At 36.5% G+C, this 63,750-nt stretch overlaps 4 protein-coding genes across 5 annotated transcripts; 2 read left to right on the top strand and 2 right to left on the bottom strand.

Moving 5' to 3' along the window:
* Positions 1-3,118: 3,118 nt before the first annotated feature.
* Positions 3,119-7,310, top strand: LOC105389462 (TM2 domain-containing protein CG10795). The gene is made up of 4 exons (XM_011560574.3): positions 3,119-3,541; positions 3,625-3,706; positions 6,488-6,653; positions 6,863-7,310. Exons 1-4 carry the CDS (start codon positions 3,301-3,303, stop codon positions 6,983-6,985), a joined length of 612 nt encoding a protein of 203 aa, XP_011558876.3. The 5' UTR covers positions 3,119-3,300; the 3' UTR covers positions 6,986-7,310.
* A 56-nt stretch (positions 7,311-7,366) lies between these two features.
* On the bottom strand, positions 7,367-9,448 carry LOC105389463 (evolutionarily conserved signaling intermediate in Toll pathway, mitochondrial). Its single transcript, XM_011560575.3, has 5 exons — positions 8,901-9,448; positions 8,491-8,717; positions 8,183-8,390; positions 7,897-8,019; positions 7,367-7,668 (listed from the first exon to the last, which is right to left on the bottom strand). Exons 1-5 carry the CDS (start codon positions 9,283-9,285, stop codon positions 7,481-7,483), a joined length of 1,131 nt encoding a protein of 376 aa, XP_011558877.3. The 5' UTR covers positions 9,286-9,448; the 3' UTR covers positions 7,367-7,480.
* Positions 9,449-9,790: 342 nt separating this feature from the next.
* On the top strand, positions 9,791-48,666 carry LOC105389464. The gene is made up of 6 exons (XM_048626691.1): positions 9,791-10,115; positions 31,770-31,896; positions 37,285-37,498; positions 38,298-38,398; positions 42,641-42,755; positions 46,546-48,666. Exons 1-6 carry the CDS (start codon positions 10,058-10,060, stop codon positions 46,687-46,689), a joined length of 759 nt encoding a protein of 252 aa, XP_048482648.1. The 5' UTR covers positions 9,791-10,057; the 3' UTR covers positions 46,690-48,666.
* LOC125488553 lies at positions 15,426-25,473 on the bottom strand. Of its 2 annotated transcripts, none has more exons than XM_048626689.1 (3): positions 25,075-25,473; positions 24,194-24,702; positions 15,426-15,638 (listed from the first exon to the last, which is right to left on the bottom strand). In XM_048626689.1, exons 1-3 carry the CDS (start codon positions 25,235-25,237, stop codon positions 15,624-15,626), a joined length of 687 nt encoding a protein of 228 aa, XP_048482646.1. In that variant the 5' UTR covers positions 25,238-25,473; the 3' UTR covers positions 15,426-15,623. The 2 variants fall into 2 exon arrangements, with proteins under 2 accessions (XP_048482646.1, XP_048482645.1); XM_048626688.1 differs by lacking the exon at positions 15,426-15,638 and adding an exon at positions 15,884-16,929 and having other exon boundaries at positions 23,652-24,702.
* Positions 48,667-63,750: the final 15,084 nt, after the last annotated feature.

The raw sequence follows: 63,750 nt of genomic DNA, 5'->3' as shown, positions 1-63,750 counted from the left end.
CACTGTAGGTACATTTGAATTTTAAAAAAAAAGGATTCATTCGTTTAAAAATCTGTAAAAAATATAGGTACCTACTTGGTTCAAATAAACTCTCCTATGTTGAGTTCTTCAATCATACAAGTTATACCTACTTAATTATAGGTAAGGACTTGGTTAAAGTAAATTCTCCTATGTTGAGTTATTGAATCATACAAGTTATACCTACTTAAATATAATTATGCTTCCTTGAAAAGTAGTTAAAATTAAAAAGCAATGGAACCAAAACAAACTACGTTAGTACGGGGCTGATTTCCGATCAATGAAGTGGCGCAGAGATGCCAGCGTGCCGGCCTGCACCTCCAACTTCGTTCGTTAGCCGTCCGTCCTACAACGGATACGTACTAAGAAATCCACTGGTTTGTTACCGACTTATCTGAATGTATAATGAGTTCAGACCCGTCCAAGAAAGTTCTCGGAAAGTTTCACGCCATCTTTCTTAATGAGCGAAAGATGAATTTGTTGAAAAACTGCTTGAATTCTTTACGGCGGATAATTAAAAATGATATTCAGAGAGGTTTCCCGGTTGCGGGTGAATTGGTTTTTTGGTTCTACCTTTTTTGGCTTAAGATTTATTTGCCTAATCTCATATTGCATAGTAACGTTTGGTCAAAGTCTCGTTTCGCCGAAAATCGTATGGCATAAATCTCTTTTAGTAAAAAGTTATTTCGCATAATCTTGTTTAGCCTAATAATGGTATGGCCAAATCTTGAATAGACTAATAATGCTATGGCATAGGTAATACAAAGTAATACATAATATTAGTTTGGCTTTAACTATGATGGAGCGTCTCCCTACATAGTGCAAACTGGTGCCTTGTATTGTGGCCGCTATGTGGGAAACGCTCCGCTCCGCTTTGCTTTTGACGATAATGTGCACCTAACACGCTCCTCCTCGCTTTGCTCGTCGTCGCACCTATCTTTAGGTTTCGATCCCATGGGGTTTAATGGCGTTTGTAAACATTATAATGGTCATTCACTTTCGATATTTTGATATTCAATATCGTGATTTTCGGGATGTAGGAGAAAAATACCTCAATTTGTACATTTACAACATACTCAATATAGTATTTATTACGATAATATTAGGAGAAACACAGTACGAAAAATTTGAGCAAACGAGACTTAGGCGTTTCAAGTTTGTGCCAAAAGAGTTTTAGACGAAACGAGTTTTATGCCACATAAGTCTTGGGGAAGTGATGATTCTACCAAAAAAGTTTAGACCTTACGAGTTATGCGAAACGAGTTTAGAGCAATAAATATTAGGCGAGATGAGGGGAACCCTGGTTTTTTACTTAAGTAGGTACAGTCAGCTGCATAAGTAGGTGTACACTTTTGTACGTTGTCAAACTTACAAACTGCCTATCATTGACGGTTTGTTATGTAGTCAGTTTGACAAGGTGCAAAAGTGTACAGCTACTTATGCAGCTGACTGTACATAGTGTAGGGGTGAAAATTGTGGTTTGTGTTTAAAGTAGCTACTACCTAGGGCGTCGTGCAAAGAATCTTACGACCGGATATGACGGAAGTATCTCATATCCGGCATTGAAGGAGACGGAAGCGCTTCTTAATCTTAAGTACCCAAGTGTACCTGAGGGACCATTCCAATACTTTACAGACTTTAAAATAATAATAAATACTGACGCGCTTACATATTACCACTAATAACATCTGGCTATGTGTACTGAGCAACCTGTACACTGTACAGTGTAAGTACAGTCGTTGCTCTCAGGTGACCTTAGCCAGGTCAAATCGGTTTTTGCAATCCAGCATGAAAAGCGGGAGCTTTCTAGCAAAAAGTTAACTAAGTACCTCAGAGGATACAAATCTCGCGTTGTTATTACAATGGCCGCCATTACTCTTGGACGCAATTAGAGGTGGGCCCATTTACCTCAACACTACGGTGCTATCTCTTGTGGTCTTAATTGGGTAATTTTTAGACCTACTACCTTTATTCTTTCAGAAAATGTATAATGTAGGTACCTACCTACCTACCTATAAAGAGAAAAGGAAGGAAACTTCTTGTTTGTCTCGGAAATTGGCTAAGTAGGTAAGTACCTAATGTAGGTACTTTTAATTGATTGATATTGAACTCAGATATTGAAGGCCCTCTGACAGGTAAACTAAACTAAGCAAAGTGGTACCTACGGTGGTATGGTTAACGTAAATACTGAATTTTAGCAATCAGTAGAAAGGAGGGCAAGTCGATGTACTTACGAACCCGCTATTCTAATGGAGGTGTAGGTATATATTTAGGTAACGTAGCGTTTTTATTTTACATAGGAAAAGCTAAATTAAGTTCCTATCGAAACAAGTCAGTCAGTAAAGAAAGATGTAGGTAAGTATCCCCATGAGCGGGTGTAGGCGACATGAACGTATCGGTGATAAGTGGGTACTTACTTACCTAGATTTGTGTAGTTAATTTCCTTGTATTTTGTATTTGTTTGTTCTTGGTAGTAGTTGATGATCATTTTTTAGTTGTTCAGAATAACTCCCAGATTGAACTATTCGGCTTTCGTACTTAAGTTAAACTTATTAAGTACTTATATAAGTACCAAGCCGAAAGCCGAATAATATAATATATATAAAAAAAAACACGCACTCACGCCTTGTACTAATGTACTCCCTTGCGGGGTAGGCAGAGGTGCATTGCTGCACCCACTTTTCGCCAGAGTGTTATGTTAGTCCCAATGTAATAGGGGGCGGGTCTATTGCCATTTAACGGGCACATCCAAGACCCGAGAACAAATATCTGTGTTTAAACAAATATCTGCCCCAGCCGGGAATCGAATATAATATATACTTAATATATTTACCACTTCTGCAACTCCCTGCCTGTAGTTAAGTACCTATAAGTATTACTATCGTTTCTTTATCCGTAGGCGTTGCAGCTACCCTAGAAATAATAGATCTGTTAAACACTTGTACCTACCTTGCCTAGGTAACTCAAAAGCAGCTAATGTTCGGTCGTCAGCAAGAGGCCGTTATTATTCTGAGGGACAGATAGTCGATGTTCACTCTGTGAATATTACCTAATGACAGATGACATGCCAAGTTGTCATCATTGTCAAATTTGGTAAATTTGGTTTGTGTTTGTTTGTACTTTTATTCATTCATTCTTTGTGAATGAGAAGAAATACCAACATTTGCCAACATTATTCGCCAGTTAAGACTACGAATAAATACGTAATAAGCAGTGTGCAGTTTGTTTAACTTAAACTTTACCTTAAAATGTAAAAATCCATTGGAAGTGCCAGTTCTTCCCATGCCCAGCATCATGTTCTACCAAGTTATTTGCGTACAAATATGTTTAATGAGCTTTGCAGCAGCAGTATGGGGGTCGGATGATGCTAAAGTAGAGAAGGTTATGCCAGTGGACTGCAGTACACTGAGGTTAGGGCAGTTTATTTGTCCGGATCCTAGCATCAATCAGATTGACCCTGATACTCAGCAGTTTAGAGGATGCATGAAAGGAAAAGATGTCCCTTCTGAAGGAGAGGCTGAAGGTAATATATCATTGTACAGAAATTGAAATAATACTGTGTAATTTATGAAGTAAACATAACAGTTATAATGTTAATTGTTTCAGTTCAATGCATTGCGGCTGATGGCATTATTTGTACTGAATCTAACAGTTCTACATTCAAAAGAAAGATGCCTTGTAAATGGACGTAAGTAACATTTCTAACAATACATGTACTGACCTAAATCATCCACCCAGTAATCTATTATGGTCTTCCTACCAAAAATAGTTAAGTACAGTATGTAAAACATAATCTGGGCTGTCAAATACCTTACGAATCTGCCTAATACCCTGGCACAGTGTTTTATGAACCCTATTTTTGTGTCATCTCGGTTTTTTTGCAAAATCTTATAGTTTTAGTCATTTTAAACACTTTAGTAAAACTCCGAAGTTTCTATCACTTCTAGTTTATTTTTAAAAAAATCCTAAAGTTTCACTTTATCCGGGTTCCGAAAATCACAAAAAATATTATTAAAATATAACTATGCGATACAATTAAATTTCAATAGCATGCATGGAATACGCATATTAAGACATACATTATAGCAAAATTTCATACATCAAATCTAAATAGTTACTGAAATATTAGTATTATTCTCTCTTTTCATTTTTATGTTTTAAAACCCGAATAACCGCGTATTAGATAGAGATTTTCAGTACATAGGTAGTCCCGGTATGCCTCTATCATCATTATTAATACCAGCATCTAATACCGCGTTATTCAGAAGTTATCGTTAAACTAAGTTTTAACCGGATTTTTCGGATGTAGGGTTGCCACTCCTCATAAACTAATATTTTACACCCGGTTTTTATTTTTTCTGACAGAGATAAGAAATCTGTTATTTAGAAATTTAGCTTTACTATTTTATCGATTAAATTTAATGTCGTTTGCCTTTTCCTTTTTTAAATAGATTACAAGTCACTATAATTATAATATAAAGAAAACTATTGATAAAATTACTAAATGTTGGTTTATAACTACAAAATAATTTGAATAGGCCTTGGCTTCTATGGGACTCATAACTTTTTACTATGGAAAGACTGAATCGAGAGACTGCAGAATGCATCCGGCAATGCCATCTAGTTTCAGGTTTATTAAGTAATAAATTATTATAAATTATGAAGTGTATTAGGTAATTTGTATTAATTATGGCCTATGTTCCCCATAGGCCCCATGACCTATGGGGCTGAAACGTGGACACTTACAGCGGGACTGGTTCACAAACTGAAGGTCACTCAGCGAGCTATGGAAAGAGCTATGCTTGTAGTCTCTCTGAAAGATCGCATCCGGAACGAAGTAATCCGACAGAGAACTAAAGTCACCGACATAGCTCACCGAGTTAGTAAGCTTAAGTGGCAGTGGGCTGGTCACATCTGTCGAAGAACCGATGACCGATGGGGTAAACGTGTTCTGGAGTGGAGGCCGCGACTAGGCAAACGTAGTGTGGGACGCCCTCCGGCTAGATGGGGTGACGACTTGCAAAAGGTGGCGGTTATGATTGGATGCGGAAAGCTAAAGATCGCATCCAGTGGCGTGCTTTGGGAGAGGCCTACGTCCCGCAGTGGACTGCTATAGGCTGATGATGATGGCCTATGTTGGCTGATGGTGATGATGATGATGATGATGATGATGATAATATATGTATTACATGTATTATACTATTATATTCTATTCTTATGTATTCATCCAATTGAATACTTAAACAACGAACAAAGTTAACAATGCAGTCAAAATCCATACACAATCTTCTTGCCAAACCGCAAATATAAAATTGTTTTCTATGGTGCAAAATTTTAAGTTTCTAAGTCTACTAGAAGTACCTTAAACTTTTTAATGATCTGTCAGTTAGTCAGTGAGTCAGTGAGTGACAAAATGGTCTAACTTTGATCTACCGTAACTCCTAAACTATTAATTCAGTTGGCATGTAATTTCGAAATTAAGCTTTTTATAATGCCTACTATTATTCACCGAAAACTTAAACTCCTAGCTTTGTCCACATCGAAGATATAGGATATAGGGGGTGCGAAACTGCCGCGAATCGCTTCGAGAAAAGATGGTACGGCCGTGCCCGTTTTTCTCGAGACTTGACTACCCCAGACTAGTTTTACCCGACTGCATGGAAGGTTATGTTTTTCAAACATATGTATACAGGGTCATTGGTAAGTAGAGCTGATCCTTTTACGAGGTTATAGAGAAAATAATTTTCATACAATTAAACCCTATAACGTATGATCCAAAACTTAACAATTTCTGAGATTTTAAAGATTTAAAAAACTAGCCAAATAACTTTTTTAGTTGTTTTGCATTAAATATGACCTTTACAATTCAATTATAATCATTTACAAGTACGCATATTATTTACCGCATATTTTTTATACCCGGATAACTCTTTGTCTTTATCCGGTTTGTGAGTGACAACCCTAAAAAAAATAAACAAATAATAATAACTTCTGAATAACGCGGTATTAAATGCTGGTATTAATAATGATGATAGAGGCATACCTGGACTACCTATGTACTGAAAATCTCGATCTAATACGCGGTTATTCGGGTTTTAAAACACAAAAATGAAAAGAGAGAATAATACGAATATTTCAGTAACTATTTAGATTTGATGTATGAAATTTTGCTATAATGTATGTCTTAATATGCGTATTCCATGCATGCTATTGAAATTTAATTGTATCGCATAGTTATATTTTAATAATATTTTTTGTGATTTTCGGAACCCGGATAAAGTGAAACTTTAGGATTTTTTTAAAAATAAACTAGAAGTGATAGAAACTTCGGAGTTTTACTAAAGTGTTTAAAATGACGAAAACTATAAGATTTTGCAAAAAAACCGAGATGACACAAAAATAGGGTTCATAAAACACTGTGCCTGGTTTAAACACATTTATGGTAATATGGTTAATGTTTCTTCAACAGAAATGGTTACTCTTTGGAAATAGCCCTTCTTCTGTCAGTGTTCCTGGGAATGTTTGGGCTGGACCGCTTCTACCTCGGCTACCCGGGTATCGGCTTGGCCAAGCTCTGCACCCTCGGCTTCATGTTCATTGGCCAACTCTTGGATATCATCCTTATTGCTGCTCAGGTGAGCAATGGAAATTAACTTGTTACATGGGTTTTCTCAGTTTGATGGCTTTGGCCACCTGTCTAACTAATCTAAGTTGACTTTATAACTGTGTATCAATGTGTGAGTGAGTGAAGTTTTAATTGTAAGGTTATCTTTTCCCCTTCGTGGACAAGCACCACTTTCATAATATTCTCAGTATTCAACACTAATAATTGTACTACTTGCAGGTTGTGGGCCCATCAGATGGATCAGCATTTGTTATTCCGTACTACGGAGCAGGAGTAACTGTCATACGGAGTGACAATGAGACCTACCTGCTCCCCCAGCCGGACTGGCACAACATCACGTGACAGTGGGGAACCATCTCCTTTGAAGTGGATGAAGACTATGAGTGGACTTAAAAGTTTATGATATAAATATTATGGTCAAGGACCTGGCAAGTGCTGGCTTCTGTGCAAGTGTTGGTTTGTGTTTGTAAAGATGTTATGTAATTCTGTTTTGGGTACTCAATTTGAATTCTGACTGGTCCAGTCAGTTTTCAGGATGCCCTATTCCTGTTTGTAAAGTAAATGTAAGCATAAAGTGTAGATATATTATATTTCTCCACTTCTGTTTCTATTTATCTATGATATGATGTACATAGTTAAGGTTTGTGTGAATAAATATGAAAATATAGTATGAATTATGCTTAAAACCCCAAACCCAGTCAACAATAAAAACAGCTAGGTAGATAATTTCAATAAAATCTATTTACATTTTTTTCTAACAATCAACAACATTATTCTTATAAACAAAATATAAATAATCAGTAACTGGTAATTATAGTACAACCAATTCTACTAGGATTAGGTGGTATTAGCTTGCATATTTTCTTCCTTTCCTTTTTCATTATCAGTAGGCAGAGTTTCATGTATTGCAATTTCATTTGGTGGAGCTATCAGTGTAAATATTACTGGGATTTTTTCCAATACAGCATTACCATTTCTTTCTAGTAACCTGATCCAGGATAGTAGGGAATCCCTAGATGATGTTCCTGAAAGAAGAAAATGATGATCATAAATTAATATAAAAATATATATTGGCATTAAGGTAGTAAGAGAGAGTAATATAAGAATCAGTAAATATGACATGTATTGGTTTGCTTGTTAGGATAAGCTCATAAAACCAACCAACCACATTATTTAATCAAACCATTTCCACCCACCACCATTTCCTATAGGAGTCATGGTAACATTTGATAATAGAATCATTAAAACATTACCAGTAGCGCAAACAGACAATATGGTGCCATCATCTTGCTCATGAGTTGTACACTGAACTGCTGGGAGTTTGGTTGTGCCAAATACACCAGGAATGCCCACTGGTTTAGCCAGATTCGAAACATCTGAAACAATGTCAAGAAATGTAACTCAAGTAAAAGTACCTAACTATCCTTTACCTTGAAGAGAAGAATGTGCTGGAAGGAGTCATGGAGATGGTTTCTATTAAAGCACTAGTTCAATCAGGCATTATTTCCTTTTGAATATCAGTCAGTAAAAATAACTCACCATCAGGATCTGACTCATCTTTTGGCGGAGTCCTAATTTTGCCCAGCAGAAGAAAGTAGGTAACCACTTGGTCTTTCAAATACACATTGTAAGGGCCTTTCACGACTAATGGTTCGTCGGGGGGCTGGCCAGCAAGCAGTGTCCTCTGCGAAGGGCTTTGGGCACTCACCACCCATGTTTTGTCCAATGATTCTTCTATTTCTTCAGTCTAAAAGTTAATTAATGTATTATTTTATTGAGGAATGGTAAAACTTGGAAAGGTACACAAGCAATATGCTGAGGAAAAGCAAAATAAAAATTTACTCTACCTGCCAAACCCTGACTTCCATATCTGCATCTACTGATGTTATCCTTTGTATAGCTAAAATTGCTAATTCTAATGTATCTTTAGGCAATTCAGTTGGCAAATGCCAAGGGCTTAGATTTTTGAATTTGGGCATCCAATATAACATACGCCAGCATTTTCGTAGAGGAATCCCTCTTCGTCCAAACACATTAAGAAGCATTTGCTCCATTTCTGAGTCTGGTATCACACCTGTAATAGTATTTATTGTAATAAGTACTCTATCTGGTATGCCTCTTTAGAACTGTACTTAACAGATGTGTTGTTAACTATAGTATTAGCCAAGATTTTAGAACTAAACTTGAGTTAACATGTGTTATAAATAAAACTGATTCTTTACATTTGAACTAAAATGATTAATCCTATACCACTTACCATTATCTTCCATTTGTTCCAGTAAATCCACTGCACACTGTTGCTGTTTAGGATAATGCAGAAATTCTGCTTGAAATATGTTGGAAGGAATAAATTTCCCTTTCGGAAACACATCAACCAATGCCTTGTAAACTTCTAGGTCTTTCTGTACTTCGAACTCTTTCATTCTGGCTAGAGCCGCGTAAATAAACTCTACATGACCTCTTCTCCTTGTATCTCTGCCCTCAAACATCTTCACCACTTCTGTAAATGTCTTCTTGTCTTTCTTTGGAACTGTTACAAAAGGGTCGTAGGTCACCACGCGCTTTTCCGAGCTTTCCCATCTCTTGAACAATAAATTCGATGGTCTTGTCCGTAAGATACTATTCAGTAATTTTGTTGCCATTCTAGGTTATGTTTTTAGCTTTGAACTTTATGTTTTTTCCTTGTTTGCTATTATGTTCCTGTTTATTTTGTTTACACATGGACCGAAAGTAAGTTTTTATTAATAATTATCTTATTTAAGAAATTATAAGCTTTTCATTTTAACCTATAATATTTTTTTCACTTGAGTTTGACACCTTTTTTGATTAAAAAAAAAAACTGACTGTCAATGTCATTATGTCAGATTCTATCTAGTCTGTGTTACATTGGGATTGTTTCTCAGACCACAAGCAAAGAAGTAGGACCAGCCCGAAAAAGCCCCTTAACTGCCTCTAACCAAGGTAAGGTGATAACTTATGTAATGATGAATTCAATAAAATTCTTAAATTTTATAAATTTTACATTCTATTGTTATAACGAAATAAATGCGAGAAACGAAACGTAATCAGTATATTCTGATGATGGCGGCAAAATACCCGACGTTTGACGATGGTCGCCGAAACGAAACGAAGCGAAGTAAGTTTTTGTTTTTAAAACAGTTGCATTTTAGCTGTCGAGAGAGGAGGTCGCGCAAATTTACGAAAAACTTCACGTCGTGTTCAAGCACGACAAAGTGTGTACTTAACAGATACGTGTGGAACAATCATTTGCGTTAATAAAATACTATTTATTTGGTGAAGGTTAATTTGAAAATGATAATATAGTGGTAATATTTTGGTTTTGATAACTGGAACTTATTTTCATAATAATTTAAAGTTTCTTGAACGATTCAAGGTGTTGTGTTTTGCTACAAAATGTCTAAAGAAACAGTGGTTCGAGGTTTTATTATTTTCTTTTTGCTAAGTTTAACTGGTAAGTCCTTTATTTTATACTTAAGTACTTTATTTTATGTATAAATTAAATAAAATGTCTCCCAAAGTGAATTTCACTTCTACATAAGTAATGTTATACAACTTATACATAAGTTTACCTATAGTTAGTACATTCTCGCACTCCGTGTCCTATTATTGTTTACATTTTTACTATATTAGTTACTGTAGGTATACCTACTACCTACCCTACGTACAGTACCTACGGCGCCGGCGGCACGGCCCCACAAAAATAGGCAGGGACGTCCTACCTGATATTCATCATTCATAGTTAGGTATTTATTAACGTACCGTTAGTATTAGGTACTTATACGATTGCTGAATCTATTATTTAGAGTGCCTGTGAGAAAAATTGATAAGCAGATCCTAAGATAGGATATCTACTTTTTAACTTATACCTAATCTAATCGTTTACTCATATCGTACTTACAGACCAGGGTAATTGATATCTACCTTCCTAATTACATTACTACGCATATATCGCAGCTAGCTACCTATACTAGGAACGGATATTTTGCATAAAATTATTATGATAGGTAGGTATTATCAGAAGTATTGGATATTCCCAGCGCAACCTATCAAACAATGGAAGCTTTCAGCATTATATTTATTTTACAATAAAGTTTTCTATTTTACTTCGCTAACATAACGAACGGAGAGAGCGGGCATGAAAACGGATAACAATCTAGGTTTAAACAATCAATTATTCGCATCGCCCAGCGCCCGCGGCAAATCAGAAACAGTTTCTGAACTGAAAAAATTGCATAGCTATTTTTTTTCCTCTGATTTTATTTTGTCAGCGTTGTTTGTAGAAGCGACGGTGAGGCGTGGTGGCTCTCTGGGCACGGCTCCAATACGCCCACGAATTCATGCCCAATGCTGTTCCCATTCATAAATAGTATTACTAGATTAAATTGAACACTTACGAAAGCGTAGTTTTATAGTAGGTACATTAGGTAACATATAATGTTTATATGTTAACGTACCCGTAACTACTAGGTGTTTGTTGAATTGCGAAACTTCATTAACCCAGAAATCTGCCGAATTAATTATAATTAAACACTATTTCTGGAGGAAATAGGATCTGCCTGGCACACGCGTATGTATAGTAATTGGAATATACCGTATAATATACCTGCTTACATAGGTACCGGCACTTTGAATACTTCTATGTATATTTAACCTGAAACTCCCCATGGCAATCTTCTTAAGTACCGGCCTACCACAAAAGTTTGTACATACTTTAATCATACGCGTAGAATAAAGTGCGTTTTTTCCTCTTCAGCAGAATTCTAAGTGCTTAAAAGCACCTATAAAAATGGGCAGCACGACGAATAAAATGGGTTACTAAATATTTTACAGGATGACAAAAAAAAACAAAAATTTATGCAGCTACATCTATAATCCATTTGTCCTTACTTGGCACAAAAGGTAAACAATCTTTGTGTGTATGTTTTAATCAAAATATTAGTAAACAAGTAAACTGCAGCTAAAAATAAATGGTTAATCGAAATTAATATTTTTTTTGTAAAGTATTTCATTTTTGTTATGTTTTATTTTAAAACCTAGTTTCTAAATAAGTTCTAATAATAAATCACACAAAGATTTTTTAACTTTTGTGCCAAGTAAGAATGAATGCAGTATAACTACATCGGAAGAAATGTAAGCAAGTGATGAAGAGAAGCGGGACCTCTCCCGTGAGGGTACTTGCGATCGTCGTCACTGCAATTACGTCTGATTGAGTCAATAGCTCCCTGATGAATATTAATGATGGCCCATTTATTTATTTATTTATTTATTTATTATGGTTCACCAACATTTGTTACATCAAAACTATTACAATTCTATAACTAAATACAAACTAGATGCACAAACAATTATAGGTAAACACTGCATGCACAAAATTAAAAAAAATATCGTCAATTTAGTGGCTACTTAAAATAAATTTAACTACTTATACTAATTATAAAAATAAAATTATAATTGATTAAATTGAATTAAATTGAATTGAATTAAAATTGAATTAAAAATTTAGATTAATATATTAATTGATTGAGAAATTAATTGTATTTTTAAATTTAAACAAAGAGTCAGCATGAATATCAATTGATCCAGAACATTTATTTAATAATCTGCTTAACCTAGGAATGGCAGAGTTAAAACCGAGAACTGTATTACGGTGAGGCGGACACAAAGGCTTTATTGGTTGTCTGGGAAGTCTTCGAGGCACCAAAAAATTCAACTTGGACAAAATTTGTGGACAATCAATTCTATTTCTAATTATTTTAAACAGAAAACTTAGGTCTAGTAGATCTCTTCGTTTTTCTAAGGAAGTAATTTTCAAAAAATCTAATCGATCAACGTATTGTTTTTTTTTATTTAAAATTCCTGCAAAATATGATAAGTGTCCCACGAAACGCTTTTGGATACGCTCAATTCTGGCAATATGGGTTGAGTAGTGGGGACGCCATACTACACTACAATACTCTAACACACTCCGAACAAATGCATTATAGAGTAAGATTTTTGTGTTCGGGTTCCGGAAGGCTTTGCTATTTCGAAGGACAAAACCAAGAGCTTTATTTGATTTTTTTACAATGTGGTCAATATGCGGCACAAAAGTTAATTTTTTATCCAGTATAACGCCAAGATCTCTTACTGTTGTGTACATTTAAAACTCGATAGGTGTACGCCCGGACTAAAGATTTGTGAATATTGCAAATCACTACGAAATATGCATTAGGTTTATACAATATAATTTATTTTTACATTTTTATTGAATACTTATGTGTATAATCACTAGGCCCTAACTAATAGTAATTAGCATTTAATAAAACTGTAGCGCTGTAAGATTATCTAGTATAAGTACTTATATCTTTTTCCGATTAATTGCAGCTGTAATATTGCGTAGAAACTCTCCAGAGAGCAATACTATAGCAATAGTACCTATATCTACAGAGTAATACGATCAAAATGAGACCACTCCTGCGAAAAAATGCAATATTTTCCCACTTTTGTTATAGATGAGAGAATGTTATTGCTATACATTGAAGATTTCCCTACTGGTTCACACTGTGTCTGAAATAACTCAACTCGTATTGATACGCCATTGTTGCAACTGTTGTAACAATAGACATGCATATTGATAAATTTTTCGTTCATATCCATCACAGCAAATAAATTCGCGGAATCGCTTTTTTAGGCAAAAGGCATAACGGAATTTATGGGGTAAACCGTAAACCGCGTACCTAGTTGCGATTCCTATCAGATGAAATTGTTTTAGCGAAATTTATGACTTCCCTAGCCGGGATCAGCTACAGTTTTGTTTAAAGGCTATCAGGATCAACATCGCGTCATAAATAATAAAAGAATGTGAGCCTTGGGCATTGCAATAACACGTTTTCAACATTTGGGACTTACTGAAAACGTGTTCATCTGTTAGTTCAGAATCTACCTAAATTGATATTCATTTTTGGGTAAGCTCCGGGCATGTAAAACTAACACAATTAATCGACTTCACAAATGTATTATTCTTTGATTCTTTGATCGTCTTTTTAACCGACTTCAAAAAAAGGAGGAGGTTCTCAATTCGTCGGGATATTATTTTTTTTTTTATATTTTTTTTTATGTATGTTCACCGATAACTCCGCCGTTTATGAACCGATTTTGAAAATTCTTTTTTTGTTGTATTGGGTTGAGCTTCCAGGTGGTCCCATTTTTTTTTCAGAATTTTATCTCACCCCTTAGGGTGGGTAAAGGGGTAAAACAGGGTATGAATTTCCATTTTGGACACATATTAACCGATTCTAATGAAATTAAGAACGTAAATATAGTTCTTATAACAATAAAATATGATGGTGACCTTGAGCTGATCTGATGATGGAAACGGAAGGCAGTCAAGGGAACTCCTCAACGGTATATAGCAACTACCTCGTGTTTAGGCTTGAATGATTCGTATTGATTAGTAAGACTTTTTGGTATCATTTGCATCTTACTTTTGATTAAAAATTATTGCAAATAAACTAAAAACTATAAAATAAAATAATAATTTAAAAAAATAAAAAACCGACTTCAAAAAACCACTAAAATTATTACTTACATTTTAGTGGTTTTTTGAAGTCGGTTTTTTATTTTTTTATTGTATTATGGTCTCAATAAAATAAATGTAATTTAAATATTATTTAATGTAGCATTATAGGTATATGTAAGTCCATGTTAAGTACATTGTAATTTTTATCACCTGCATATTAATTATTAAGACTCTTACTCTCCTAATCATGCCAATCAACTTTTACTACCGTTATAAATATGTATAGTATAGGTATAAGATATAACCGTTAATCTGTCCGAAGGACGCGAAGGGATAAATCGAAGGTCGCCCCTGAAAAAGTCAATTAAATCACAATCAATTAACGGCTTTATCGCCAGTCGACAGGAAACAGATAATAACTATCATCTGAAACATTAGGCGGGCGATAATAAGGCTGGTGTTCCCTTAAATTTGGGATGGAGTCAGCGGGTTGAACAAAAAGTTATCCCATCTTAGACCATGACAAATGAGCCGCAGAGTTCCCGAAGACACGACAGAATGGCCGATTTGCTGTGCGGTTTTCAGCCATTTTATATAATATCCTGTAGCTGCCAACCCCCGGGAATCAGTTTTATTTACGCCATTTTTTGTTATGCTACTTTCGATTTGCGGCTGGTATTAGGTTATCAATCTTTCTGGAGGTTTCCTACTTTTGAATTTTCTGATAAGTGTAGTCATTTTGTAAACAGAGTATTGCAGAGCTCCGTATAAGTCGCTGGAAACTCTCAAGGATAACTAGGTCGGCATAGGTATACTTGGGTTTTAATTATGTTAAGTCTCATATTAGGTATGTATAAATGCTTCGTATGTAAAGTTACCTTAAATATATAAGGTGCTATCTGTTTCTGATTTCTATGTTCCTATATATATATATATATATATATATATATATATATATATATATACCTAACTAGGTATATGTTCCATGGAAAACTATCGTATGAGTTTGAGGGCAGAGAGGTTGAATGGTGACGTCAAACGCTATAACACATAGCTAAGGATATCAGCCATCAATTAGTTTGTTGACTTCCCACTCGTAAATAATAGAAACTGACGTTCACAAGTACCTACTTTCTTACATAAATAAATAATAGAGGAACATTGTATCATACGACGGATCTATGTTGAATTAAATAAGTAGGTACCTACCTTTTATAATATTTTTGAATGATCAAACGAACTTACCTAAGTGAAGTTCGATCTTAATTATCCTGTCTTCGTCGGAGAGATTTAATTCTTCACTATGTAGTAGCCCTGCTACGCGCTAAGCCTATCGCACAAGTTTAAGAGGTAGAAAGAAAAAATAAAACTAGGTACTTTTTCGATTAGTTAGTCTGGCCACACTAACAACAGTCTACCTGCCAAACCGCCACCCGTTTAAATTCATTATTTCAGAGTAAGCTAAGTAGGCGGAGTATCATATAACAACATTGATTATATAAGGGAATAAAAGTGGGTTATCACTGAACCTTGGGTTAGGGTGGGACTTTAAATCTCTCCGACGAAGACAGGATAATTAAGATCGAACTTCACTTAGGTAAGTTCGTTTGATCATTCAATTATCCTGTCTTCGTCCTTCGAGATTTAATTCTTCACTATGTAGATGTTCAGAGAAGTCATAATCAATGTTGCAAAAAAGATAAAGAAAAAAAACCAAAAGGTTAATCTTAATCTAGATTTATTTACAAAATCATCACATATTATCATTAATGGTACAACAATCAAGTATACTGGTATTTGAATCAATAATCGGTCTATTATAAAAATTAGCAAAGACAGCTGACTGCGCAGACCAACCAGCTGTCTTTCTAATCACGTCAATACTTAAGCCAGCTCTAGAAGCAGCAGATGTTGATGCGTGCCTTGTGCTATGAGCTTTAAAAATTGAGGTATCTATACCACTATCGCTTAAGGTCTGCTTTATCCAGCGCCCCATGCTTTGCGAAGTAGCTGGTCTGTAAGGTTTCTTATATGTTAGGATTAGGTGATCCTCAGAGCTTGAGCGTATGGAGGCAGTAACCGAGCAATACTTCTGCAGCATAGAGGCTGGACAAATACCCGGGCGAGGATGGAAGAAAGGCAAATTCAAAACTGGTTGAGCTTTCCCAACTCTGGAAGTCTTAATCATGTCTTTAATCGTAATGATAATGCGATCTTCAAAAGTTTTCATATTCGATATTTTTATATAAGATAAAGTTTGCATCCTCTGTCCTGTTGACAATGCTAATAACATAACTAGTTTTCTTGTTAACTTTTCTAAACTGATTGAATCATTATTCAAAGTATCCAAATAATCTAAGACAATGCTAGGGTTCCATGTGTAATCATAACGTGGAAATATCGGTTTTCGCCTAAATATTCCCTTAAAGAATCGCTTTAGTCTCGGTTCATCACTTATACTAGTAGTCGATATTAAAGATATCGCAGAGCGATGGTTATTTAAAGTTCCATATGATGAACCGTTTTCAAAACAATCCGAAAGAAATTTCAATAAAAATGATAAATCAAAATTAAAAAAATCTACATTATTTTTATGACAATATATCCACCATAATTTAAGACTTGTAGTATATTGAGATCGAGTATTATCCGATATCGAAGAAAGCATTATTTCTAAAGCTTCTTCTGGAACGTTTTGTTTACGGAACCCTTCCCGGATAACACACACGCTACCAGGGAAAGGTGGCGTGATAGCGGGTGTGTTGACCTGAAAGGAGATGATAACAGATTCTTACTAGGAGAAAATACCTCAATCGTTTTGATGCACAAAGACATGTAAAACGGATACCATGGCTGAGATGGCCATAGAGGGACAACTACAATCCCTGTTGCTTTATCAGAAACAATTTTATTTAACGTCTTTAAAATCAAAGCAAAAGGTGGAAAAGCATAGAAGTAATATTGCGACCAATCGACCGTAAAGGCGTCAATATTATATGCAAACGGGTCTTTTTTCCAAGATACATATAAGGGACATTTTGTATTTATTCGTGAAGCAAATAAATCAATACATGGTTCCCCGAATAGTAGAACAATTTTTGCAAATGCCTGAGAACTTAACTCCCACTCTGTGTCAACATTAATTTTTCTAGATTCGCCATCGGCCTCGGTATTTAACGAAGAAGGAATATATGATGCAAATACAAAAATTCTGCGTTCTTCGCACCAATCCCAAATTTTTCTTGATATTTGATTTAAGTGAGGATATTGCACACCACCCATTCGGTTTATATACGAAATAGCCGTCGTATTATCCACTCGTAAAAGAATATTACAATTTCGGTACTGACCCGCAAAAGATTTAAGCCCAAAATAAGCTGCAAGCAGTTCCAGATAATTTATGTGATTGGTGCTTTCAGTGGTCGTCCAGAGGCCACCCGTTTTCTCTTTATCACAGGCTGCTCCCCAACCAGTTGTGGAGGCGTCTGTATAATTTCAATGTCATAATTTTGATTTCTTATCGAATTGACAGCAATTAAAATATTGTTTTTCCACCAATGGAGGTCATCACGTAAATTATCTGTAACTGTCATAAAAGCGTCATAATTATCATGATTCTTCAGCAAAGCTATATATTTGGCTCTTTCTAAAGACTTTGTATGAGCCCAACCATAAACTATCGCGGGGCATGCTGCGGTAAGAGAACCTAGGATACGAGCAAAATCACGAATTCGAATTCTGGTTGACTCGGTCAATGTAATAATTAGTTGCAAGATTTTTTGTCTTTTTGACGCTGGTAATTCTATTATCATTTTGTTAGAATTTAACAAAAAACCAAGAAATTTACAGGTAGTTTGAGGAGTTAAATTACTTTTCTCAAAGTTTATGACAAAACCTAAGCTAGTCAAAAGCTGTATAGTAATATTAGCATTTTTAAGACAATCTTCAGCAGTCTTTCCTAACCACAAAAAATCATCTAAGAAACGAACGGATAAAAGACCGTTAGATCGTAGGTGGGCAAAGACCGGTTGTAAAATTTTCGTGAAAATATATGGTGCAGAACATAAACCAAATGGTAGTGCAAGAAACTCATAATTATAGATTCCCTTCAAAATAAAACCGTAAAATTTTTGTATGAGACTTATGTATAGGCAATAAAAAATATGCCTCTTTAATAGACGCATTTTTCCTGAAATAAAAATGACATATTATGTATCTAGCCTATCTGAAACCTAGTTAAACATTGTGAGATATGGCGTTTCGACTTTCTCCGTGTTCGGCATCATAAGGGTCACAGTGACAGTCCATTTTTCTCTCCACCTTTAATTTGCAAGGTGCGGGTGCCTATATAAATAGAGTGAGTCGCCCGCGCGCCTCAGTTGTAATATCACCATGCAGAAATGACTAGGTTTCAGATAGGCTAGATACATAATATGTCATTTTTATTTCAGGAAAAATGCGTCTATTATGTAGTCTGAGCCTATCTGAAACCTAGTTAAACATTGTGAGATGTGTTTATTATCGCATGGTGGAGAGAAAACCAACTGTGACCCATAAGCTACTGATGAGTATATCAGTAGATAAATATTTGAATCTATAAATTTATAATGCATAGATTTCTAAGTAATAGATATACTAAAAAGAAAGGTATAAGTCTACATAAGACTTAAGTACTTCCTTATTATTCCTGACTTGTCAGAAAGTTATGGAAGGTATGTACCTAAACATATAGGTAGGTATTTATACATATGGATACACACAGTGCCTCTTCGAAAGCAATACTTATAAGTAATTATTGATCAAAATCTTGTTATTGTCAAGGCAATATTTTTAACATACACTAGCCGAATGGATGGAACCAGTGAAATACTTTGCAACAATATTTAAAAGCTGTAAAATGTAGAATATCGATCCAGGCCGCTGGGGCTCAGGTCAGCACATGCTGACTAGGGTATGTAATTCTGGACTGACCTCAGAAATGCAGCAGCCGACCCTGGAGCCTCGAGGACCTGCTCAGTCAGCCCTGTACGACGACACGGCCTGCAACACCTGGCGCGGCATCTAGTCCTTGGAACGAGGAGTGGTGCTTGAAGGGAAGATAATTTTACTAAATATCTCAGCCTCATCAGCTACTGGAAAAGATTAGATAAAGGCTGTGACACTGGCGGATAACTAAGTATTCAGTTTTTCAAAACATGATGCAGGTCACTATATTCATATTCTAGATTGACAAGTAACACACAGTCTAATTTTGTATTCTAACTAACTCGGCGGTTAACGAGTTCCTGTGCAGTCCTACTAGGAAGGAAAGATATTTTATAAGCCTTTGCACCGATTTTGTGGGCTACTATCATTCTGTATCATCATGTGTGAATATTATGAGCTCTGGCAGCATTCCTTGGTAGATGACATCAATTAATAAAGATTGATTAACACAACAATAACAATTGTAATAGTTGACAAATGAAACCCGGCTAACATGTCTTAGCTGGGTAAGTAAATGATCAGTCATGCCACCAGGATAAGTAAAATTTTCAGTACTTCATATGAAAAACATTAACAAGGTCACCTTTAGGTATGTTCGTCAACACTAAGGGCAGGTCTCGGCCAAAACCTTAAGGCTTCGCCTTGTTGCAACTTCAAAGGTACGTAGGTAGGTACCTACTTACATTGTTGTAGGTTCGATTTTGAAAACCATTAAGTCAACCTAGATAAAACAAAATAAAATAGCTCGATTAAATAAAGATGGTACGTAAAGATGTTAGTTGTACCTGATCAGACCTGACGCAACGACAGCCAACATAGACTCTCTAATCTGTGGAAGCAACAATCATGGTGGCGGGGACGAGCCACCTCGAGCCTGACTTATCAATCAGAACTGACAGTTCGCCAACAGCAGATAGCTTGCGGCTATCTATAGGTAAACTTAGGTAGTTAGCTATACCCAAGAAAAAGTCCTTGGACATCGATATGACAGTGGAACGGCGAATAACTGTGGCACTCTTTAAAACAAAAAGGCTTGTTGTTGTCCAGCTAAGGAAAGTTACCTACTTCAGCGACCTGGTATTGCATTCTGAAAGAACTGCGAAGAGTTTATTATGACTAATAATTATTACTTATTTAGAAAGTTTTCAGCAAACTAATAAATCAAGCAGCTACCATGTCACCGCTGCCCGGTTATAACTCTGTACTAGCTTAGTAGATATATATACCAGTTTTAGCCTTCAGCTAGAGGCCAGAGAGCTCCTAAATGAGATGCGAGTACGAGCATGACACAAGTAATTTTTTTTTTTACTTGGTAACTAGTTACGTAACTAACTGAAAGATCCATAAAACAGTTGAGGATTACTCAAAATGGAATTGTGAAAACGGCACGTCTGCATCTTAACCAGTCAGTCTAAGTAGTTTCAGCAGATACAGTGTTGAAAAATAGTTATGAAACGTTTGCGCCAGAATCGAATTAAAAATACATTTTCATTAGAGAAGCCGTTTAGGCATGAATAGGTACTTTCACCCTTTGGATTGTGCTCCAAATGATGACCTTCGAAATTCATAGAAATTTAATGACGACTGCCATTGTTTATTATCTAGCCCCGTACATTGAGTAGGGCTGCGGCTACACGTGATGTGATACACAGTACACAGTAGGTATATGCATGTTCCCAGAATAGTGGAAGTTATAATTTTACCAAAAGGTAGTCGTCTCGTGCAGGAGCACCGTTACTCGATTTATTAGATACACAACTAGTAGACAGCTGCTGCGTAGGAGGTTCACGCATTTTTCAACAATGAGCTCGGATACACACTCACAATCCACTGGGACATAAAGAAGACAGCTAATATGGTGCCACTCAGAAACCGCGATGACACTCCGATCATGATCACCCGACAGTAGGATCATAATAAATTCGGTAACTTGTGAAGCGGTATGGTATAGCAACAGCGACTTTCACGAAATCAGGAATTAGCTCAGTGCTTTTAGGTTGAACACTCGCCGGTGGGATTCACTTTGCTCACAGCCGAGAAAAGAAAAGACTCAAAGCTGGAATCTGCCGATGTGTCATGACACTTAAGATAGTGTCTGGGGGGTCACTTTATATGACGAAAAACGAACTTTCAGTGCACTGCGGCGCGAGCCGCTCTATCTGTTTGTATGTATTAAACGTGCCGATTGCACGACAGCTCTCGTTCGTTCGTTTCTCATCAGTATAGAGTAACGCTCCTACTTACCGTGCGTCACCATTCCCATGAGCAGTCCAATGATCTTAAGGCAGTTTAGAACAAAAGCTGCATTAGACAGTTTCTTCAGCAGAGACATTGAAATAAAAAAAATATTGCACAACTATCCCCAGGAGCAGTCTACAGGTCACTTTGGGCAGTTCAGAAGAAAGCTGCTTTAATAGAATACCCTACCTCAGCGGAGGCATCAAATTGAAGTGCTATAACACTTTTAGAAGCGGTGCACGTTACCCGATTTGTCGGCAGCCATGCCGATGCGGCTACGGCGACTGCAGGTGGTTACTCAGGCTTCGTTGGTGTGCCCTTGTATGGCTAACATGACCAACCTTGGCAGTAAACGTTCGTCTGCATATGCCAAAATCACTGATGAATAGCGCACGTTACTCGATACCTTCTAAATAAGTCACTCATAATGATGGCTGATGATGATGATGACCGTGCTAGCAATAGTGCAGGCGGTTCCGCTGAGCATAAAATCTCTTCCCAGACAGGGGGCGTTTGGATCTGGCAACCAGAACAGGAGTGCCAGGTGTGCGCAGCGATGCAGGTGGGACAACACAGCCGCCAGGGCAGGAGTGCATGGCTGGGTCTATGCAGCGATGCAGGTAGCACAAACCGGTGGCCAGGGCCAGGACCGGGTGTACGCTGCGATGCCGGTGGCACAAAACGGTGGCCAGGGCCAGGACCGGGTGTATAGCCGCCAGGGCAGGAGTGCATGGCTGGGTCTATGCAGCGATGCAGGTACCACAAACCGGTGGCCAGGGCCAGGACCGGGTGTACGCTGCGATGCAGGTGGCACGAGACGGCGGCCAGCGCAGGAGCACAGGGCCGGGTGTATGCTGCGATGCAGGTGGCACGAACCGGTGGCCAGGGCAGGAGCGCAGGGCCGGTTGTACGCTGCGATGCAGGTGCCACAAGACGGCGGCCAGCGCAGGAGCTCAGGGCCGGGTGCAGGTTACACGAAACTTCAATTTCACCGAATCGGCCTGCCTACCCTCAGCGGGTAGGTACCGGCGGATCACATTACTCGCCGCACATGCCACAATGTCCCAACATACTGAAACTCGGAGCCACGTGCTTCCTGTAAAAAATCCTATGACGGTCTTGGAAAGCTCCTGTTTGTAAAGCCTTACATAAGCTATAATCAAGTGCATTATTGTAATAGCAAAGTTTTTATCAACTGTTTTCTAAAAATATTAGAAATTGAGGGTAGAAAAATATATTTTTATTATTTTTTCCTTTATAAAATTAACATATGCTTTACTTAAAGCGGTCATTAATGTAAGTATCTAGCTCAAGCGCCACTAGTAGGACCGGAATATGTGATCAATCATCACCACGACTATTGAATCGGACCCTACTGCGTGGGATAAAAACCCCAAGCGCCGGAGCATTATGACCAGTGGCTGAGCTTTTAAAAGCAGTAAATAATAGCATTTTACTCACGGCTTATCAACTCAAACCTTCGTTGCGAAATCCTCAGCAATGGCTGCGTGCGCAGTAGCCGGCAGGCCCCGCGCCGCCTGGTCCGCATCACGCTACAGCTCCCGGCAGCGAGGACTCCGCAAATTCAATATTATATTTTTCCCCGTCGGAGCGAAGCCGACGAGAACCGTGGCTACATTGAGCCAATTTGCCGAAGTGTTCACTTCAAAAATCAAAAACCAACTGAGGCGCGCGGGCGACTCACTCTATTTATATAGGCACCCGCACCTTGCAAATTAAAGGTGGAGAGAAAAATGGACTGTCACTGTGACCCTTATGATGCCGAACACGGAGAAAGTCGAAACGCCATATCTCACAATGTTTAACTAGGTTTCAGATAGGCTCAGACTACATAATATCAATATTAATCATATAGCAGTCCTTACACATAAGCTTGGTAGCAGTCCTCACATCCTCCATCTTAAAATGTTCAGTGTAAATATACTTATTAAGTTTTTTTAAATTCAAGATAAATCGTTTACTACCATCGCTTTTCGGTATTAAGAAAATATCTGAAACAAATTGACCAGATGTTTCTTTACATCTCCTTATGGCTTTAATGTCTAATAAATGATTAATCTCATTTTTTACTTCTGACAAATCATTACTACCAAAAGATCGTCGCGGACAATCCATTGGATTTTGATGAGGTACTTCACTAAAGGGGATTATATAACCAGTCACAGTTTTCAATATAAATGCATCATTTGTAATAGATTGCCACTGTTGAAGAAAATATTTCAAACGTCCGGAATGTACCTGTACCTGCGGAGGTTGAGCCACTAAGCTCGACGACTCGTCGAGGGGCGGTACGGTGGAGGAGGGGCACGGCGCGCCGGCGCCGGTGGGCCTGGCGGCGGCGCGACATGGCGCCGTGCTGGCGGCTGCTGCTGCGCTGTGTACTGAGCTGCTCGCCGTCGGTTCTGATATGGCGGGCCCATCGGCACATTTCTCGGCCCACCGGCTCGTGGATGGTACGACTGGCCGCCGCGCTGCTGTCGGTTTCCTCGGGACAATGGGCCTCTTGCATTTAAATTTGAACTCGTTGATGGAGCGGGGTGAATGAACTGGCCTGTCTTTTTTATGCCCTGTGAGTCTTTTACTAAATCCCCAAGTTTTTCTCCGAAAAGAAAAGTATCTCTTTTTCTGTCTTTAAATGGATCTGCCAGAGATTTGTCAATCAAAGGTATTAAGACCGATCGCCGAGTATCAGTCTCGGCATAATGTGAGTCTGCCAGTAATTTACCAGCGTCATTCAGAGTACGTATGACGTCTGGAATATCTGGTGTTTTTTTTAACAGATTTGTTAATGCCTTTCCCAAAGCTGAAAGTGTTTTACCAAGCTGATCTTGCTTTGAAAGTAGTCTCTTGTCTCTTAACTTACACGCCTCCGCTAAGTTAACGCTTATTTCCGGGTTTAGAGTTGGACTTTTGGCTAATGGGACATTTTTAGGATAAGGGTATTTCTTAATAAGGCCATCCTTTTCCTCTTTATTAAGACCATCTTGTAATATTCGTTGGAATCTTGCGGCAACATCCGCTTGCAAGTCGTCTCCGAATTCAGCGGGATCTGCTTCTTCATCTCCTAATTCTCGTAACAGATCGGGATCATAATCGCTGACGTCCATATTTTCCTCAATAACGTAGCACGTAGTGCAGTTAGGGCTCGTACATGCTGTCGTTTCCGTCATTTCGCTAAACTCAGCAGCCTCAGTATCTATAGGCGCCGTTCTTTCGGTGTCTGCTGGTAACACAACTTCTATATGGGCGGGCTGTTGAGATCCGGCCAATATACCCTCATTATATTCGGGATGTTCTGGAATACGAAAAAAAAAACTCGAATAGATATTTTTTTTCATAAAAACCCAAATAAAAAATATTGGTGGGTAGGTTCAAATAACTTGTTACCGTTACCGCCCGATGAATACAACAGGCACAACAAAATAATTAAGAATTTTGAAAATCTGTCCACACGATTTAAGGTAAAAATACCCCCAAATATGATGACCCGATGAATGCAACGGCAATTTAGAAATATTAAAATGGCATCACCCATGAATGCATTAGGTGATGTTATAACTATCAAATGATTATCCAAAGAATTCAATGGATTCAAAAAAAATAAATATCACATTAACATTTCCGATGAATGCAACGGAAATTTAGTAAAAATTTTATAGGTAGGTACCTTCAATTTGTACTTCTCCTTCAACTGGAGGTAATATCTGCTGATTTTCAGCAAGCCGACTTCTTTTCGCACTCAATTTTTCTTCATATAACTTCAACTTCCTTAGCCATCTCTCTTCACGAGATTCACCTTGCGTAGCACTTTCATGACTTCGCTTTGACATGTTTAAATATTGTAGGAACCTGTGCGAACGCCGCGCGCGCACGGACAAGAATGAATTTAAACGGGTGGCGGTTTGGCAGGTAGACTGTTGTTAGTGTGGCCAGACTAACTAATCGAAAAAGTACCTAGTTTTATTTTTTCTTTCTACCTCTTAAACTTGTGCGATAGGCTTAGCGCGTAGCAGGGCTACTACATAGTGAAGAATTAAATCTCGAAGGACGAAGACAGGATAATAGATATAAAATACTACAGGCAAACATCACTAAAAATGAAGCACAGACCTGAGATAAAAGTATAATGAAATGCAAATAATTTAATCTACCTACTGTATTTTCCAAGCTCAGACATTCAAATCTCAAGAGACCTTGACATTTCTCTACGTACAGTAAAAAAAATGTTGTCTGTCCATTCCGATATAAAACCGTTAAATATTTTTGAATGCAGAACAGTTTTTAATCCTCAGAACATTCGTTCCACACGTATCAATTGCTTGGCACTTTGCAATGCGACACCTTTGCTCGGGCCCTCGAATCACGCTTCCGCCGCGCACGTGGTCAAAACGGAAGTGAGCGCGTGACGGGACTATGTTACCCTGATGTCTTTGCCGTTTCTGCACACTGCTGCTGTACTTTATAATATTACGATTCACCTGCATGTCCCTGAGGGAATAAGAAATTTGATGGATACTGCAGCTGTTTCTTTCATAAGCAACTTTTTTTGTTGTTTAGGATTTGATTCGGTATATTAATCGAAAATTACACGCTAGATAGTTGCTCGGCGTCTTGATACGTAGTAATGTTCTTACAATATACCTAAAGTAGGTATGTGGATATTAACCTTTATGAGGTAGACCTTTACGTTTCGTTTCACATTACCTTTAACGAGTTTCGTAGTAAGTTTTTTTCACAGTTTTACAAAACCTGAAAATATTAATGCGTTTGTTAATGTTATTGTGTTTTGTTGCTGGATATAAGTATAAATATCTAAGCAGACTGTTTAGAAAGAGTTTATCCCGCAAACAACACCCGTAAACCTTTGAAAGCAAAGTAGCGAAGCTAGCGAGCTAGTAGATATGTATGTACTCAATAATGATAAACTATTTCCTACTGAATTACCATTATTAGTAAGTAATAATCTCGATGCTTTCTACCTACTAATTTGTTATCAATAGACGGTAATAGGTGTGCAATAACTAGGTAAACATTCAGAATACCTAACCTACGTTATATCTACATCGTATTCTGTTCATAATATTTACAGTCTAGTCTAGTAGAGTTAAATGCGCCCATTTTATATTTTCATTATGGTTTATTTTTTAAAACAGAGCACTTTTCATCATGTTTGTTTGTCCGTCCGTATTTACTAAACTTCTGTTGTATTGCTTCAGAATTGATGGATGTAAATTATACAGTGTTATTAATTTCTTTATTGTACAAAGGTCTAAGACTATTATAGGAAAGAGTTATCAAGTGGATATCATGGGCAGGCAAACCTGGCGAGTTTTATTTCTGCACAGAGTTACAGGAAAATTATGTTTAGACAATAATATTATAAGTATGAAGAGACAATATACAACAGCCAATAATCATCTACTACTTGATCATATATGAGTACATTTATATTGTTTCCTTCCTTTATGTACATCGTGTTGTTTTACAACGCAATTTCCTATCTAATTTATCTCCTTTAAGAGTGATTGAGTGTGTCATACTGTCTACGTATGTAGCGTACATTATTGTTGATAACATACTAATGTATGCTTAATTATTTATCAATAATGTGTACGTAAGTACACTCACGAACTCACGACCAATATAAAACTTCCATTCCAGTGACATTAAGTAAATGGAAGATCAATGGCTGGCAGGTGGAACTTTTGCATTGCACGTGATTGTAATTTGCACCTAATAAAACCAAATATGTATTATAATTTGTTCTTATAAATGTAGTTGTAGGGGTAGTACGAAGGTACAACGTGAGTCTCATAAATTATAGAATTAAAAAAAAAAACGATTGCTAATAAATATAATAACAAAGGGGCCGTCCATTAATCACGTGAGGTCGTTTTTCTCATTTTTTGACCCCCCCTCCCCCCTGGTGATATTTGGTGAGGTTTGGGACCAAATCCCCCTCCCCCCCCTGGATCACGTGTATTTTTTTGGAAGTCTATGTAAAGGCTATTTTTGACTAGAAAAAATATAGGTCACTACAAATCGTTAAAATTTTTGCGCCGTCCAAAATATCGGTTCAGAAATACCTAATTTTTGACAAAAATTAATACACGTGATGTCTAACGAGAACCCCCCCTCCCCCCTAGTGATGTTTCGTGAGGTTTTCAGTACCCCCTCCCCCCCCCATTTGAGCCTCACGTGATTAATGGACGGCCCCTAACACAATTTCAGAAAGGCCCCGTTTGTTACAAGATGTAAAAATATTTATTGTGGCATTGATATTAAAGTTTGATAAAGGTTGGATACCATGCCACTCTCATCTCATCCAACTATGGATGTATACAGGTATACTTAGGTGTAGTCATATTTTCTCAGAAATTAGCTATCAGACAGCACCAGCAGACACCATAAGTCACAGCAACATCCGAGGAGCCCATTAATTTGCTCAGAAGTTATTTATTTGTGATACGTGAAATTTTATTAATGTACGCTTTTTTATGCCGCGATGGACAGGAACAAAAAATACATATTATACGTACTCCTTTTTTCGACGTCATCGGTAAAAAAAAGCTAACAATTCGTTGAATTACAACCTGTCATGTTTGCCGATTCCAATTTCTCAGAAGTACTCACCATTTAAATAATTTCCATTAGCCTTCAGTGTTAGGTAGGTAATAATAATACTTACCAAAATGTAAATGGGTAAATTATTAGTAACAAAACTAAGCATGTTATGTATTAATAATTATATTGATGAAACTCGAGCGATGAGAAACAGTAATAACTACAACAATACAAGTTTAGAGGGATTAATAATACTTATCAAAATGCAGATAGGTATTTGTAAATACAGAAACTAAACGTTGTTATTCTTCAAGTCATTATAATGGAAAAGTTCAAAGAAAAGGGAGTCTGTCTAATAGGACCCTCGTTGTTTCAACGGATCTCCTGCACAGCTGCATACATACAACGTGTTTGTCTGTGACAGCTGTTATACAGGATCCTTATCCAATGTATCGTATCGTATTTAATGAATAATTATCTCTAACTTTCTTAACTTAAATCAATTTACGAGTCCGTATTGGGATATTTTGACGCATATTGTCCGAATACATCACATTTTCGATTAAAAAAATCATGAGGTCTGAAATGGATATTGTATTAGTTATGCACAAAACATATAAGTAATTTTTGTACGTACATGCAGTGGCCTGCGCCCAAAAGTATACAGGCGGAGGTTTTAAAATAGCGATCTCAAGCTCACATGCTGCTCAAGCACATCTATATAAACACCAATGCTACACACATCACACACAACACATCCCCGAATTTATAACAGATGTAGCTGGTCCCTTCATCATCAGGGATCGCTATTTTAAAAACTCCGCCTGTATACTTTTAGGCGCAGGCCACCGTACATAGCAAAATCTTTTGTAAAGACAAGTTATAAAAATGTAAACTGTGCTCCTGCCCAAAATGGACCAATTGATTAAATTATGATAAAACTTTTCAGATCTGTGTCTGTGTCTCATCAACATTATCCAACCGGTTTGTTTTCAATTTGTTTCTTAAATAGTACCTATATAAGTAATATACATTTAACATATGTAGGAACTGTAACTGGCACTGAATATGCCGAACAGAAAGGGTGACCTGCGCATAATTTCGATAAATTCGCAAGTAACTATGTCTAAAAATCTTTAAAAAACATGTTTACAAACGTGTAAAAATGTTTCCATGTCCGCAGCACAAGTACGTTTTCATCTCGCGACGAGACTTGGCACAACGGCTGTTTACCGATTCAGTGACGTCATACTCATAACCATTTCACCTCACGTTTTGCAACAAATTCTCAAAGAAAAACAACAATCTTATCACACTGGCCATAGTCACCACAGTAAGTAGGTTATTGATTAATCAGGACAAGTAGGGCGTAAGAGACGTAATGTCAAGGCGATGTTCATTTTCTATGGCATCTTCAATCAACTATGTCTGTTAACTGGTTAACTATTTTAATGTAAGAAACACGTTGAAACTGTGTGATTTTTATATGTAAGTATTGTAATAGATAAATACTGTTCTGCGCACGAGGTGCAAGCAGGTGTTATAAAAATAAACACATGACATGGTATAGTGGAAAATAAGGATAGATCAGTAAAGCACGAAGGTATCTTGTTAATGTAAAGCCTCGAATCCTAATTCAACCCTAGTTCGATTGGTGTACGATTTCTTAATAATATTTAAGAGCACTTAAGTATTATTAATTCGTCACAAGCTAAGTCGTCATTACATAATCCAACTCTCAAAATTTTCCTCACTTATATAGCTTAAAGAAAACAACATGATAATCTCCGGCCCTCCGGCAAGTGACAAACATTGATAAACACCGTGAAGTATGATTTCTGCCGACGAATCCATTGAAATCAATAACATTGGCATTGGCCAGACCATGTTTATTTTTAGAACTATTGTTATAAGTACCTATCATCAATTAATATGAATGACACAGAATGATGGACGTAATGGTTCATGCAGAACATCTATAACCGCAACACAACAGCTACTATTGCTCTTAATTCTTCATTCAAAGACCTCAATTGTATTCCGAACCGATTGGATGTGAACGTGTGCTATAAGTATTCAACTTTCACACACGCAAAGAAACATCATACGATGTTTGTCAGCCAATCAGAGGCGGCATTGGAGTGGGCTCGGCTCCCCACCATACAACGTCCGCGGAATGTATGGGTGTAAAAATAACTACCTGTTAAACTGGTGTGCGGTGATGGTGACTTGATATTGATCTATCTAGTGATCGCCACCGTCTGCTGAGCGAAATAATAGCCGATTGCAAATTCATCGACCAGACCTTGAAACACGATTATCGGCCTTGCGACGTAAGCGCAAATAGACGATACGTATTTGCTTTAGTTAGTAAAAATTGAGGCAAAAGTAGTTCTACGTGGTAGTAAAGAAACAAGCAAGTTTGCGCCAAGTCAACAAAACATGAAAATGCTTATCAAGGAAAGATAAAGTCGATAGTTTTCCTGGTAAATGAAGCGAGCACGTGGGATAGTCGTTGTGTAACGTGGTTGTGTGAAATTTTAGCAGATTGCGCACGCGCACCGCATGTGTCATGCGATAGTCTGCGCTAAGCCGACGTGTGACATGCTCGCCAACCATAATAATTTGTTTACCACATTACAACCAGAATCACTTGCGCAGTATCATAAAACTACTTAGGTACTTACTGTACACTTCTTAGGTCCTACCTACCTACTTACTGCTGAGTAATTTCAATTCGTAATGAATCTAATACTTACCAGTCTTACCTCTAGTACTTTCTACACGTTGTTGCTAAGCGCAGTAAGGACTCGCAGAAATGTTTTTGCATTTTTATGGACCGGAAAATAACTGCAAATGTTAATGCTCAATGCTATGGAAGTATTGTGACTACGTACACATAATATTATACCTGCTCGGATGTAATGCCAATTGTAATTGATAAAATAAAAAAATATGATTGCTCGGAGCAGTGGTCTAGACGTTAATGATTACGCGATTTTTTATCTTATCAGTAGCGCAGTAATAATCTGTAATTTCCGCTAAAAGCTTAGATTTTTCAGGCCTTGCTGAAAATGCCGCAGTAGATATTTGGATGCTAATAAAATAAAACGATAATAATATGGTTAGCCTAAAATGTAATTGTGCGTTATTTGGATACGCATTATTTCGTACAGTTTGCGGTCGGGACGCCACACGCCACTCGCATCGTTGTAGGTACTGTTATTGTATGCACATGGAATGTAGACTGCATAATTTCAATTGATTTATGTTTACCTATGACGTAGCTAATGTTACTGGCACATTAAACATCGCAATTATGTAGTCAATTTCATTATTAAAACATTTCGCGTCGTTGGGTTAAAATTATCGCTAATTGAGGCTGTAGATGTCGTATATTAATTATGTTAACGGACACCCTGATCTACCTATACCTACTATGTATGTTGGATATATATAGGATAAATGGGCGTCGGGTTAGTAGTAAAATTGCATCAATAAAGACGCGCTAAAGGCCGCAGAGCTTCGTACAATACGGGACCCGGGATAAAGATAGTTGTAACTTATTCTGGTTACAATGAGGCTGCTGCTGGTCTGGCGCTAACAAAACTTGTCTTAATGCTGCTAATGCCGTTGACGTTGCATATGTCACTGAAACTTTTTCATTCGTGTGTGTATTAGTGAATCATCGCTTTAGTTACATACATAGATTCTTATCTATCAGCGCCGACGGACTGTAAAACCAACCTAACGATACAACAGAGCTAATAATAATATCAAACCACTCTTTGTCCACAGGTGCACTGAAAGAAAAGTGCAACAAGCAGGAGGACTTACTTCAGCGCTGTTCCATGGCGCTGCCCGTGCTCAGCTCGCCGGAGATATCCTTCGCGCTCACCAGGGAGGAGCTCGACCACAGCTGCGTGTGAGTACCAACACATCACACAATGTGCTAGAGAAGTGCATCAAGCAGGAGAGCTTGCTGCAGCGGTGGTACATGGCACTGATATTTTATTGAGCACTGGAACATCGGCCACTTCTGTTGCTTATCAGTAAGCAACAGAAGTGGCCGAGGCCTGACGTAGCGAGAGGTGCACCGTTTGGCGATAACTTGTAAAATAACGAGTGAAGAAGAACACATAAATGTATTCCAATAAACCTGTTTCCTAAATTTCAACTCGCCCCGAGGATAATATAGCAAGGCATTTTACCCAATGCAGCAAACCCGATCCCGTACCAACTAACCGATCGAGAACAACACAAATAACATAAGTAACAAACCCGCAGCATTTGGCCGGCATCTTCCGAAGTTTGAGCGACTCAGGTTTTGCAAATGAGCTCGGCAAAACGAGCATTCAAATACTGAATACAGTTAAACAAACTTATCCTTCAGTAGGCGAGTATCTTTGAGAGCCGATACAGAAAGCCCCAGTCGGCCATTACCGCTCCATGCGACTTATGATATGCACCTACGTCATCTTATTATATATAATATAATATAAACACTCACACCTTCCGCTCAGTAGTCAGGGTCACTATAACTACTACTACGCCATCCGGTCGTCGTCATCGTAGCCTCATCTTGTTCTTCTGAAAAATACGTTAGTTACTTTTTTCAGATCAGTATCCGTCTTGGAAATGTAGGTATGTACAAAAAAAAGATCCCGACGAATTGAGAACCTCCTCCTTTTTTTGAAGTCGGTTAATAAATCAATGAAACAGTCAAGGTAAAGTTAATACCTGTCTACAGAAAATCTGAACATCAAAGTGTGCTCTTTTGATGGACTAATTAAAACATCGTGCTACCATCCAGCCCTATGCTTCCCCAACTTTAGCCTAAGAGCTGCGTCAGTGAAGTTGAGTGCAAGTTGTGTAAACGGAATAAGGAGCCAGTTAGCTCATCTTAATTTAGTGTTCTTGTTTGCGGCAAATAGCAATTTGGGCCGCTTGTTTTAGTCAGTCTGTTTCGAAGACTCCTAGTCTGTTTGGACACCGAGTTCGTAGACAAAGTAGCTAAATAAAAAAAAAATAGTTACCAAATAGTACTGATAGTGCGAAATGCAATGAGGATTTCGTAGGACCGCACTAATTGAATTACAATTATCTCATATTGGCGTATTTGTTATAAATTTCGCCTTGGAACAATTCATTATTGAAAAAAGGAACTTTTTTTCTTATTGAAGTAAGTCTTTATCTGTCATGGTACCCTTACTGCAAATAAGGTATATACTTACTTACATCTGAAGGTGCAGCTAATAACTGACCTAAGACAATTCATTTTTCTTCTCACCTACTTACCGTTATTTCTAATCAGGTTAAAGAACTCTCGTGTGTGTACACTCCGTTGAAATCTGAGTCTAAATAAACAAACACACCGTTACGTTTGTTATATTTAGTGGACAGCTACGTCACCCCTACTTGGCCTTTGTCCAGATGTCAAGTGTTGGTCAAATTCGTTCGGCTTTGTAATTTCAATTTGTACGTAGGTACTAAGAAATTGAAAATCTGATGAAAACGTGAGGTCAATCTTGGAAAAACTGAATAGGTTCGAACTTTCGAAGGTATGTAGACTTTTACTCGCGATTTATGCTTCGAATTTAAAGGTTATCCGTGGAAAAACTATAACCTTTTAGGTAAAATTTCATTTTGATGATAATTTAATAAATTAAGTCAATAAATTATGAACAGCGGAAAATTTTCACTAATAGGTACGTGTAATACGTGTATACCTAATTATTGCTATAATGGTTCTCCCCTCTAACAAACTCGTTATTTATTATCGTTATTGTATGTGTCACGACGATTGAAGCGTGTGAAGCTAATTAATCAATAATCATATTTATTGACAAGATAAATAAAATAACATAATTACCTTACTATAAAGTAGCCTTACATAAACTGAATTACAAATGCTATGATTTCTGCCCAAATAGGTAACTCGACTACAGTTCTACCTGTAACGGAAATATATTACATTTATTTACTTTGCGAGTAAACATTGGACTAACTAACAAAATTGAAACTGCTAATTGCAACCTTATTGACAGAGCTAATTAGTACGATGTAGCAGCCAACGTATTTGTTCGTTATTTTGTACCTATGTTTAATGACGTTTGTACGTGGAAGTACCATACAATTATAAGTTATCGTAGATATTTTATGGAAACAATAAACGATTAATGTATATGTATCATAGATACTTATATTATCCAATATAAGTAGAAAGAAGATTCAATTTACGCAACTATGTTGTGTAAATAATTTGTTGACCATATTAGATAATCACTTTAATTACTCTTTTTTGGCACAGAGCCATTTGATTTACCCCTGTTAACCCTAGAGTAGTCGCGCCATTTTTTGTGACGCGAGTGCTCGCGTGACGGCATTTTGCCGCACATATTAAAATGTATTTTTTGGACACTTAATAATTACGAAAACTTATAAATGCATATAATTTGAATAAAATGAATCATATGGTATTAGAAAAAGTAATATTTATAGTTTTTATATTATAATTGTTCAATATATGAGCTATCGTTCATGCTTTGGGAAAAATTTTGATCTTTTAGGTATAAATTTGTCTTAAGCCACACAAAATCAACAAATCTCAAAATTATTAAAAAAATTAGAAGTTATCGTCATCTACAGCATTTATTTTAGCAACAAAGTACTGAAACATGAACACAAAGGGTTCGTTGCACATTAACTTTCTTCATGTATTGCACCCTTTTTTGACCTGCTATTTTTCTTATATGGACATAGTTATAGGCATGTACCCTCTCTTCTTTAGGGTGTTTTTTGTTGGTCCGGTGGTACAAAACGGGAGATTTGTACCACCGGACCAATAAAAAATACTTATGTACTGTCCATATGTAAGATTCTATTGTTATACGTGGTGTAGTTATAGGCAGAGCTATTTTTCCAGGTAAATTCTTCGTAAAATTAACTTGTTAGTAAATTAACAAAATTATATCGTAAATCGAATGTAAACTGAAATAGACACATACCTAAATCTAATTTACATTATTATTACCAAAAAACACTGAAAAACTAACAATATTTCATAACAATTGTAAAAAAAATAACTTTAATTTCACTGACGCGAGTGCTCGCGCAGTGAGCATTTTGCCGCCGCGTGCGACACACTCTCTTCAATTCTCCCTTCCTGCTGTAACCTGTGCACTGAATTTCTCCAAATTTACGTAACATGTAGGAGAAGACCGAGAGGGCAGCTACATGGACGCTGGACCTTGAGGAGTCTATAGTTCACAAAATAATAAACATTATTTGCTGAGGGCGGCAAAATGCTCATAGCGCGAGCACTCTAGGGTTAATAAGTATCTGCATTAAATATATGCACAAATAGATAGGTATACTTACTTACTTACTTACTTACTCCGCTGGCTCAGCGACCCGAAGTGGATCTTGGCCTCAGACACAAGAAGTCGCCACTGGTCTCTATCCTGCGCAGTCGCTCTCCAGTCGCCTGCCTGTAGTTGGCGCAGGTCCTTGCCGACTTCATCGCTCCAGCGATATTTGGGACGGCCAACAGGTCTACGACCGCTTGGTACTCCAAGGTAGGCCCTCTTGGCAGCGCGATCCTCCCCCATCCTTTGCAGATGACCAAGCCAACGGAGTCGCTGGGATTTAATTTGACCAATGATGTTTGGCTCAGAAATCAGGTCTTCGATTTCCTGGTTCTTCCGTACTCTCCAGCTACCATCTTCCCTCCTAGTTGGTCCGAGCATTTTCCTCATCACCTTTCTTTCCGCAACCAGAAGTTTATTCTCTTCCTTGAGAGTGAGTGTCCAAGCCTCAGAGCCATACATCAAGATCGGCCGGATTACGGTTTTATAAATTCGGATCTTGGTTTTCCTGCTGAGAAGCTTTGATCGTAATCAAAGCCACGATCAAAGAGATAGGTATATTCAATCTAAATTAAACATTGTTACTATGATACAATTAAGTAGGTAAAAGTACTTTCTAAATAAGGGCATGACTGACAGACGCTAGCGACCCTGCTTCCTGGGCGCAGCATGAGGTCGCAGGTTCGAATCTCGCCCAGGGCAAACTTTCATGAGATGAACGCTGCCGCTCTGGTCTAGACAGTTGTAGTTTATCTGATACACCTAATGACCTGTACCAGGTTCTACCCAGTGAGAACCCGTTTCTGAACGCCACGTTGGAGACCTCCTGAAGTCCTGTCATATTTTTATTAAAGATTTAAAAAACCTGTATATTCAGTTAACTACTCCGCTCCTCATAACTTCGCTCCTCCGCTCCGATATACCCTAATTACGGGAACACCCAAATATTCCGAAAAACTTTTTTCCGAATTTGAAAACACCGAATATGTAATTTACGAAATATTGCAATACCGATTTTTTAAAATGCCGAATTCTAAAAATCACGTAAATTATAATTTCGAATATTATAATCACGAAGATTTGTTATTACGATTGTCAAATACACGAACGTTAAAAATACGATTACTTAAGCTTACGAAAAATAAAATACCGATCTATTATAATCACGAAAAATTCAAATCCCGATCGAAAATGTGATAATTCATGATTTTGACAAAAAAACCATAAACGTCTTAAAAACCTTAGACCCAAAACCTAAAGATAGGTGCGACGACGAGCAAAGCGAGGAGGAGCGTGATAGGTGCACATAGATATCGAAAACAAAGCGGAGCGCAGCGAAGCGGAGCGGAGCGTCTCAAATAATATAGCTTAAAAAATATTGTTAAATTGTATACGGATTATGCTGTTAATAAACACACTATTCTTAATAACTATTTCTTGTTCACTAAGATACATTCGGGAATTCGTATTTTCGGAATATTAAAACTTCGGGATTCGTAATTTTAACAATTCGATATAATAAAAAGTCGTACTTTTAAAACATCGAAATAATAATATTCGGAAAATTGACTTTCGTTATTTTAATAAATATGTTGTTTGAAATTTCGTTTATTAACCTATTCGTGATTTTCGTTATTCGGAAACTTAAAATTCGGGATTGTGAATTATTCGGAATTATGAAATTCGTAATTTTAAAAATCGTTATTTTCATATTCGTAAAAAAGTAATTCGGATTTATGTAGTGTACCCCCTAATTACACGTACCGAGTAGAGTGGCCGACACAGTATCATCGGCCGAGCACTCGGTCCATTGCTAGCCGCTCATTGGTCGAGGATCGGCCGAGGGTACTGTCTCGCCACTCTGCTCGGTAGGTGTAACAATTGCAATACCGCGCTCTCGTGACTTTCTGCCTCCATAATCTCACCAACCTAATCCTTTGTTCCAGTGAACTCCGCGCCGGCATCAAATGCATAGATAACTACACAGACATCTGCATGGAGAAGAACGAGCGCATGGTGTTCCGCCGCATCTACTCGGGCATCACCGGGGTGGTCACGGAGCTGTGCACGCGAGGCGCGTATCAAGACGAGTACCTGCGCCACGCCGACTGTGTTAAAAATGTCAGGCCTGAATATGAGAAGTGCAGCAAGAAGTATGAGGTATAGTATATGTAGTAACTAGTAATAAAACACATACAAAAGATTATATTCTTCCGTCGCATCTACTCGGGCATCACGGGGGTGGTCACGGAGCTGTGCACGCGAGGCGCGTACCAAGACGAGTATCTACGTCATGCCGATTGCGTCAAGAACGTCAGGCCAGAGTATGAGAAGTGTAGCAAGAAGTATGAGGTATAGTATTTATGTAATATGTAGTAATAAAACACATACAAAGAATATATTCTTCCGCCGCATCTACTCGGGCATCACCGGGGTGGTCACGGAGTTGTGCACGCGAGGCGCATATCAAGACGATTACTTGCGCCACGCCGACTGTGTCAAGAACGTCAGGCCGGAGTATGAGAAGTGTAGCAAGAAGTATGAGGTACAGTATATGTAGCAATAAAACACATACAAAGAATACATTCTTCCTCCGCATCTACTCAGGCAAGATATGTCAGATAGATCTTTATTTACCATAGCACCGAAACCGAAATACACATTATTCGTCATTCTTGTGAACTATGTGTCTTTGTCTTTATATGTGACGTAAATTTATTAACTTAGGGTAATATCTTGAGGTTTATAATCTCACTAATAGATTTAAGTCTAAGGGTTTGTACACAAAACTGCGATTGCGACGTCCCATCGCAAAAAACTGAGACAGTAATGAAGCATTCTCCCTGAAAAACTGTCAAAACCGTCGTAGTTTTGTGTACAAGCGCTAAGAGTATGTTAAGTTCAGCGAAACTTTTTTAAATTGAAATAGTATGTTTTTTAATTTTAATTTAATATCTAGGTGACCCTGACCATGCTGAGCAACCACCAGCAGAACGCGCAGTACGCGACGGACGAGGCGGACGCCGCCAGCCACGAGGACTACTTGAGGACCGTGTGCTGGTGAGTACGGGGTTGGGGTTTGTACGGGGTTTGTAGTAAGGGGCAGAAAAACCTGACTTTACCTGACCCCCATCAGAAGCATTGTTACTGTGAGAGAGGGGGTCAGGTTTCTCTGCACCTGACCGTACTACCCGCACGAGTTAACTTGACACCAGAGCCCCTATCACAGGTTATCGTAGCGACGGACGAGGCGGACGCCGCCAGCCACGAGGATTACTTGAGGACCGTGTGCTGGTGAGTGAAGTGTTGGCGTTTGTCTGATGTGGCCATAGGTATCACCTTTGTCTTTGATCCACATCATTACGAAATCGGGAGGCGGTAGTGCCACGGCCAAGTCGAGCGAAAACAGCGGCACGGCCTTATTGTTTATATTTTTCCAACTCATGGTGTTGCATTTTATGTGAAAAATTATCGTATTTGTTAAAACTTGGTGACTAAAGTTAAATTATTTATTATTATCCAACAAACTTCTATAAATTCGTTTAAGACCAATATTGTGGTTGAATCGTGCTCACCACTTGTAATCCTTTAAAATCTCTTCTAAAATTACAATCACAATGTTTAGCCATTGGTCAAAGTAACTAACTCTAGATGTTTAATATTCATCAAAGGATCTTTTGCCACTTTTACTTTACCGTATTTTCTACGACTTCCTCGAATTAATTAATAAACTTTCTAGTACAAAGCCGATAATATTCCAGTGAAATTTCACCCGAATCGTCGAAATTATAAGTTATCCGAACTTTTCTGTCAAGCCAAGAAGCCAAGTTGAAGTTTTATTATCATGAATAATTATATATATATATATATATATATATATATATTAGCATGACTTATGCATTTTCTATTCATACTTCATTCTTTCTGCCTGCTGTAGGTACTTATTTAAAGCCTGTACAAGGACGAGTTGTAAAATATATATATATATATATTTTACAACTCGTCCTTGTACAGGCTTTAAATAAGTACCTACAGCAGGCAGAAAGAATGAAGTATGAATAGAAAATGCATAAGTCATGCTAATGATGATAATGTACAGAAATATACCTACTTTTCTGAAATTCTACCAAGAAACGAGTTTAGACCCAGCACTTAGGCTATACCACTTCATAACCCCGTTCGGCAAATTGAACTGTCAGCGACTGTCACCAGCCCTCCGCAAAGTGGTGGAAACCTGAAACGCTGAATATTTGAGGAGCATTTTAATAAAACATGGCATCGACGAGGAACTTCTTGTTTGATCCCTAATTGGTTGTTTGAAGTGCGCCTGCCTCTGACCACTGTCATAATCACCCGTGTCGACGAACTTCGCAACTACTCCTGGTGCTTAGTTGCCAGCCACTTCGGATTTCAGATCGGTATAGATATTGGCAACTTAAAATGCGTAATATAGATAGATAGAATATTCTTTATTTGTACACACACATAAAATAAACTTACATAACTTAAATACATATGTACAAAAATGGCCGTCTTATCGCTTAAATAGATATACATTGGGCATTGGAATCGGCCATAACTTCCGTAAGTTAACGTATTACATAAATATGATGTTAAGTAGATACCCTTCTCCTATTCAGTCCGGGTTGCCAAACATCTATATCTTCATAAATATACATATTGTATACTTGTTAAATGCACTTACACAAGTTTTTCAGAATGTACAATACGTTTTATGTGGATGGTCAGTTTACCTTTGCACATTAATACCAAAATAAATAAATGTTCATCGAGAAAAAATATAGTTTCAAATACCCAAAGTAAATGTAAACATTTAGAAATATATCGAATGGTACATGGGTAAAATAGAAAAATATGAATGTTTTGTTTATACAACTGTGCGTCAATGCCGTGTCTATGGAATTATGGTAACATTTAACCTGTATTGTATAGTGTAGGTTTTGTTTAAAATTATATGCCTTCGAAATTATACGTGCATACCTAGAAGGATAATAATTATACCTATGTAACACGTACCCACACTAAGGAAAGCTATAGATCGCATGCATTGGCGTGCTCTGGGAGAGGCCTACGTCCAGCAGTGGACTGCTATAGGCTGATGATGACGATTATGAGCACCTACATGCACATATACCACATACATACGCAGTAACATATGTTATGTAGTTGTTAAAAGTAAATATTTATTGTTCGTATAAATTTATCATTACTATGGATACATAGCAGGATATCTGATTGTTCTTATCAAACCACGATTTGTTTGATAAAATCATTGATTTGCCGGTGTAAAATATTCGAATAAATAAATAAATAAATTCCTTACAAATAGTACTCCAAAAAATATCTCTAATTGCCTTGTAAAACAACATTCAAATTATACTTCCGTTAACATCCTCACTTGAAAAACAACGCAGTAAATGCTAATATTATACTATGCTAATAAGCTCATGCCAAAATTACCATTTATCGGCCCATTACGTTTTTCATGTAATTATTATCAATAATCGTTAATAGCACATTAGTAGCTATCGTTAATCACTGTGTATAGCCTTTTAATTTAGGCTCGGCTGTTGCGTGAATACGAAAATTATTCCAATAAATATTATCATAATAAGGGATGTGATCCTATCTACGTACATACATAGTTATTTGGCTTATTTACTTCAGCTAGCCATCTAGCCATATATGATAAATCAAATACAGTAAAACATTGCTTTTGGGAGTCATGATATTTAATGTTATTGATATGTATTTTTATTCTGAAAATACTGAAAGAAAATATAGTGTACAAATATACTCGGGCTGTTTACAGTGTAAAAAATAATTACCCACATATTTCTTTAGTATCACAGGATTCACACACCAATGCGCGGCCTTGCCTGCCAGTCACAATGGAAAGATAAACAAAATAAACAAAAACAACACAATTTCCGGAAAAACTGCAAAACACAACGCGAAAATTGTAAAAACTTGCGCTGAAAATAAAATAGATAGAACGAAATGGAACCAACGTTTTAAATCAACTTATAAAAACTGTCCTGGCCTCGCCTCGTTCTAGCAATATGAATATCATCGCCAGTTCGCACAACACATTAAACAATTAGTTAGATACAGTAAAAAAATAAGACCAGCTTTGCGATTCTGTAAAGTCAGACATGTCAATTCGATCTTCATGCTCCCTTCACCTTTTACTTCACGTATGTCATCTCATACATTATTTGTCAAAATCTCGAAATTGCGGAAATTACAGAATGCCAATTTCAAAACTCACTCCGGATTCAGAATCGAGTTTTGGCAATTAGCTTTATAGAATCGCAAGGCAGTAACTATACCATATACTATATACTTTCCTCATTAAACTTTAGTAAACAATTTAACAGTTGCTTAGGCGGATTATCATCGGATTGGAAAGATTTCTTTCAGCGTAATTTACACCGTAATCTTTGTAACTTTTGAAAACTAAACACTAACACCGCAGTTGGAAAATTTAGGGCCACTTGCACCAACATATCAAATCTAGATTTAGTGTTAAATCTCGATTTAGTATCAAATTTTATATGGATTGACGTTTCTTAAATCGAGATTTGACACTAAATCTAGATTTAAATGTTTGTGCAAGTGGCCCTTAGTCTAGTCGGTGTTGAAAATACCTTGCTATGAAATAGGTCACAACTTGTGAATGGCTCACCCGCTTTTCATGAAATGTACTTCGCGACACTTGATCAAGTCGCCGACAAAAATATACTTGCTAAAGTCGCTTGGTTTATTATAATGCTATTTTATATGGCCTTGTATAATGGCCCAAGAACTTGAAATATGTAAATTTTAAAGAAGTACAGTAAAGTAGGTACGATTTAGGAGTTTTGAAAGCTGAAGCTTAACGAAGCCTACACTGTATTCATCATCAGCCCTTATTTCTTCACTGCTGACTCTTAGCTCACCCAAGGCACTCTGATGGCATGGACCTTTCTTATCTTGCCACCCAATTATCCAAGGAGTATCGCAACACTTTGTCATGAACCTTCCTGACCTTACCACTACTTATACCGGACTCCTGTCTAAGGAGGTCGTCCCGCTAAGATGTATTATTACTTACTCCGCTGGCTCAGCGACCCGAAGTGGATCTTGGCCTCTGACAAAAGAAGTCGCCACTATGGTCTCTATCCTGCTCTCCAGTCGCCTGCCTATAGTTGGCGCAGGTTCTTGCTTTTATCGCTCCAGCGGTATTTGGGACTGCATTGTTTACGTAATTTATTAAAAGCAGTCTCAACTTGGTTCCAGCTCGTTCCAAGAGTACCTGGTGTGTTCGGAGCAGACGGTGCAAGCGGCGTGCGGGGACGAGGCGGCTCTCTTCACCAGCGCATTCCTCAAGAGAATGGCCTCCAACATCATTAAGGTAATTAAGATATCATCATCACAATCCATCACGTCTCCACTGCTGTGGCATGGGTCTCCTTCCAATGAAGAAAGGGTTTAAGCCTTGTCCAACACGCTGGCCTAGTGCGGGTTGGTGGACACCAACACTCCAACACAAGCAAGCTTGAGAGAGTTATGAGGATATTTTTTTAAGTATCGAACATACGAGTACATTTGAGCCAGAAAACATTGAATTGAACCGGTCCCCAGTGACGTATTAATATTATAGGTATGACGTACGTAAGGTAAGACGTAAAGACTGATCTTTTCACCACGGGTTTCGGTCATGCTTTGAAAATCTTAGATAAGTAGGCTAGGCTGATAAAAAAAGATTTTCATAATTTTATAGACAACTTGGCTGCGCTGTAGGTACTATAAATATAATACAGTGAAACCTGGTTAAGTGACACTTCAAGGGTCCTGCAATATCGTTTCACTTAGAGGTATTCCACTTACCCAGTGTCTCAGATATGCAGGTATAAATAAATATCTGTCTCATTTACAGAGGGTTCCATTAATAGAGGTGAGAATACAGGTTATTTCAGAAATACAGGTGCAATCATTAAATAAAATTAATTTAATATATATTTTTTATTCATTCTTTAAAATTCAGCACAAACTTCTTTGCGTGTCTTCCCACTGTCATAAAAGGATATTAAATTCAGTTTTTCACGTAATGATCACGATTGTAGCTTTCGTTTTGGCATTTTTTTAAATTTAAACATCTGTATGATAGTAAAAAGATCCTAAAACTGAAGGTTGAACATTGAACGGAACTGAACTGAAGCTCAAAATTTGTACTTACGTACTTGGAATTACCTGTGGAATTTGTGGGTAGAATAAGAATGAGTAAAACAAACAATGTTATCTCAGTTACAGAGGTTTATGCATATAAAATTTACTCGCTGTCTCAGTTATAGAGGTAACTATGATGATAAATCGAAAGAACAAATCCCAGATATAGAGGCTTACCTCGTCCCACAAACAGAGGTAATTCAGTGCCAAAGTGTTGGTTTCTCACTTATCCAGGTCCCACTTAACCAGGTTTCACTGTACAACAAAAACCAAAATACCTATAAACAACTTTAATTCGCTTAACAATGAGTAGTGCGAGGTGTTAAATGTTACAGGCTTACAGGCTATCCTGTAAAGCCTATGCGTAACGTTTCATAGCTTATGTTATTGTTATTATTTTGTGATATACGAAGCTAGAGCAGATCAGGTCAGAATCATCTCATAATCAGTGCTTTAATAAACTTTAGCATGAAGTTTCAGTTCAGGATAGATGTTGAGGAGGACAAACTTAGCTCTCGGGCTTAGAAACATGATTACATTACAAGTAACGGTGCATCTTACATCACATATTATGCCCCGCGTGCCCTTACACCTGGCATGTACTGCTCATGACCGCTACCGAATTCAATTTTCAAATTCAAATGTAATTATTACATGTGGGATTAGGTGGTAATAATGAGTTGATTAGTTAAGTACAAAATTGGAAACAATTTTGGAAATGTAGGTATTCAGACACGCTTAGAAGAAGAAGAATTTACGACCTACCTTTTCAATATTTCTGCACCGTATTATTCAGCTAAGTATACGAGGTATTCTGCTTTTCAGTCAGTTTCACTCTGAGGGTTGAAACACAGAGCGGGGCAGAGTGAAGCGTGCCCCGGCATGTGAAGTGGAATCGTAAATTAGTATTTATCAGATACCTGCGCGTTGCCGAAGTGAAACTGAATATTTGCGCTCAGCAGTAGGGGCTTCGCTTGTTTAGGTAGCTTTGAAGGTATTCTATTTAGTTGTTGAATAGGGAGCTATTTTTAACGTAATATGTGTTAGTTCTGTCTTAAACTTGCCAAGTGTGGGAATTACGTCAAAACAAAAAGGAAATCGGATTAGCCATTAGGAAACTATGCTACCGTGATACACAGACACGTTAAACTTTTAACACCCCTATTTTTCCGTCGGGTTAAAAAGAAGCGAAGAAATAGCAATGTAGTCTCTGCCTACCTCGCAAGAGATTATTGGCGTGAGTGTTATCAATTCAATATTTATTTTATTGAAATGCCAATCCAAAGAAATACGAGTGCGGGAATGGGAGTTGATGTGGTTAATTCACCACAGCTTTGACATTTGAATGGCGATGCATTTAATTAAATATTGAACTGCGCGAATTCATCAATGAAAATGATGACATATTTTTTGGTTAGTCGAAATAAGTATAATCCGATATGTAATGGGCTGTGCGTGACAGATTCCATTTACATTTGACCACATTTTCGGTGATCACTGCGATTGTTTTATAGATTTAAATTGCAATGATTAATGATTCATTGTTGATTGGATAGGTATGCTATAATATTAAAAAAAAGGTGTTATATTAAAGGTACCTAATTTTCGTTTCATAAACACGTTAATGAACATTGAAAGTATTAAATAAACACTTTGATCTTAATGTTTATTAAATAACTCGTTATTAAGTAAGAAAGGTGAAATATCCAGCCGGTCTCAGACATAATTGTCAACCAACATCGAAGTGTATTTAAGTAGATTTTTTTCGTTGTTCTCTTAAGTTCTTGAATGGAATCCGCAGCTTCGCGCCGCGAGATAAACAATTCATTCCTAGACGCGGCTAAGTTATCAAAGCAATTTCGCCCGAAGCGTAGAACCTTAAACTTGCAAGTAAACTAATGTGTCTTGTGGACAGTAATTAACATCTAGAACGTTCCATTTAGTGGAGTTGGCAAATGACTCCCAGCGCCGCAAGTGCGAGTGACAAGTTTAGCTCCAACACTACAAACCGAGGATGTGGCGCTAGGCCCGCCACTAATGGTATCCGGGGTATCTGTGGGTGCTGACCATAGTCATCAACACTAGGTACATGTATATGTATATCTTATACATGCATGTATGTGATCTAGAATCCCCAAATTTTCGATTAAAGTAAAAAAAAACAACAGATAATAGTTCTGGAGATAGTGGCGCTTTACAGTTTTGATATTTTTTATTCGCAGAACTTATACTGATTTTTTTTCACCATCCATGTCACTATTTAATGCAGAAGTCTGTTCAAGATATAAACACTCATGATTGAAAACGGAAATTGAAATCGTGTATTCCATTTTGAGTAAAAAGTAATTTTGCAGTTTATCCGGCGAACTGAATAAATAGTCATGCATCATATCGAATAATCTGGATCGTGCGAGAATGCACGCGTTCAACATTTCACTCGTCAACGTTTTTGTCACACTCAAATTGGTTTATCGTCACAAAATGTATGTTAATTTAATATCACATAACTTGACCTGCTGTGTAACTGCATTTCAGATATTTTAATGGAATTCACGTGCGGTATAGTATACTTTTTAATTAACTGCAAAGCGTTCGAAAGCGGAATTGCGATGATGATGGCTCTTAACTGACTCTCAATAAAATGTTATAATGAAATTTCCGCTTCCCATCCTTTTATCACCCCTCTTCAACCTTTAGTACGTTGTTCACTCTTGGACACGGACAATGAGACAATGCATTATGAAGCTCACCCTTTCTTGTGTGTATCACGAAGATTTCAACAGGATGTTGCTAAAATAGTATAGTAAGCGGAAAGGGGGTGACTCTGCTCATCATTCTAAAATACATGTGGTATATTCTTCTTCCTGCGACACCTGACCCCCTTTCGGCTTACCCTTTATTTAACATCCTGTACAACGCTGTTACTTTTTATACATATATTTCATTTATTTAAGTTTTTTCTCTTTATCTTTTAGAACTTCTGCTTGGAGTATAGAGGACAAGAATGCGGGTTGCCTGGAAAAGCGGCGGCCGTCGACCAAAGCACGATGCTGCTCGGAGCCGCCATCTTCTCCCATCTGACAGTTGCGTATCTGACAGGACAACTGTTTCCCGCGTAAAAAACAAGTTATTTTAGGAAAATAGTGTTTTTCAAAATATGTAGTTATTTTTGTGCGTTACTCAAGTTATGGTTGAAATGAGAATGTGGTTCGACTGGATGAAGATTTTGTAAATAATAATTGTAGGTGTATGCTCATAAGTTCCTCTAAATATTAAAATTATCCAGTCATTTTAGCGTCATTATGGCTTACACGTTACATACAGTTTAATAAATATTGTTCCTTAATAAGTCATAAGTTACCGTACAACAAAGTTATTAAAATAACTCTTGCCAAAAAATGTTCGTAGTTAAAATCAGCGACTGTGTTAAAAGTTGAAAGGTACTATGTAGGTATGTACCTATGTACATTTTATAATTATTCTACCTAAAAATTATGTTTTTTTACTCAATTAAATGTAGCCGTTTGTTTGAATTGTAAATGTATATTTGCTCAAATGTTTGAACGTGGAGCTTTTCTAAATGAATTCCAAATGTAGGTGTAAGTGATGAACGAATTGTGGTTTATATTTTTATTATTTACTTATATAAATGAATGAGCTCAGAGCATCCTGTGATAGTAAAAAAAACTACGTGGTGTTTTACTGAAAATGTATTTCTTACGTTATTTATTTGCTTTGATAGAAGTTGTATTTCGCGAAATTATTAAAAAAAAATGAGTTTTAAAAAAGGCTATTTTGTTTTTAATCGGTTATTATTTTTAATTTGTTAATTCAAGTTTATCATTATTATTAATGATTGTAGTCTATAATAAACGTATAAGGGTCGAAGACCATAAAAATATGGTAATGTAAATATGTAGTGTTAAATAGGTGTTTATATACCTAGGTCCTAGTTGTTTCTATTATGTCAAACGAATATACCTACCAGTTTTGAAAAACGAAATCGTAACCATAAGGCTCTTGTTACCTTTAAAGATTTCGATTTCATTTAAAATATAGTTTATAGCAATTAACCTACCTATATCTTTGTAATCCTGAAAAGCCTTGCCCTTGCTTTTAGGTATTTTCATAATTGTTACAAACATTGTATAAATATGTAATGATATGGTCAAAAAAATCATGTAATTAAGGTATAAATAATTATTTCTGTAAACATCAAATAAATAATTAAGTATTGTATAACTACCGGAGTTCCGGTATTTAAAGTCAAGCAAGAACCAACTCGTCCTTCTAAACAACTTTTATTCTTGGAGAATTTCTTAAACAAACGATTTTATATAGGTATTATTTAATATTTTCTTACATTCTTAGTATGGGGTCTTCAATTATTTTTTAGATATTGTTTTGCAAATTTCCCTCAACAAAAGTTGTTATAAACATATTACGGAGTCCTATCGGCTTAGTGTTAAATAAGTTCATGGTATTTGAGAATTATTATATTTATTAACTTATCTGTAGGATGGTTTTACGTTTATTATATTGAAATCATTGGAAATTATTCAATTTTAGGTTTAAGTCCAGCTTCAAGCATGACTGTAAAACCAGTCTAAGAATAAAACAGAAAATATTTTATTTCCATAAATTTCGTCCAAACATTTTTTTTCTTACATATACAATGTTAAAATTGTTAGTTACGTAATAAAAATGTAACCTTATCTAACCCGTGAAAATTAATCACTAGCTTCTATAGTGAAATGTTATATAGAAAATCTATTATGCAAAGGTTTCGGGTTTATTCAACTGAGATAGGTCACAGCTATTAATCTTAAAATTTATTACTTAAGTCCTCATTATTGCCCTTTGGGCTCCTGACTCCTGATTCAGATATGTGTATATTTGATAGTCCTTTAAAGGTAGGTATTCTAAATTACTTAACAAGAAATCCGTTTATTTAAACAAAAAAAAAGCGGTAACCATTTAAAACATTTTTAGTTCTTATATTTTATAGAAAGTTTATTTTTATTCAGATTGTCAATTAATTATAAAGAAATGAGGGATGTTAATGTTATGGTAACCTTAATATATTTGAAGTTTAATGTATGTATTTTAATCCAAAAAGACGAACCTATTGTAGAATTTTATTGGGAACGTGTGTAGAACCTACATAATTAAATAACCCATATCTTCTTTTGTATACTTCTCTATTTTGTATCATAATTCAATTTACTTACCTACATACATATCACCCATTATTTGTATTATACAGACGTATGTATAAGTAGTTGGAACAAAACCATAATTAATATGAATAAACGCTAGTGAGCAATGAAGAAGTTCCATTCTGACAACTAACGGCCTCAATTATAATATTTTTTTTATGTATATTATTTTAGCTGGTCATATTCTAATGCGCTGTTAAATGTAGGGGAATGTGGGGTAAGACCGGGACGCTAAGGAAAATAATTAATAAAAAATCAAAATTAAGGAGTTTTAATCAACTTTATTAAAATTTGCTTACTATGCCTTATAATTAACAGTCTTGCTCAACAAAATCAATGTTTAAACTATTCTAATTAATAATAATAATGTTTTTCTAAATCTTAACTTTTTACGGTTTTACCCCATGCCTGGTCCAAAACCGGGTATACCATTATTCTATACCCGACTTTAATATTGCTTTTTCCGTTTAGAAGTAATTTGGTGCTACGTCACTGGAACTTTTTCATTGCTCGTGAGTGTATAATCTTCAATCTCGTAGGGATTATCTGCCACATTCTGTAAAATAACGAATAAAACAAATAATTATCTTTACTTTAAGTCTTTTAATTAAAATGGAAATGATGATTATCCTGCAATTATTTATTAAACGCCGAAAGCGGTTATTACAGCTGCTGAATGTTCCGTTCCAAACAAATTTAAATGTTTGGCAAAAGATGCAGATATAAAATTTTAAAACTTAATTTTCTGACTACGAATGTTTTTTTCTACTTACTTATTATTTTTTAATTTAATGATAACAATAATGTAAGTACGAATTTGGAACATCTTAAACAGTAATTTCCTAGTAGGTAGTTTATACCTATCTATTCGAATAGTTACGTAAGTAACTACATATTATATCCGAGTTTTCTTAGAACGCTAACCTTTCATAGCATATCTTACATTCGCAGTAAAATTTGTATTGAATTCTTCAGGAAGCTTTCATGTGCGTCGGAAACATGGAAAATTCACCTGAAATTCGATTTTATTAGTTTTCCATGAGTGCGCCCAATCTTGGAGGGTGAGCCAATTCCTTTCTTTTGCATGTGAATGGGCAATGGAAACAAACACAGCCATATCAATATCAAATTAATACGAGTTTGTATTGTAATGGGAACTGCATCATTATAAGGGTGGTAAGTAGATATACAGGGTGATTGGAAAGTCGATGTATTCCTTCAAATGGGTTATAGACGAAGGCATTTCCAGTCGATTGAACCCCATAATGCATTATCCGAAACTCAACCATTTCTGAGTTATTTAAGTTTTAATTTTTTTTTATAATTTTGCCAAAATTTATGTTTAAAAGCCAAATATTTAAAAAACTAACCATTTTATTAATACTTTTTGCTTTGCATCAGTGACACCCTAGTTAACTAATTATAATCATAAAATTTGCAATATTCAACTTAATTTAGACACAGTGCTTCAAAATAATTGAAGCGGTTCCTCAAAAGCACAGATCAGCGACAAGGTTGCTTCACCGAAATAATGCTTGTCCGATAGTGTGTTAAAGTACTTTCGGCTAACCGTGTGGTGCTTTTTTGGCTATATCTTGGTCATACCTACCTTAATCTATTTTAGATTGAAATATGTCATTTTAAAGCTTATAAATTGACTATGTTTTTAAGCTGTAGTGCCTGAAAATTTTTCAGATAAAATTATTTTTAATTAAGCATTATTGATTTCACCTTTTGAAACATTTCCTTAATGTTTCAATTATTTTGAAGCACTGTGTCTAAATTAAGTTGAATATTGCGAATTTAATGATTATAATTAGTTGACTAGGATGTCACTGATGCAAAACAATAAAAAAAGTATTAATAAAATGGTTAGTTTTTTAAATATTTGGCTTTTAAAAATAAATTTTGGCAAAATTATAAAAAAAAACTTAAAACTTAAATAACTCAGAAATGGTTGAGTTTCGGATAATGCATTATGGGGTTCAATCGACTGGAAATGCCTTCGTCTATAACCCATTTGAAGGAATACATCGACTTACCAATCACCCTGTATATACCTTTATATTAGTTATATACTTACATAGTTATTCTGATTATTTCAGATTCGCTTGCCGCTTGCAAGTTATGTACTTGACCAATCATTAATAAAGTTATAAAGAGGGTGTTTTTCAGAAGACTAACCTTAGTTCAGTGTTTGTCACTGTCACTCTAAAAAGACTAGTGAAAAGTGGGTGCAGACAGAACATAGAATTAAATAGGTAATAAAACTAAGAAATACCTCAAACAATTTTTTTTATCTAAGTACCTACCTAATAACTACACTTAGTAATTAATATATTTTTCGGCAGAAAGATAGAACACGAAAGGTGTGCTCTAACACAGTTCTACGGAATTAATGGTCGCGGTGACACTGGAGGACCTTGTCGTAATCAATTGTAAACCCGATTGGAGCTCGGCTGGCTCAGGTAAGTTGCGAAATGTTCCCAATTTTACCGCTTTTCTACTCTTAATTGGAAATTGATTAATATAGGTATGTAAATGAAACTTCACCCTGTTACAAGAAATAGACATATTTTAATTAAAAAAATAATAGAAACGTAGCCACGGCCACCTTACCTTGCTCATAATGTAGATCCAGCGAGGCTACCTGTCCAACCATGTTACCTATTATATAGGCATTAGTTGAAATACTTGTTATATAGTGAAGTTAAACGTAAGTATAATAAATATAAATATACTTAACAATAAAAGAATTATTAGAGAGCTTAGAAAACAAAAACCTTATTTTAACACCGGATAGAGAAAACCAATGTAGTGTCGAGAAACAATGCAATTTCCTATAAGGCACTACGGCGATCCTACTTTAGAACTCAAAGGAGATTAGCAGTGGTTTTTCAATTTCTCTCCGCTCTCTAAAAGGGAAGTTTTGCTGCGAACCTCACTTTGTCGAAGGACTTAATGAATTGGAAATGTGCGCCAGATAATTTCATTATCTTCCGGACATTTGCAGATTCTTTCGAATATCCCCCTTTATACAATGAGCTTTGTAAATCTTGGATTATGATTGAATTTTTATGCTCAGTAGTTTTTGTAGATAAGATTTTTATACAGTGAAACCTGGTTAAGTGAGACTTCAAGGGTCCTGTGGGCCCCAAGTCTACTAAATGCATTAGAGTATAATTGTATGTCGATTGTATGTCGACAGCGCAAAATTACACATTTGGCAGTCTTGTATTTTTTAAGACCATAGTGTCAGCTCGATGGAAGTTGGATGGAAGCCACTCATAATACATTGAACAACACGCTAGTCCACTGACAAGTGCCACACCGATATCGTCTCTCGGGTGACAATTTGCGTAGTCCACTATTTATTGACGTTTCCAGAGGTCGGCGGGAGTTGAAGGAGCGGCGTCGAAATCGCGCCTTCATGAGCCGGAATGTCGATCCTCTCGTGAGTTTGCCGGACTCGGAGTTTGTGAGGACATTTCGCCTCAGTAAGCATGTGGTGAAGGAGATTGCCGCGGATTTAACTCCCCTGATAGCCAAAGAACGCAGGAAAGATGGTATATCTATGAAGGTTTGGAGCCGTCTATAATTTGGCAAAAAATTGTTCTGAACTGGGCCTCAAGTCTGCTATTGGTTATAAAAAATATCAATGCAGATATCCTATAGAGACTCAATAGAGACTCCATTGTGATTGGCCCAAAAACGGTAGTCCCTACGACTCACGGCCAGTCTCGATAAAATATAAATGCTATTGACACAGAGTGATCGTGACGTCATCTTGGCATATTATCAGTGTTGCCGCTTTTGTTAGAATTGTAAAGCCAGCATGCACGGATCGTCCGACTTGGGCTTAATTTGAAGATTTTTCACACTATTTATTTAAAAGTATAACTGTTTTATCTGATTCGATGCTTTTTAAAATCAATAAAAGACGTGTTATGGCATTTAAATATATTTTTCATATATTAAACTGGCTGTATAATTAAGACCATAGGCAAAAAAAAAACTCTATTGTCGTGTCGATTTGTTTGTTACACAGAGTAGGTAATATATATGGTTTTGTTTCTTATGGCAACTTTAACATTGTATCGTTTTGTTTTGTTTCGGTTTTCTCTGTTAGTTGTGGATAAAAAAACATACAGACGAATTCGTTCATTTCCCTGTTGAAAAGTGATCTCTTCGCGAAATTATCGCAAATATGGATTAGTTATCGATGAATGTGCAGTTGTGCACGCTTTGAAAGCTGAATTAAGGAAAAGAGGCGCATAAATAAGCGGTCTCAAAGAGCACCTAATTCAGAGGTTAGTTTGTTTACTGTTTACAAACTTATTTTTTACCAAATGTATGCTTGTTTGCTTAGATAACAGTTATGTTTTTTCTTTTTACAGATACCAAGACTATGACCGTAACAGTAACTTGGTTGGAAACGTAGAGGACAGCATCATACAACAAAATGATTCAGTGTATACTGTTGAGTGGCCTTCAGAAACTTTGTATAGCAGTGTGAACACTAAAAATTAAAGTCCAGATCTAGATATTGTCACCAATGAGTAACTACTTTGGAATTTATGCACAGTGTACGGTGGCCTGCGCCTAAAAGTATACAGGCGGAGTTTTTAAAATAGCGATCCCTGATGATGAAGGGACCAGCTACATCTGTTATAAATCCGGGGACGTGTTGTGTGTGATGTGTGTAGCAGTGGTGTTTATGTGGATGTGCTTGAGCAGCATGTGAGCTTGAGATCGCTATTTTAAAATCTCCGCCTGTATACTTTTAGGCGCAGGCCACCGTACATACCATCGCTCTTACGGTGAATGAAAACATCGTGATAAAACCTGCATATCTAGATTTTCGAACCCACAAACCTGCAGAGGACCAGCGTGGTAGGAAATGGTCCAAGCTTAGGAGTGGAGTTTAGACCTTAAGGCGATATGCACAAAGGCTCCATTCGAGTGAGCTAGGTGCAGGTACTGACACCCTCACAAATAATAGAATACTTAGTATACTATACTACCATTATTAAGTTTCAACTAACAACTCAACCAGCATTCATTGTGTGGATTACTAATGTGTTATATTTTTTGTATAGCAGTGTGTTTAAACGGAAAGGATAAATAAAAGTTAAATCAGTGTGTAACTCTTTCATTTTTATTGTATTTATTAAATGCCTAATCCATATTTACATTATGTTCTTTCTGAAATTGGTTATAATGATTTTCGCAAATACGAGATTGTCGGATAATAATTATTTCACAAGCCACTGTTTTAGAACAGTTTTATTACTTGGTAACATATGTCCTCCTTTTCTTTCCGAACATAACGGATCTGCACAACAATGCGGGATAGTAACTCGATATGATGATAGTTATTTTATAATTAATAAGCTTATAAGATTCAAGATTTTAAAACTTTATTGAGAACCTGCTCCTTTTTTCGGAGTATGTTAAAAATATGGCTAAGAGAATAATGCAATGAGTATCTGAAACGTATAATAAGTATACCTAAGTATTAGATAGTCTTCTACCATCCAGTTCAGAACAATTTTTTGCCAAATTATAGACGGCTCCAAACCTTCATAGATATACCATCTTTCCTGCGTTCTTTGGCTATCAGGGGAGTTAAATCCGCGGCAATCTCCTTCACCACATGCTTACTGAGGCGAAATGTCCTCACAAACTCCGAGTCCGGCAAACTCACGAGAGGATCGACATTCCGGCTCATGAAGGCGCGATTTCGACGCCGCTCCTTCAACTCCCGCCGACCTCTGTCCACTCTGTCTGCTAATATTAGCATTTCCCACCGCAAAGGAGAATGGCCATTTCTCTATGGCGCCATGACCCAGAGCGGCCATTGATGAAACATACACTGATGTGTAGTCCGTGACTACAGCATATACTGGTATTAATTTTATTATTATGAGGCATGGGAGAACGAAGATATAGGTGATGAAAGATCAAGTCTTTCTACTGTACTAGATGTTACCCTCGAGCTAAAAATTGATTTTAAAAGTGTTCCCGTGGGAATTCCTGGATAAAAAGTATTTTATAATACTTCGGGATAACGGGAACTTGAAAAGAATGAAATAATTTTTGAAATTGGTCTCTTTTTAAAAATTGGTTTCTGAGTGTGAAATGTGCAAAAATAATTATGATATTATTTGCATAAATAAAATCATGTAATACATTTTGTGATGCGCTATGTATTGGGAATCCCATGATTTAGATTATAAAACTTATTTGTGCGTGTACCATTCATCAATATCTTATTTAACGAAAAAAATATATTTAATTAATTTACTTTTTAACCCTAATATCTCAAGAACCCCATGGTTTAGATTTTTTTAAATATTTTTCACTGATAATAGACATTTTTATCAATAACTTAAAATAGGTTTGGTTAGTGGCTGCTAACTTATGCAAAGCGGGTCAGGTTTCGCCATTCTTCTTTAAATTATAATTCCGATCCATTATGACAACATCTGAATAATACGTGTATATTAGGTGTATCTGCTCAATGGCCTCAGAATGGTAATTTTTGACAGATAAACCGTAATGAAGCAACTGACGGAAACGTCAATAAATAGTGGACTACGCAAATTGTCACCCGAGAGACGATATCGGTGTGGCACTTGTCAGTGGACTAGCGTGTTGTTCAATGTATTATGAGTGGCTTCCATCCAACTTCCATCGAGCTGACACTATGGTCTTAAAAAATACAAGACTGCCAAATGTGTAATTTTGCGCTGTCGACATACAATCGACATACAATTATACTCTAATGCATTTAGTAGACTTGGGGCCCTGGATGGTAGAAGACTATCAAATACTTAGGTATACTTATTATACGTTTCAGATACTCATTGCATTATTCTCTTAGCCATATTTTTAACATACTCCGAAAAAAGGAGCAGGTTCTCAATAAAGTTTTAAAATCTTGAATCTTATAAGCTTATTAATTATAAAATAACTATCATCATATCGAGTTACTATCCCGCATTGTTGTGCAGATCCGTTATGTTCGGAAAGAAAAGGAGGACATATGTTACCAAGTAATAAAACTGTTCTAAAACAGTGGCTTGTGAAATAATTATAATCCGACAATCTCGTGTTTGTGAAAATCATTATAACCAATTTCAGAAAGAACATAATGTAAATATGGATTAGGCATTTAATAAATACAATAAAAATAAAAGAGTTACACACTGATTTAACTTTTATTTATCCTTTCCGTTTAAACACACTGCTATACAAAAAATATAACACATTAGTAATCCACACAATGAATGCTGGTTGAGTTGTTAGTTGAAACTAAATAATGGTAGTATAGTATACTAAGTATTCTATTATTTGTGAGGGTGTCAGTACCTGCACCTAGCTCACTCGAATGGAGCCTTTGTGCATATCGCCTTAAGGTCTAAACTCCACTCCTAAGCTTGGACCATTTCCTACCACGCTGGTCCTCTGCAGGTTTGTGGGTTCGAAAATCTAGATATGCAGGTTTTATCACGATGTTTTCATTCACCGTAAGAGCGATGGTATGTACGGTGGCCTGCGCCTAAAAGTATACAGGCGGAGATTTTAAAATAGCGATCTCAAGCTCACATGCTGCTCAAGCACATCCACATAAACACCACTGCTACACACATCACACACAACACGTCCCCGGATTTATAACAGATGTAGCTGGTCCCTTCATCATCAGGGATCGCTATTTTAAAAACTCCGCCTGTATACTTTTAGGCGCAGGCCACCGTACACTGTGCATAAATTCCAAAGTAGTTACTCATTGGTGACAAACTTACTCGTTACTTAAACCTAACGTGGATGCGGCCCCTGAACTACTATCATTTTTCAAGCAACAAAATCTATTCCAACTAGTTCAGGAGCCAACAAGAGTTAAAAATGGAACATCCACCCTGTTAGACCTTGTAATAACTGACAGTCGAGACATCTGCAAATCTGTGAGTGTACACCATAACCATATTTTAAGTGACCATGGTCTGGTGATGACCGAATTTAATATTAAAAAACCGCCAATTCCACCAGTTTTTAAATGGATACGGGCCATGAATAAAATCGATAATGACTTATTTCTTAAAGATCTACATGCTATGCCATGGGAGGACGTGAACGAACAGGATAATATAGACGATATGGTAAAAGTGTTTAACTATTTATTGAATTTAATTTTTGATAAACATGCACCACTACAGAAAGTCAAAATTAAAGAAAGCCCTAGTCCCTGGATTACTGATAATATTAAATTAATGATGTCACTACGCGATAAAGCGCTTCATCGAGCAAATCGTACCCAAAAAGAATCGCATTTCGCATACTACAAGGATATGAAAAATATGGGTGACCATATTTTTCACTTATTTTTCACTAGTGCACTGAGACGTGAGAAAGAAGCGTTTTTTTCTCATTACGTCAATAAAAACAAACACAAGCCACAACAAATGTGGAAATATCTTAAAAAGACATCAGTTCTTGGTAATTCAACCTTGCCAGATATTCCACCTAATCTAAGTAATCCAGACGACATTAACAATTTTTTTTTGGATGTTCCGGGTGACAGCAATATAGATGAAAATTTGCTAAATTATTATAAACATAACCGTTTTGGATCAGACGATTTTAATCTGCATAACACTAACATGGATGAAGTTTCTAAAATCATACGTGCAATAACAACAAATGCCGCAGGTTGGGACACAGTCACAGCAGAAATGTCGCGAATGACCCTTCCAGTTACCCTTCCAATCATCACACGAATAATAAATGTTTCTATTAATGATAAAATATTTCCTGGTGATTGGAAGGTCGCTAAAATAAAGCCACTACCAAAATCATCATCGGTAAAGCAACTCAATGATTTAAGAGCAATTAGTATACTACCGGTTATGTCTAAAATTATAGAGCGAGTGGTCTGTACGCAGTTAACCAAATTTCTTGAAAATTCAACTATTCTACCAGCTATTCAGTCAGGTTTCCGTGCGCAACATGGCACCGCTACTGCCCTAGCTGAAGTAACAGACAATATAATTGCGTCAGCTGATGTAGGTGATGGTAGCATCCTAGTTTTACTAGATTTTTCCCGTGCGTTCGACTGTATTAGTGCTGAGCTCCTCTTGGCAAAAATGTCCTATTATGGCATCTCACATGCGGCTCGCGACTGGTTTAGTTCATTCTTACGTAATAGAACACAGTTTGTTGTTACTGAGGATGGTAAGGGAGAGCTCAAAAAATCACAACAGAAAATCATACCACGAGGATGCCCGCAGGGATCAATACTAAGTCCTTTATTATTTATTCTTTATACAACTGACCTCATAAAAAACATCAAACACTGTAAAATTCATTTATACGCGGATGACACCCAAGTTTATTATTCTTTTAAGCACCAAAAAACATTAGAAGCTGTGCAGCTTATAAATGAGGACTTAGGGAAAATTTATGAATGGACAAAAAAAAACGCACTAGTCCTTAACCCAAAAAAATCAAAATACCTAGTTTTAGGCACAAAACGACAGTGTGAACAAATTATAAAATATGCACCGGACTTAAAAATAAATGGCATTATGATCGAGCGAGTTAATCACGCAAAGAATCTGGGCTTACTGATGGACAGTGAACTACGTTTCGAGGAGCACATAAGCCAAAAAATAAGAACAGCTTTTTTCCGTCTAAAGGTTTTATACGGTATTAGAAGCTATTTAAGGGCCCGTACAGGGTGACGTGCCGCGCCAAATTTGGGTTTGCAATGCTCTTCACACAGCACACGCAGTGACACGCACACATGTAAGTTTGCACAGTGGTTCGATAAACTTTTACTCGCCAACTTTATTGAAAATTATGTTCAAGTACATTTTGGGTGATTTTAGGGTACTTAAGTATAATTTTTACTTACACTGGTAGGCACCAGGAAAGAGTAGAAATTAATAGGAGTGCCACTTTACTCCATACTCGGAACCCGATTAGCTTTTTCAAACAAATGTGGTATTTACTTGTAGAAAGGTAACTACAAGTATTAAAGTGTAGATAATAAGTTTCGGACATCCTCCAGCCAACTGAACCCCGACGACGAAGCAAAGTAAATTCATAGTGTCGCAAAAGGGCTATACTAAGCCGAAAGGGGATGAGTCAAGGGGTCATTCTGAACAACTTTTGTTCTACGAGTTTTGCAAATTCGCGAAAAAAAATATTCGTTTTCCATGGTAAAAAGTCACGTGTCCAACAAAGTTTCTATGAAAAAGGTTTTTTTTGTTAATTTCCAAAACTCGTAGAACAAAAGTTCAGAATGACCCCCTGTCTTACTCCTTTTTACCCGACTGCCGAAGGAGGAAGGTAATGTTTTTTGATTGTATGTATGTATGTTTGTTTCTTTGTTTCCTCCTGTAGCCTAAACGGCTTGATAATTTTTTATGTATGAAGTATTGTTAGACGCGTATTGATTGCGCGATGGTTATAGTTTATGTGACGTTACATTAAAATGTACATAGCACCCTCTAGAGCACATAACGTGATGATCGAAAAAATAATAATTCAACATTGCCGTGTAAGGTATCAAATGAAAGGGCTTGATTTTCACATTACAAAAATATGCATATTGAAGGTACCTATTTAAATAACAACAAAATTATTGAAATAAAAAATGATCATGAACTACTGACGTAAAATTTCATTAAATAAAAACAACTAAAAAGTTACAAATAAAAATATATAATTATAAACAAACAAAATACCTTTTTGTTTGTTTATAATTTGTTTAGTATATACCGCTTTTTCAATACCTGTAAGTACATTTTTTGGTAGCAGCATAATATTTTTTCTTATTTTTAGGGTTTTGTACCTCAAAAGGAAAAAAGCAACCGTTATAGGATCTCTTTGTTGTCCGCCTGTCTGACTGACTGTCTGTCACCGCCCTTTTTCTCAGAAACGGGTAAAGATATTAAGCTGTCATTTCGCATAGATGGGGAGTACCCCAAAAAAAATATTGTGGTACTCCCTGTCCCATACAAGTAAATTGGGGCTGATATTTTTTCCGGTTATTTTGATGGTGTAGGTAGGGTATCGTTGAATAGGTCTTTTAATATAATAGGTATAAAAAAGGTTAAAATATAATTATTTAGCTTTTACCCTTAAATTTGGGGATTACACCATAGACAAAACCTAATTTAAAAAAAAGATTTCAATAGATAGCGTGATTTTATGTTGGGTAACTCAGAATAAAAAGTGATGATATCTCAGAATAATAATGGTTAATGGTGCTATTCCGCTGAGCACCGAAACCGGTGGGACACTAGTGATAAGTGGTCATGGAAATGCAGCAGGGTAGACACTGCTCCTAGAACAAGGTATGTATGAGTTTGTGATGTGTGTGCGTGAAAAGCGAGGATGGAAACTTTGAATATTTTCTTGATTTTGGTGCTCAGCTCGCCGATCAATCAAGTGCTGTGGCCTTACTGTCCACAGCACATGCTGAGCTGGTGCCGTTTTGACACTCCGGACAGCAAGCCGTTGTGTTATTGTTTTTTATTTTGTCTGTATTTTTGTTTTTGTCTCATGTTCTATTTTTTTTGTCCTTGTTGTTTTGTATAAGTATGTATTTCATTTTCTTTAAATCCATATTTTTATTTTTTTTGTTGTTGCTGTCTATGTGTCGAATAAATGTATCTTTATCTTTATCTTCAAATCACGCAATCTATCGTTGGTTTTTTTTAGTAACTACTGTCTATAGAAGAAATTCCGTCATTGACAATTTTACGTTATGAATTTATTTTTATTTATATTATTTTTATTTTTACATTTTCGTGGAGAACCAACAGCATTTTGTTAATCAATAATTATTACTTATGAACACATAACAACTTGGTGCCATTAACAGAATGAACTTAGTAAACCCAGTAAACCTAACTCATCCAGAGGAAAAATAAAATATCTTTCTCTCTCTCTGAAAAATATACTTAATAGCCCAAAGTCGATGCTTTTAGCTATTAACATCTTTGAAATAAAATTGAGCCACCACCGTGTTACTGCCCTCATCAGATCCTCACGAGACCATACCTCCACCAGCACCATGAGACTGTATTTTTGATCCTTAACCTAATGTTCCTGCGTATTGTCATCACTTAGATCCATTCGCTATATTCCTGCTCCTCATCAGACTTTTACGAGACTGTAATGTCACGAGAATATTACCCACTATCTAATTTAATGTATTGAATATAATAAAAGACTTATGCTTCCTCAATTTCAAATCAAATTATGTTGGTGTCATAAAAGTTGAAAAAGTGCAATGACAACCAATGTGCAGTGATTTTGTGTTTGTACACGATAAGATCGCGAGCTGTCAGTGCTACCTAAACCGACGTGACCCTTCTTTGGAGGCCAGCGGCCAACTGAGTCAAACGTCACTTGTGTTTATGATTTTATAACACAGAAAGCCGCCATAGATATTTGTATGAAGATTTGAGGGAAAAAAATTGCTTAAGTTTGGGATTAATTTACACAAAATAAGTGTGTGTTTATTAAAAAAACAAGGTATTTAGCGCCTAGTCCAAGCCTTTAACTTTATAATATGATAAAAATCATATGAAAATTCTTTATAATTACGACACAGTTGTTACAATACGGGAGTGTGATTTTCTGGTCTTTCGTGATATTCTGAATTTTATTTACAGTTATCCATAATCATTTACTTGAATTCGAATCATTCAGCACCTAGCTAGACTCTTCGGCTACCTGTGTGATTTTTTTCAAGGTTGTAGAGCATCGTTTACTACATAATTCTATGACAATGCCAACCCTCGATTACCCCTTGCTGACCCTTAACTGAAGAAGTAAGGATCATGCTAACGGAAGCTTTAATTCTATCCATCTTTAACTATTGTGACGTAGTATACGGACCTAGGCTGCTAGAAAAAACCAGCCGTGCAATACAGCGTGTGCAAAATGCATGTGCTAGGTTTTGCTTCACGATTCCCAAGCGTAGTCATATCACACCGTATTTAAACAATAAAAAAATTATAAAGATGCAAGGTCGCAGGGAACTTCATTTAGCCGGGCTTGTCTATAAAGTAGTGCGCAATAAAAAGCCGGAATACTTATATAATAAAATTGAGTGGCAAGGAGAATCGCATGGTATTTATACGCGTAGTAAAACCCGTAAAATGATATCCTGCCCCAAGCATAAAACAAAGAATTATAAAGGATCCTTTAAATACGCCTCGTCCAAAATCTGGAATAACATACCACCCCCTATCCAAACCGCCATGACATATCTATCATTCAAAAATAATATGAAAAAATATATTTTAGATAAACAAATATCCCTAGCTAATATAACATATAACTTTGAAAAGAAATTAAACTAAATATAGTGCTTACCCAAATCAATCTTATTAATTTATCTCAGTTTAATATATTTTTTTAAATATTTAATTTTTTTTTTTAAATATCTAGTATACACAATCCCTACAGTAAAATACACACTTTCATCAAAATTCACTCACACAAACTTCAACACATATTATAAAGCACCAAATTTGCATAATAGGTATAATTCCATTGTTTAAAACTATAATATATATAACACAGATACATACACAAAACATTATTTAACTCATACTTATCTACTCATTCAAAATTCTCAGTTACACATACCGATTTATTTATAAAAGTTTTATTTATTTTTATTATTATTGTTTTTTTTTTAAGATTATGAAATAAGTGCATGAAATTGTATTCTTCTTTTAGTTCTGTAGTTTACTTTACAAGGCGCCTCTGTTAGACTGTAAGGATCTTGTAAATTAAATAAACACACTGGGGCATGCTGAAAAACAGCGTCGATCGAAGACAAGTTTTCCGTCGACTTATGCTGAGCATGTCACCATTTGCCAAAAGAAAATTTTAATTTATTGAAGTACTTGTTTTAACTAAAATAGTATAATGTAACTTAGTCATAATTAGTTATAATGTAGAATAAGTTATGTAAGGTCATTTTTATTTTGGCAATAAAGCATATTTTACTTTTACTTTTTACTTTACTTTACAATATCTAGATCTGGAGTTTAATTTTTAGTGTTCACACTGCTATACAAAGTTTCTGAAGGCCACTCAACAGTATACACTGAATCATTTTGTTGTGTGATGCTGTCCTCTACGTTTCCAACCAAGTTACTGTTACGGTCATAGTCTTGGTGTCTGTAAAAAGAAAAAACATAACTGTTATCTAAGCAAACAAGCATACATTTGGTAAAAAATAAGTTTGTAAACAGTAAACAAACTAACCTCCGAATTAGGTGCTCTTTGAGACCGCTTATTTATGCGCCTCTTTTCCTTAATTCAGCTTTCAAAGCGTGCACAACTGCACATTCATCGATAAATAATCCATATTTGCGATAATTTCGCGAAGAGATCACTTTTCAACAGGGAAATGAACGAATTCGTCTGTATGTTTTTTTATCCACAACTAACAGAGAAAACCGAAACAAAACAAAACGATACAATGTTAAAGTTGACATAAGAAACAAAACCATATATATTACCTACTCTGTGTAACAAACAAATCGACACGACAATAGAGTTTTTTTTTTGCCTATGGTCTTAATTATACAGCCAGTTTAATATATGAAAAATATATTTAAATGCCATAACACGTCTTTTATTGATTTTAAAAAGCATCGAATCAGATAAAACAGTTATACTTTTAAATAAATAGTGTGAAAAATCTTCAAATTAAGCCCAAGTCGGACGATCCGTGCATGCTGGCTTTACAATTCTAACAAAAGCGGCAACACTGATAATATGCCAAGATGACGTCACGATCACTCTGTGTCAATAGCATTTATATTTTATCGAGACTGGCCGTGAGTCGTAGGGACTACCGTTTTTGGGCCAATCACAATGGAGTCTCTATTGAGTCTCTATAGGATATCTGCATTGATATTT

The sequence above is a fragment of the Plutella xylostella genome, chromosome 17 (genome assembly GCF_932276165.1).
Source record: "Plutella xylostella chromosome 17, ilPluXylo3.1, whole genome shotgun sequence".
Lineage (NCBI taxonomy): Eukaryota > Metazoa > Arthropoda > Insecta > Lepidoptera > Plutellidae > Plutella > Plutella xylostella.
Note: the sequence above shows the minus strand (reverse complement) of the source record. Positions and strands in the feature narration are given on the sequence as shown.

Excerpts from the sequence above, each read along its gene's own strand:
- LOC105389462 (XM_011560574.3), top strand. The coding sequence starts at position 3,301 with ATGCCCAGCATCATGTTCTACCAAGTTATTTGCGTACAAATATGTTTA. Across the intron at positions 3,707-6,487 it reads AAGATGCCTTGTAAATGGAC|AAATGGTTACTCTTTGGAAA; the intron begins GTAAGTAACATT and ends TTTCTTCAACAG. Across the intron at positions 6,654-6,862 it reads TCATCCTTATTGCTGCTCAG|GTTGTGGGCCCATCAGATGG; the intron begins GTGAGCAATGGA and ends TACTACTTGCAG.
- LOC105389463 (XM_011560575.3), bottom strand. The coding sequence starts at position 9,285 with ATGGCAACAAAATTACTGAATAGTATCTTACGGACAAGACCATCGAAT. Across the intron at positions 8,391-8,490 it reads TGGAAGTCAGGGTTTGGCAG|ACTGAAGAAATAGAAGAATC; the intron begins GTAGAGTAAATT and ends ATTAACTTTTAG. Across the intron at positions 8,020-8,182 it reads AGATGAGTCAGATCCTGATG|ATGTTTCGAATCTGGCTAAA; the intron begins GTGAGTTATTTT and ends ACATTGTTTCAG.
- LOC105389464 (XM_048626691.1), top strand. The coding sequence starts at position 10,058 with ATGTCTAAAGAAACAGTGGTTCGAGGTTTTATTATTTTCTTTTTGCTA. Across the intron at positions 37,499-38,297 it reads AGTGCAGCAAGAAGTATGAG|GTGACCCTGACCATGCTGAG; the intron begins GTATAGTATATG and ends TTTAATATCTAG. Across the intron at positions 38,399-42,640 it reads TACTTGAGGACCGTGTGCTG|CTCGTTCCAAGAGTACCTGG; the intron begins GTGAGTACGGGG and ends ACTTGGTTCCAG.
- LOC125488553 (XM_048626688.1), bottom strand. The coding sequence starts at position 25,237 with ATGTCAAAGCGAAGTCATGAAAGTGCTACGCAAGGTGAATCTCGTGAA. Across the intron at positions 24,703-25,074 it reads AGGAGAAGTACAAATTGAAG|AACATCCCGAATATAATGAG; the intron begins GTACCTACCTAT and ends TTCGTATTCCAG.